The sequence below is a fragment of the Zootoca vivipara genome, chromosome 11 (assembly GCF_963506605.1).
Source record: "Zootoca vivipara chromosome 11, rZooViv1.1, whole genome shotgun sequence".
Taxonomy (NCBI): Eukaryota; Metazoa; Chordata; class Lepidosauria; order Squamata; family Lacertidae; genus Zootoca; species Zootoca vivipara.
This window is the reverse complement of record NC_083286.1, coordinates 45,522,424-45,594,282: the sequence shown is the minus strand read 5'-3', so window position 1 is coordinate 45,594,282 and position 71,859 is coordinate 45,522,424. Positions and strand designations below refer to the sequence as shown.

General features: G+C 44.3%; 3 protein-coding genes across 3 annotated transcripts in view; 1 reads left to right on the top strand and 2 right to left on the bottom strand.

The window, feature by feature from the left end:
- The first annotated feature begins 15,735 nt into the window (after positions 1-15,735).
- On the top strand, positions 15,736-33,234 carry PTGER4 (prostaglandin E receptor 4). Its single transcript, XM_035100431.2, has 2 exons — positions 15,736-17,518; positions 31,963-33,234. The coding sequence occupies exons 1-2, from the start codon at positions 16,688-16,690 to the stop codon at positions 32,542-32,544; spliced, it is 1,413 nt and encodes a 470-aa protein (XP_034956322.1). The 5' UTR covers positions 15,736-16,687; the 3' UTR covers positions 32,545-33,234.
- Positions 33,235-35,557: 2,323 nt separating this feature from the next.
- On the bottom strand, positions 35,558-62,443 carry TTC33 (tetratricopeptide repeat domain 33). Its single transcript, XM_035100432.2, has 5 exons — positions 62,336-62,443; positions 61,159-61,388; positions 49,372-49,453; positions 45,465-45,596; positions 35,558-41,193 (listed from the first exon to the last, which is right to left on the bottom strand). Exons 2-5 carry the CDS (start codon positions 61,377-61,379, stop codon positions 40,837-40,839), a joined length of 792 nt encoding a protein of 263 aa, XP_034956323.1. The 5' UTR covers positions 61,380-61,388; positions 62,336-62,443; the 3' UTR covers positions 35,558-40,836.
- Positions 62,444-65,822: 3,379 nt separating this feature from the next.
- PRKAA1 (protein kinase AMP-activated catalytic subunit alpha 1) overlaps positions 65,823-71,859 on the bottom strand; it is an 18,731-nt gene continuing 12,694 nt past the window's right edge. Inside the window, exon 8 of the mRNA XM_035100532.2 lies at positions 65,823-71,096. Coding sequence (XP_034956423.1) covers positions 70,852-71,096 — 245 coding nt within the window. The 3' untranslated portion in view covers positions 65,823-70,851. The remainder of the gene's footprint in view (positions 71,097-71,859) is intronic.

Below are 71,859 nucleotides of genomic sequence, written 5' to 3'. Positions count from 1 at the left end.
ATTCATGTGGCATACAGAAGATTGGCTAATGGCTCCCCAGAAGATGACATCATCTCCCTGCTGTGAGAGAGGTGTTGGCACTTCCTTCCTTGCCCATCACTTCTCCATTACAGTGCTGTTAAGAACTGTTTTAAAACCACCGGAAATTTTGAGTTAAAAAGAGAGAGAGAGAGAGAGAGAGAGAGAGAGAGAGAGAGAGAGAGAGAGAGAGAGAGAGAGAGAGCATAAACTGCTGGTTTCACTACTCCTTTTTTTTTGTTCTGGGTGGGCACCTGGGCTGTTCAATCACAGCTAAAATCCTGGGTTTGACTGTGGATTTCTTCAGACATTTCTTTCTTTCATTTATGCATTTATTTCATGAAATTTATACACCACCTGATTGTAAAACAACAACCTCAAAGCGGTTTACCAAAAAAGAAAAAAAATCAGTAAAAATGGATAAAAAGAGCAATTACTTTAAAAAAAATTAAAATCAGCAATAAACTAAAAGGAGATTAAAACAGAGGCGAAGCGAAAAGGTGCCACCCTCGCTGTCCTGCCACAGAAGCCCCACTTACCAATGGCGTGTGGTAAGCCTCACTTACTTATCTCTGCCAGCTAGATCTCATGAAACAATCGTGAGATGGCAAGATCTTGCTGGAAACCACCGCCATTTCTCTGGCAACTGCCTCAGTCCGTCTCATGAGAGCGTGGGCCCTGCTTGTTGAGATTTCGGTTTGTCTTTATTCATATTATGATTCTATATTTCTAAATAAAGGAAACATTACAAAGACACTTTCGGTCTCCACGACTTCCTCATGCAAAGGGAACCAAACCTACCGGTAGTCACGTTGCCTTAGAACAGGCATCCCCAAACTTCGGCCCTCCAGATGTTTAGGACTACAATTCCCATCTTCCCTGACCATTGGTCCTGTCAGCTAGGGATCATGGGAGTTGTAGGCCAAAACATCTGGAGGGCCGCAGTTTGGGGATGCCTGCCTTAGAACAACCAGTGTGCTGTGGCTCCCTGGGGTGCCTTGAGGGCAACACTGGCATCTGTCCCTCTTTCCTTCCCTCCCTCCTCTGATGCCCTCTTGCATCTCTGCCTCCCAAAGGCTTGCACAGCTGTTTGTTGCAACAGCCCTGGCTACAAGCTCTGCAGGCGAATGGTGCCTCTGGGGCTGGCCAGGGGGTGCTGGTGCCAGGAGCTGAGAAAGCCTCAGAGTACACAAGCAGGCAGGCAAGGGAGCCCAGTCAACCAGTCTGCCAGCTCTTGCTGGCCGGGCCGGTGCTAGGGCTTTTTGCGCCCTAGGCAAAACACCTTTTGGCGCCCCTGGCGCATGCATCATGACGCATTGCTGATGCCCCTGCGTCCCCTCCATAGGCGGGAGGAGCGCGAGCCAAAAGAAGAGCTCCTCAGCGGCGGCTGCAGCGAGCAGCGGTGGCGGCAGCAGCGCCCATAGCTGAAGGCTTCAGCTACGGGCGCTGCCACTGCCACCGCCCGCTCGTTGCAGCCGCTGAGGAGCTCACAGCGTCCCCTCCATAGGCGGGTGGGCGCTGAGCTCTTCTTTTGGCTCACGCTCCTCCCGTCTATGGAGGGCATGCTGTGAGCTTTTCAGCGGCGGCGGCAGCAGCAGCGCCCATAGCTGAAGGCTTCAGCTACAGGCGCTGCCGCCACCACCACAACCGCTCGCTCGCTGCAGCCGCTGAGGAGCTCACAGCGTCCCCTTCATAGGCGGGAGGAGTGCGAGCGCGCGCTGTGGGAAGGCGGCGGTGGCGCAGGGGGGTTGCGGGGCAGGCTGGCCAGCGCCCCCTCCATTTACGTGCTCTAGGCGACTGCCTAGTTCACCTAAATGGACGCACTGGCCCTGCTTGCTGGGGAATGGACAGACAAGTCCCAGGCCCCTCTGGGGCACTGTGAGGAGGCATCTCTCTTTGGGGCAGGGGAAAGCAGTGGCTGCCTAGAAGACTCCCAAGGAGAAGGGAGAGGAGAGGAGGCTGAGGGAACACTACTGAGTCCATTAGTCCAAAAATTCTCTGGACTTCCAGTAGAGACTCATCTTGCCCTATTTTTGCAAGATACTGATCCATTTGTAACCTTGCAAGTGGCAAGATTTTTAACCTCTGTTCTGTCCTATATGAGGCGAAATGGATTGTTACATGAATCCTGAAAGCTTTTACCAAATTGTTTTTCCTAAATTTATATTATCTGTAATTATTATATTATATTTTTAGTTCTATATTTATTTCTATACGTTCGTCGTACCTGTTTTTATGTGTATATGAGCTTAAACCTGAAATCATTCATTCATTCATTCATTCATTCATTCATTCTGCAAGGGAGGGTGTTTGAAAAGGGTGAGAGGCTGCTAGCCCTGCAGGCAAGGAATGACATGACTGGGCTCCTGAACCCCACAGGGATGCCGCAGAAAGAATGTAGTTGGTCAGGGGAGCCATGGACTCAAAAAGGTTAAAAACCTCTGCCTTAGAACATTTTACCATCACCACTCAAGGAAGTAAAATAAAAAAATTCCTTCAGTAGCACCTTAAAGACCAACTAAGTTTTTATTTTGGTATGAGCTTTCGTGTGCATGCACACTTCGTCAGATACACTGAAACAGAATCCACCAGACCCTTATGTATATTCAGAGTATACTCAGACCAACACGGCTACCCACCTGTAACTACACTCAAGGAAGTGAGAGCCAGAAACTATATAATAAGAAAATCCACCTTTTCATTTTATCATCCGACATGGAAACCAAAGAGCTGGTAAACTTTGACCTACCTGTCACACCTTCCCCCATTGGGCCCTAACATTTGCACACAAAGACTATATAGTTTTCAAGAAAGAACATATATGGAAGGAATGAGCCATACGGTACCAAACAAATTATTGAAAGATTGCAGATGAGGTTTCCTAGGAAGTAATTCACACCTTGATCCACTGGTTAAACTGGAATCCAATGGATTTAAGGTGATTGAATTGGCTTAAATCCAAGCTCTTGAGTACCAGTAGTTTGGAGAGCTGGCAACCCGCCTCCGATAATCAACTGGTCTTTGAAAGGTATTATTATGTCAGGCAGGCCTAACGCTTTGTTTTTACTGAAAGTAATTCAAGCCTTCCGCACGATTCCTGTTCACTTTACTGCTCCAACTCAGTAGCTCTATCCCTCAAAGTGCTTTGCCAGGAAGAGGTATAGGCGATGACAGAAACCTGTGATATCCAGGCGCAATTTAGTATCACAAATAACTATCGGTAGTAAATAAAAAGGAAGATAGCCTGCCAAAGTACACACGGTAGGTGTTCCTTAGAAAAAGAAATGGAATTCTTTCTGAGATCTGCAAGTCCATGATTTCGCAAGCTAAGGGTGTGTTTAAACCCAAGTCTGCCATTCTGATTATAAATTACACAAACATTCCCTCCCGTATATCAAACAATTCTCTCTCTCTTTTTTGGCAGCAGATTTTACAGGTGGGCAAGAAAATAGCAGTACTGGGCATTGTTTAACTCCTTTAAAAAAAAAAGAAAATCTGAAATTTTATTTGTTCCAAAAAATTCTGCCTCGCTTTTGATGAAATGCAGCAAATACAACCAGGCTGAGCATTGTTCTCCTTCCCATCTTTCTGCCTCCGAGACCCTCCCTGTGGAAAAGGGTGGCTCGCTGGCTGTGGAGAGGAGGAGGAGGAAGAAGAGGAAGAGAAGTCAGCACTGGCGGCTGCCGCAACGCACACATGCAATGTCACACGCACTACATGCAGCTGTGCTCATGTGACACCTCACGCCCGCATTGCAGTGGCGGACACCCACAATCCTGAGGGTGAGACGGCAACCTTGGATTAGGAAAACGTGTGGAGAAGCCATCTGTCAACAATCCTCAGCTACAATAGCCAAATGAAATCACTGTGTTCTGAATATAAGATACCAGGGCCAAGGACATACAAACACACACAAACACACACACACAGACACACTCAGAAGAGCTGTTGACTTCACCTCCTGCTCGTAGGCTTCCCAGGGGCACTTAATAGCTGGCTTATATTGAAAGCAGGATGCTGGCTTTGATCTGATATTGCGCTCCTCCCCTCTGAATGGAAGCCTTGTGCCGCAAATGGCAAGGGAGACACATTTCGAATTTCCTGTCAGTTTCAGCATGGCATTCACCCGCCAACGTCTTCCAGAGCCAACAGGCATGAATCATCTCTCACTCCGTTGAAAACCACAACAGTTCTGAGGCCCACGGTGGGTGGCGCAATTCTTCTGCAACTCACGGCTCTCGTTGGGTTAGACTTTCCTACAAAAGGATAAACTGTAGTGCCCAACCCAGAGATTTTGTGGGTGAAAAGTGAGCCCTAGAGTAAGAGGCCAATTACAGGCATGAAGCCGGGAACAGCTTTTGCTGCACCGGGGCCTGTAATGTGCATTCCTATCCTATATGTTGGCCAGAATGCACATCACCATTACAAATGCCCTCTGTCCTACTATGGCTTCTGCTTTTACTGGAAAAAAATCAGGAGTATTCCATTCAAAAGCAACCGAAGGGTGATTTAAGAAACATGTAAATAGAAAACACCCCAAACCATTGAAGCAAGAACTCAGTGACATGAGCATGACTTCATTTGTCCATGGGCTCACCCCTAGAACCAGTAAGGATGAGAATAGTACGACTGCTGTGTGCAGAGTACCACTGACCATGTGCAGAGTGGCTGCAGGATGCAGAGAACTTTCGAGGCAGAAGAGATGGGTCTTAGAAGTGCTTCAACATGGGGAACATTACTATCAATGTGCATGATTCATTCATTCAAAACACGAAAATATATGGACATATATATCCCAAGTGGTCTACAAAAGTAGTAAACCACTAGAAAAACCAATGTAAAACTAAATTACAGTATTTCAGTGCAGCATCTGCTGTAGACCATAGTTTGTGCCAAATCAGTATTAATGGTTATGCAATGCCTGGGTGTAAACAAATGCAGGGAACATAATGTAATTGTTGCATGCTTTATTATGCATTGTAGATGGCGTGTGGCTCGATGACTGGGAGTTCTCCCTAGACTGAAAAATATTCTTGTTACTGCTAAGCTGGTGACAACATCTGTGGGCACCTAGCTATCCAATGTTCCTTAGGCAGCTGTTGGTTCATTTCCAGGAAGGCGGATGAATTTGAGTTCTCTGGTGGTGTTGCTGTCATTTTAGCATTCTGCATTACCAGTTGTGCTATAATAAGGGAAGTAGCTGCCCTGTTCACACTGCCTGGTTTCCAAGAGTAACACTCTCTAGGCGTAATCAACACAACTGTATAGGAAACTATACAGTATGAGTGAAGGGAAGGCAGAATCTTTATGAATCTTCAGTGTAAGCGGGAAACTTTTTCCTCTATGTTAAGCTTAGTCTACTTTCCTCATTTTAATTCATATTTGCTAACAGACAGCATAATCTCTAAAATGCTACTTTTAATCTTATGACTGTTCGTGCATGTTTATTTACACTATGAATCATTTTTTTTGTTACCTAGTTTCTTTTAACTTCATCAGAACTCTCTTGATTTGTTTAAGACTATGATTCACAAGAATTTGTTTTGCTGTATCCATCAAACTATTCAGCCTGTAACCATTGCCCTTAAAATAAATAATTTTACATTTATTTCATCTACTGTGATTTTTTTAAATAAAAAAAGTCTTTATTTTTAAAGGAACGTTACAGCTGGAAAGTTAAACATTCCAATTAATGCTGGGCCAAAGTGTTTAGCACATATTTCTTTTCAGTATTTCTGAAATTGTGTTGAATCATAGAATTGTAGAGTTGGAAGCAACCCTAGGGGTCATCTAGTCCAGGGTTCCGGTTTCCGCCTGCAGGAATGGCGGACCTGTTTTCCATCCCTCTGACCTTCGTAAGGAATTTGGCGGTTGCTAGGGGAGTAAATGGCAACCCCCTACCCTCTCCGGGGGTTACAGAGAGGGGCCGCTGGCCCGCAATGCCCCCAGACCCACTCCGACTGTTTATGGAGTGGGGGGAGCTTGGGCTGAAGCACTTACGAGGGCCAGGACTCCCGGGCGCTAATCTGCATGGCGGGGATTTCCATGATTAAAGAAGATAATTAGGCTTAAATCTATGGACATACTTCAGAAGGAGGGGCAGAAGCGCTGTTTACTGCCGAGAAATCTATGCTGCTGAGGGTGAGGAGTTAAAGGCTGTATTTCATCTGGAAGAAGGATTGATGGGGACGGAGCGATAAGGGAAGCGAGTCTTTCTTTTTTATTTTTTTCATTACTTCGTACCTTCCCAGACGTGATGTCCTGGCTTGTTTGGAGTGAAAGAGAAGCAAAAGACTGTGTGAGTTGAACTTTATAAACTGTTGTTATTGAGTATATTTTTTGAAGATGAGGAGTTGCTGACGAGAAAAGCCCCCCTCTAGTTGGATGGGAGGAGTGCCTGGACGCGTTCGGAGGATTTATGAGTTGTGACGCACTTTGAATTGGAGCAGCGACCTGAAGCTAAGTTCAGCTATAGGGCAAGGAGATCCATTAATTTACCAAGAGTCTATGCATGGTGTGAGGTCTGGTTCTTCTGCCTGGAAAAGCTGTAAATTTTATAAAGATCGTTAATCTATGAGAGAAAACGAAAGTGATTTGAGTTTTTTTAAGATGGCGCTGCTTCGTGTTGAGAGTCGACGCAATAGGGACGCTCCAGACCAAGAAGATTTATGGGGAGGCTCGACAGATTAACTCACACAGGAGAAAGAACATTTGTGAAACTTTGTTTGACATTTATCTCAGCAGCTGGGAAATAATCGGTTGAAAGAGGAAAACATCTATGTGACTGTAAGGGAAAGATCTGGATTATTATGAACTCGGAGAGATGATTTGAACTTTAGAAAAAAGACGGCAGTGGACGGTTGCGAGAAATCCCCAATTTCTTGAAGCATGGGAACCCAAAAAAATTTTCTAGATGATTTGGCATAACATTCGGTTTGATTGATATATATGTGTATAATTTGAAATAATGAATGTGATATAATTGGTTTTAATTGGAAAATTAATAAAAATATATTTAAAAAATAGGGGTCATCTAGTCCAGCCCTCTGCAATCCAGGCATCTCAGCTACATCGTGCATAACAGATGACCAGCCAATCTCTGCTTCAAAACCTGCATAAAATCATAGGTGCTATCCTATCAGAAGGTCTATTCAGCTTGATGTCTAAATTGAGTGTTTCTTGGGCATGGCCTGAAAAGGGGAATTCAGAATATGACCGGAGTCAGGGTGGGTCCCAAGCCTGTTCAGCATAAACTTATTTTCCCTCTGCCAGGCTTGGGCCAGCTCAGCCAGCAGGAGCCCTGCTCCTGAATGGAGTTTGGATTTTGTGGACTTTATACCAGCTTAATTTGTTTTGTTTGCTTTGCTTTCTTGTTTTTGTTATGCATTTTGCGATTTTATCTTGCATTTTTATGCTGTGAACTGCCGTGAGATCTATGGATGAAAGGTAATAATAATAATAATAATAATAATAATAATAATAATAATAATAATAATTTGTACCAGCTTTGGTCCTCCAGCCCCATCCAAGTCCCGTTTCCAAGCAAGCAGGGTCTAGGAGTCTCCAAGGAACACTTACCTGGGAGCAGACTCCACATACAAAGTCAGACAGTCAGGGAATCCATATGAGCACAGAACCAAGGGTCCCGGTGGAGTGCAGGAAACAGCAAGGGAGTGCCAGGAACTACATGTGCTGTTTCCAGCATTTGACTGCTGCTGGAAGCTCTGTTTAAGAAGGCTGGAGCCAGCTAGTCCCCATTAGCGCCTTCTCCTCTGTGTCCTTGAAGACAGATCAGCTGCAGATTGAGTCAATCCACCTTCTTCTTCTTCTTCTTCTTCTTCTTCTTCTTCTTCTTCTTCTTCTTCTTCTTCTTCTTCTTCTTCTTCTTCTGGCTGCTTGCTGTTCAGCAGGTGAAGCTGCCCCCTGGCCCATGACAATTAGCCCTAGCAAGCATGGCCAATGGCCAGGGATACGGGGAGAAGTAGTTCTGCAAAATTTGGAGGTCCACAGGTTCCTCACGGATGGCATAAACTACCCTTCCCGTTTTTGTCTCTCCCAACCTGTGCTTAATAACATGGGGCCCTCAAGATGGCTTGCAAGAGATTGTCCCGTTAATGTTCATAAGATCAAGTGGTGCAATTTGAAAAGGTTTAAGCAAACCTAACATTAAACACCTTAACGCAACATGAACATTCAGAGGAGATTTCAGGGACAGTCGTCTACCAGCCTGACATTCTGCAAGTTCTTCAGATGCTTTCCTTGCGAAATTGGAAGAGATTGAGCAATAAGGAGGTCTAGACCCCCTCCCTCTGTTATGCTCTCATTCTCTGCAAACACAGAAGTGGACTCAGCAAAGCACATTTGCTGAGAAGCATGGAGCCTGGATGAACCATCTTTCAGGAATGCCTATCTTCTGGGGTGTAGACAAAGCAAATAATAGTACTAGTCTATTTGTCAGAAGCTCATTTCTTCTTTCCATGAATACATTCAAATAGAGGCTGGACAGTCGCCTGGTCAGGAAATGATGGTTAGGTAGCATGCCTTGAGGCAGGGATTGGACTCAATAACCTGTGATGTGCCTTCTGGCTATGATTCATGGTGTTTCTTGTGAGCACCAGAAGAATACAGGTAAATGGACAACTAAGGAACAACTATTTTTCTTCATGAAAATTGGAACCACAGTCAAAACGATATATATTCCCCCCCCCAGTAAGATTCCACAACAATTAACAGTAAGTTTCCTCCCCAACGCCTGTATGTTCTCGCAATAATGGACCGCCATCGCTGCTGCAAAGTACGGTAGCCCAGACAATTAAAATCAACCCTTGGATCCACAGCTTTGCCCACTTCCGCAGTTCAGGAATGCTGGAGTTTAGAAAGAAAGCTGACATTTCAATACAGTAATCAAAAAGCTCAGACTGGAAGTTTATATAGGAGGTGCAGGCTCCCCCTCTTCTTGGTTGTTAGACAGGCCCTGATATAGGCAGGTGCTTCCATGCGCTTCCCCCTCCTCTAGAGTAGCCTCATGTGCAGGCTAGCTCCTGCCTGCCTTGCTGTCTCATCTGTGCCTGTGGGAGATGTTTGAGTGTTTGAGAGGGAGCTGGGCTCCTCCTGGTAGACCTCAAGTTCCATTGAGACCCCTGCTTTCTGGGCTACAGCAAGGCCTTAACAATGATTTCTGCATTGACTAGATGACCCTTTGGGTCCCTTCCAACTCTACAATTCTATGATTCCTTATGCCAATAAAAGGACCAATAATAACAACAACAATTCTATGATTTTATGTTAACTGTTCTGCAGGTTACACCCAGGAATCCTATTGACTATCGCAGGGATGGAATCTGTGGCCTTTTCGACGCTGTTGTACTACAGCTCCCATCATCCCTAACTATTGGCCTTGCTGGATGTGGCTAATGGATCTGGAGTCCAATGACACCTGGAGGACTTCCAGTTCCCCATCTTTGGCTTAAGGTAAACACCCAATTACGGTCAATAGGGCTTACACCCAGCTATGTGTGCATAAGGTTGAAGCCCTACTATGCAAACATACATGGGAATTACCACAGTGGGGCTTAGTTCCATCCAAGCAAATATGCACAGGATGCACAGGGCTGCAAATCATCTTAGAAATGTGGGTAAGTTTGAGCTGCCACCAGCGTTCTACACTAAATGCAATCTTTTCATCCCAAGAGTCTGGTGTTGTAAAGCTGCAATGAGTGTGGGGACATGGGTCTAAACCACTGAGCCTCTTGAGTTTGCCAAGTGGAAGGTTTGAATCCTCGTGACAAGGTGAGCTCCCGTTGCTCTGTCCCAGCTCCTGCCAACCTAGCAGTTCGAAAGCACACCAGTGCAAGTAGATAAATAGGTACCACTGTGGCGGGATGGTAAATGGCGTTTCCATGGGCTCTGGCTTCTGTCACGCCAGAAGTAGTTTAGTCATACTGGCCACATGACCCAAAAGCCATCTGTGGACAAGCACCAGCTCCCTCAGCCTGAAAAGTGAGATGAGCACTGTATCCCATAGTCACATTTGACTGGATTTAACCATCATGGGGTCCTTTACCTTTATCAGGAGTGCAATAAATGATGTTCCTACTCGAACAAAAGTCTCTATTATTTTCTGCCATGCACACCCACCCTCCTCTTGTTAGCAACACTTTACAATAATTAAAATATTCTTGAGACTCTGCCAAATGAAGGGGATCATCGAGTGCAGATGCTCATTCTATGGTGGGAGGGTGATCTCATCTCAACAACAGAAACCACCAAAGTCGACTGCTTGGGGCTTTGACTATTTTTGCCAGGAGTTCTGCCACTTCTCTTCTTGGCAATCTTAGAAGGCTGAGATCACTTTTTTGGCTCTTGGGAAACATTGAGCAACTTCGGTTTCCACATGCCCATCTTTCCCTTTTATGGCACCCACAGAAGTGGCATCCTCTCCACCTCCTCATTAGCTAATTTCAAGGCATGTCATCGCTACCTGTACACACCTTTAGCAGCACACATTCCCCCTAAGGGAAATGGGACTTCTTCCAGCATTGCCCTATGACATTTGTTTTATTCAATGCTGCAAAAACACACTGGCTGGACCCCAGTGGAAGGGGAACTGGTGCAATGCAGGGCCTTGCAGCCTGATCCTCGTATGCATGTTCACTCAGAAGTAAATGCCACTGAATTCAACCATAGGAACCCAGGAAGATGTCTTATAGTGAGACAAACCAATGACTCTTCCTCACTTAGTAGTTTTCCTGGAAATGCAAGGGATGCAGCTTGGGTGCAAATATGCTCTGCCACTGAGCTATGGCTCTTCCCAGCTCTGGCCCAAATAAGAGTGCACAGAATTGGGCTTCCTGTTTCCGGCAGCGAGAAATGGCTGGCTCCCACACGATCGGACCCATAGTTTAATGGATTGCAGCACAATAGTTGTTGTTGTTGTTTAGTCGTTTAGTCGTGTCCGACTCTTCGTGACCCCATGGACCATAGCACGCCAGGCACGCCTGTCTTCCACTGCCTCCCGCAGTTTGGTCAAACTCATGTTTGTAGCTTCAAGAACACTACTGAGATCTTTTTCGTATACTGTTTCCACTTCGGGGCAAAATAAAAAAAAAATCTTAGACACCAACTAAGTTTGTCATTGGTGTGAGGCAGTTGGGACAGTTGTTTGTTTATTTTTATGGATTTGGCAGCATTTTACATCGCATCTGGGGCGGCGTCCTATTTAAATAAAACTTTTTGGTGAATTGAAACTCAATAAAGAAAAGAAAAAAATTGCCGGGAAACCGAATTCCAGAAAACTCAAGTTAGGGGTGGGAGGCATAGCTGCCAAGTTCTCCCTTTTTTAAAAAGAGAAATTCCATTATGCTGAATAGGCTTCCTCGTGAGAAAAGGGAAAACTTGACAGCTATGGTGGGAGGTTCAGACCACATACACAGATAGGGAGCATGTCGCTGCATCAGGTAGCTTCACTCTCGATGCATAAACTGTGCCAAACCAGTGAGCTGGCTAGAAATATACCTGCCTTGGAGGAATTACATGACTGCCATTCCCTCCCCCTCCCCCACCTTCCCTAAATATCCGCTCTGTTTTCAAAGGCAATCCGCTGAAGCCTAGCCCTCGAAACTGCACGTGGATCCGGCTTAATTTGAACCATGCCTCAGCTGCGGTGCTTGCTTCAAATGCAATGGGGCATTTAAATAAATAATAACCAGGAGTGCTCTTTCTAAGGGACGCTCCCTTCATCAGCTATGCAAATTACACGGCTGTAAAATGTAACTACAGCCAAAATTGCCACCTGTTGGTATCTGTCAAGATACCTGTGCTTTTAATAGCTGTGTGGCACTGCATCACCGGCTGCATTGAAAAAACAAAACAAAACAAAACTACTTTGCACCTGATCAGAATTCTTCATTCATGGTTTTCCATCGCCATCAGATCTCCGTTAGGTTTAAAGTCTCTCTTGTACTCTCTCTGCAGGAATGGGGTTGAAAATGTCCCCCTTTTACAGTTGGACAATGATACTTCTAGATCTATATAATAATATATGGTAGTGTAACTGATTCTATTTGGTGCACCATGCTTTATTTTTATTTTCTATAATTGAAATTTTCTTAATAAAATAATAAAGAAATAAAAGAAAAAGGTCTGCACAAGGGAGAATTGTGTGTCCTGTACGTGTGTGTGTGTGTGTGTGTTGTCCACACCCACCGACATGTAAGCCCCAGAGGGTTGGTCGAAGATGAACATGATCCTTGGGTCAAGAAAGGGCTAAGGTAAAGGTAAAGGGACCCCTGACCATTAGGTCCAGTCGTGACCGACTCTGGGGTTGCACGCTCATCTCGCATTATTGGCCGAGGGAGCCGGCGTATAGCTTCCAGGTCATGTGGCCAGCATGACAAAGCCACTTCTGGCAAACCAGAGCAGCACATGGAAACGCCGTTTACGTTCCCACTGTAGTGGTTCCTATTTATCTACTTGCACTTTGACGTGCTTTCGAACTGCTAGGTTGGCAGGAGCTGGGACCAAGCAACGGGAGCTCACCCCGTCACAGTGATTCGAACCACCGACCTTCTGATCAGCAAGCCCTAGGCTCAGTGGTTTAACCACAGCGCCACCTGGGTCCCTTCAGGTGGCTAGCCACATCTAATTTAGGCTGCATAGAGACCGTACATTTAAAGCACATCTACCCTCCCAAAGAATTATTGGGGGCTGTAGTTTACTGCCCACAGAGCTACCACTCCCAGCACCCTTAACAAACTACAGTTCCCAGGATTCCTTCTGTGTGTGAGAAAATATGTTTTGAACATATGGTGTGTATGCAGCCTTAGTCCAAATCCCTTTTCCTGAATTTGAACCTGTGCTGGCTCTGAAGCAAAAGCTTCTAGTTTGGCCCCGAGGGTGTTCACATCCTGTGCACCTCAGTCCTTTCAATGGGAGATGCTGAGAACTGACCTTTTGCATGCAGGGTATATGCTGCAGCCTTTGCCCTCAAAGTCTCGGGTTCAGCTCTTGCAGTGTGAAGCTTGGGGTGAGTGGAGTCTGCGCACACCCAAAGTTCAGCAACTTTAAGCCCCATTTATTTCAGCGGGAAAGATTTTAAGCGCATGCTTAAATCTTCTGTTGAAATCAACAGGACAATCAATCAATCAAAAGTGCTTATCTGTGGCTGGATCATGCCCTATTAAGAGAGGGTGCTGTAGGCAGCAAAGACCCATAACTTGGCACAGTATTCCTTGTAAAAATAAGAGTCCCCTTTTTGGAAATTGCAGAAGGGGAGTGCGCTTTTGTGTTTGGGTCCTGTTATAAGACTTTCTGCACTGTGAAAATAGGATGCTAAACTTATGCTAGTCGAGAACCGTAACAATAACTAACTAACTAACTAGGATGCTAAACTACGGTAGATGAGCCTTATCCAGCAGGCTCCTCTTAAGTTTGCAGAGATGTGTTGGGATGTTATTTTGGTCTTCTCATCCAAAACAGATATTGCAATGAAATATGACAGTAATAATAATAATTAAGCACCCAGAGTAGTCAGCTAAGTCCTACCTGGAGTTATAAAAGGTAAAGGGGCCCCTGACCATTAGGTCCAGTTGTGACCGACTCTGGGGTTGTGGCGTTCATCTCGCGTTATTGGCCGAGGGAGCCAGCGTTCAGCTTCCGGGTCATGTGGCCAGCATGACAATGCCACTTCTGGCAAACCAGAGCAGCACACAGAAACGCTGTTTACCTTCCCGCCAGAGCGGTACCTATTTATCTACTTGCACTTTGACGTGCTTTCGAACTGCTAGGTTGGCAGGAGCTGGGACCAAGCAACGGGAGCTCACCCCGTTGCGGGGATTCGAACCGCAGACCTTCTGATTGGCAAGCCCTAGGCTCTGTGGTTTAACCCACAGCGTCACCCACGTCCCTAACTGGAGTTAGACACACTGAAATTAAAGAACCTACGTCAGCAAAGTCCATTAACTTCAATAGGTCTACTCAGAGTAGGACTTGCGCTGAATATAACCACCCCTATTTCCATATTTAATACTTAAAAACAGGAGGCCATTGCTAAATACCCCCAATTCTATATGGTGACTATAAGGCTGCAGTCCTATCTGCACTTCCTTAGAAGTCCAGCTGAATCAAGCTAAGACAAGCTAATTCTGTGACAGCTCAGCCGGTAGAGCACGAGACTCTTAATCTCAAGGTTGTGGGATCGAGCACCACATTGGGCAAAAGATTCCTGCATTGCAGAGGGCCGGATTAGATTACCCTCATGGTCCCTTCCAACTCCACAATTCTGTAATTCTAAATTCTGCTTGTACTTGCAGGAGGAGAATCAAGCGGCGACACTTTCCTTGGACTATACCACTTCACCCTGCAGGGGGAGGATGGCATGTTTGAGTATTTCTCAGGATCAGGGAGGGAGGCATTGCAATGACATTAAAAACCTCCGATTATGTGGGAAACTAGCCTGCCAGGGGAAAAGGTTCAGCTTAGTGTTTGTATGCGGAAACGTTTACACAGAAAAAGTACTGAATAAAAGCAAACTTGTGTCCGCAGTATGAGACAGTACAGAGCAGGGTAGGTAAGTACTGTATTGCCACTTGATTCTCTTGCAGGCTGCCTTCCCAAGTCAGCACACAGAAGAGCGAGCTGGCTGCATTGCCTTTGCAGGACTGTTCAATCGATTACCAAGGCACAGGGAAAGGGGTATCCCGAAGCAAGCAGTAGCAATAATATATTCCCTGGACGGCACCACCTCAGGTTTAGGCGAGAGTCTGTGCATTTCAACGTGGCATGAAATCTCCATTCCCCGTCCTGTCTCTCCCTTTGTGTATTAGTTTGCGTTTGCGGGCACAGCAAAGTCTGTATGGCTGAACTATACGGTACAGATGCTGGCTGATGGCAAACAAGGTTCTTTGCTGCGGGTAGGCTGAAGACGCTACTATCCCTTTGCATGATTAGAAAGGAACCAAACCTTTAAATAAGCTGGTAAACCTTTCATGCTGACATGCTAGCTTTCTACACGCAATGACGCAAAGTATCGTTGGATGGGGACGAAACGTTCTCGCGCACGTGCCGAACTCCCAACTGCAGACCTGTCGGGGGGGGGGGGCGCCGAAAATACTTCGTTTGAGTGGAGGCCACAGGGAAAAAGCATGAACACACCCGATCCATTTGCAACATTGACGAGGCTTTTTACTTGAAATTAAACGCGCAGAGGCTCAAGCGCGCCACGGCCCTTGCTTGCCCTAGTCCTACACCACGGATTTCGCTCAGCTGAACTCGCGGTCGCGGGACAGCAGGGCTGCACCCATCCTTTGCCAGGATGAAGACTGGCGATCAGGGGGTTGGGGACTTAGCTGGAGGGAGAGGGAGAGGGCATATGCTCATAGCTGCCAAGTTATCCCTTTTTTAAAGGGATTTTTCCTTATGCTGAATAGGCTTCCTCGCGAGAAAAGGGAAAACTTGGCAGCTATGCTTCTGCTGTCGAGGGAAGGCGCCCCTTTCGCTCTCCGGCGTCCACCAGCTCCCGCGCCCTCTCCGTGCGCTTTTGGCAAGCCCGAGCCTTCGCTCCGGAGCGGCCGCGGGAAAAGGCCCTCCGGGCACTTCCCGAGGCGGCTGGGCTGCACCCGCTTGCCCGTGGCCAATGGGGCGCGGGGCTGGGCGGAGCCGGGCCGAACTGCCTCCCCGACTGGAGGAGCTCGAAGGAGCGAACTTGCAAACGGCGCTGCGAGCGAGTGAGTAATCCGCGAGCCAGGCGGCGGGAGCACATGGTGGCAGCGGCGACGAAAGGACGCGCGGGCGCCGGGTCCGGGTAGCGAGCGACCGTCTGTCCGTCTCTCTCGCCCCCGCGCTCCTCCTCCGGGCTCCCAGCTGCCCTTGGAAGGCGGCTGATGAATTCCCCCGAGAGAGAGACGCCCGGCGCCCCGCCAGCGCCTCTCTGCTCCCGGCGCGCCGCTGAAAAGAAAAAGACGCGCAGCGGACACTTGAGTCGCCACCGCTACTAACGGCAGACGGACTTTCCGAAGCCACCGAAGGGCTCTGGGTGGCGTCGAAGCTTTTTGAATCGGGGATCGGCTTTGAACTTGGCAAAGCGTTTGAAGGAGATACAGTTCGGATTATTATTGTTGTTGTTGTGTGTATATATACTGTACATATATTGGAGAGGAGGGGATTCATTTCAGGTTGACATATTGCATATGCATACGTAGGTGAAGACTTGCAAGTGAGGTGGGCGGGGACTGGCCGAACTAGAAGAGAGGGATGGAAAGTCCCACTGAGGCAGAAGGCAAAGACCAGTTTGCAAGCTGAACTTTGAAAAGCACCAGACATGGCAAGAAAAGAAAGCCAGCCTAACAGACAGCTGAGAAAGTCGCTTTTGTGCAAGAAAAGGCATCCTTTGCTGGCTAGCCAAATCGCATTCGGCTTCTAAGAGCTTTTTTGCTATTATTGGCCTCTTTTTCCCCCCTAACCTCCCCACTTTATGAATTTCTCTGAAAAAGCCTGCCTCCTTTCCACCATCTGCTTTCCTAGCTCAGCCTTTGAAATGCAGGATTGTTCAGTTTTCTCCTATTTGGATTTCCATCCTCTTCCGGCTGAAATCTGGGACTCTTGACTTTTGCTGCTGTTTTGTTCTTCTTTGACCCACGCGCAGTTGGCTCCTTGCAATTGTCCCACCCTCACCATGTCTTTCAACCACACCATGCTGTCTTCTGCCAACGGCTCTTCCAATGGGACCGGAGGGGCCCCTGAGGGCAGCAAGCCCTTGACCATCCCAGCTGTCATGTTCATCTTTGGGGTGGTGGGGAACCTCATTGCCATTGTGGTGCTCTGCAAGTCCAGGAAGGAGCAGAAAGAGACCACCTTCTACACGTTGGTGTGTGGCTTGGCTGTCACGGACCTCCTGGGCACCTGCCTGGTGAGCCCGGTCACGATTGCCACATACCTGAAGAACGAGTGGCCGGGCGGCCAACCCCTTTGCGAATACAGCACCTTCATCCTCCTCTTCTTTGGACTGTCTGGACTCAGCATCATCTGCGCTATGTCCATTGAGAGGTACCTAGCCATCAACCATGCATACTTCTACAGCCATTATGTGGATAAGAAGCTGGCAGCGCTCACGCTCTTTGCCATCTATGTTTCCAACGTCCTCTTCTGTGCCTTGCCGAGCATGGGCTTGGGCAGCACAAAGCTGCAGTACCCCCAGACTTGGTGCTTCATAGACTGGCGGACCAACGTCTCCACGCACGCCGCCTATTCTTACATGTATGCTGGCTTCAGTTCCTTCTTGATCATGGTCACCGTGGTTTCCAACGTCTTGGTGTGCATGGCCCTGATCCGCATGCACCGACAGTTCATGCGGCGCACCTCCCTGGGGACGGACAATACCGCCAGCCGATTGTCAGACTTCCGCCGGCGCAGGAGCTTCCGGCGCATGGCCGGCGCAGAGATCCAAATGGTCATCTTGCTCATTGCCACCTCCTTGGTTGTGCTGATCTGCTCCATTCCTCTTGTGGTGAGTAATGTTGGCTTAGCCTTTTCTTCCCAGTTTCGTCATTGCAGCTACAGATTCCCCACAGTAGAAAAAGCCACTGTGCTTGGAAAGGGAGGTTCATAACTGCAATATTTTCATGCAGGTGATCTAAAATGTTCTCTCACCCACAAGGGAAAAGAAGGAAGCGACTCTATCCCAGCCAGCCTTCTTCTTTGACATTGTTTATTGCTAGGCGGGGTAGGAGAAGGCTGTGGCCATTTTCATAAAGAAACTAAGAAGCACCTTTGAACTTGCTCTTTGTGTCACATGTTAATGTTGTGTCACCTGCTCACGTGGGACAGCATGCAGAAGAGACATTAAATGCACATTCTGGGCCAGTCCAAATGTGAAATACACATTGCACTCAAAGTTAAGTGGTGGGTGTGTCTGTGAGTGTATGGGAGAAACGGATTGAAGCCCAGTTTTTGAAAAGTCCCTTTGTGCCCCAGGAATTGTCAATAGCTCCCCAAATATAAAAGCAGCCCTGCATATGGAGTAGTTAAATAATACTTGAATTCTATACCAATGTGCTGCGTGAACTAAAGCTCATAGCAACATACATGCACACACAGATACTTCCTAACCTCAAACTTACTGAAACTGCAAAGTTTGTGGTCGGCACGGGAAGTTGGATGAATTTCTACATGTTTATAGGGCTAGCGTGAAATTTGCAGAGACACTCACATGCTAGAGAATAAAATGACTGCTGAAGTGTTTTAAAATCCCCAACTGTTAGCGATACGTGTGTTGCATAAATATTTCTGGATGGGGATTTCAGGCTGAAACATTTACAGCCTGTGCCTTGCAGTCTGCTGGTTTTAGCTGATTCCAAAAGATCTCCCTTTGAGAAATGCAGAGATGTTATTGTTGCGCAGATTGCTTCCTTCAGTAACAGTTGTGTGCTTGATGTCAGGAGGTAAATCTTCTAGAAAAAAGCTCACCCTTAAAGAAAGACCTGTGCTTGTCTTCCTTTCCCCATTGACTGGGGTGTGGAGGGTGAAGGTGTGTGCCGGGGGGTGGTGGTGGTGGGGAAAACCAGTTGTGAGTTTAGCTGAGACTTGTACCAATAAAACAGAAACCAATGAAACATGGCAAACTACTTCTTTCTTGGCAAGGGTACATTAAACAAACTACTGACAGCACATACTTGCTTATCGCCCCGCCCTTTCACCCCGGGAGCTAAGCCGTTGTTGTTAGGGGAGAAGTGCGGCGAATCCAGCTTGGTGCAATGGAGTTTATTGTAGGCGATAATCGTTCTGAAATAACTCCCTCTCGAGGGTGTAGCAAAACCAGAGAGGCTCATAATTAAGAGGGAAAGAGGACTGGGCTGAGCACAATCCTGAACTGTTCAGGTAAATGGTATACTTTTACAAGTCAGGCCAGTTTTGCTGCATAACTAGCATAATCCAGCTGTGGTTCTGGGTTACTAGTGCTTGACAAGCTGTCTGGCTGGTGTTTTCCGGTGTGTAACTGGACACTTTTGCATGCGGTGCTCTTTACAGGGGCTGCGTTGCACAGAGTCTTTTTCTTACACCGAAACCATCTCCATTTAAGGGGGGGAAAGTGCAATCGACACATAGGAGAGGCATGTTGTCAGTGCTCTGCAAAGGTTGCCACAGCAAAAGAGACACATTTGCATTCTACCTTCGTGGATGGAGATGGTCTCTGTGTAGGAAGAAGCACCCTTGTAAAACATGGGAACGGATTGAGACAAAAACATATTGGGTCGCGGGGTATTTCAAATAGACTACGTTCACAAACAGAGGGAATCTGAGCCTACCGAGTTGTGTGCTTTTGGACAAAAAGGAAACTCTGAACAGTGAAAATAGACTTTGTTTACTGCCCGGGCACTAGCCTGTTTTTGTTTCAGCAGCAGATGTTTCAGCAGAATAACCCAAGCATTTTGACATTGCTGCAACGTGTATTAATAAACATAAACTGGAACTCCTGTTTCTCCATCTAAACATATTCTAAATGCCAGCGGCTGGTCCTAGAAGTTAAGCTATAGTGAGTGGGCCGTGATGGAGCCTCCTACACATTTTGAGATGAGATAATTCCGGACCGTACCATTTCAGACTGCATGCTGGGGACCGCTACAAAAGCTCTGTTGCAACTAGTAAAACTAGTGTTCTTGTTTTTAAGATATTAAGATCTCTCTCTCTCTCTCTCTCTCTCTCTCTCTCTCTCTCTCTCTCTCTCTCATCTCTGTATCTCTGTATCTCTGTATCTCTGTATCTCTGTATCTCTATCTATCTATCTATCTATCTATCTATCTATCTATCATCTATCTATCTATCTATCTATCTATCTATCTATCTATCTATCATCCATCTATCTATCTATCTATCTATCTATCTATCTATCTATCTACTGTATCTATCTCTTGGAAGATGTTGTTGATACCTATTGTATCAAAAATGCAGTAATATGACCTGCAGCCTGATGTCCAGAACTGTACCAGCTCTTAAGAGGTATAGGCTCGTACTTTAACAGGCATCTTCCAGCTTGCCAGCTCCCCAGGGCAAGTGTCCTCTTGTAGACACCTGGTACCACACTGATCCCTACCTCTCAGGTCTCGTTTCTACTGCATTTTTCAAGCAGGTAAGAAACAGCACCACAGAGTCCCGCTGTTTCTTACCTCTCTCCATATCCCAGACAAATCAAGAGAAGCTGCTTCTTCCCAAGCCCCTCTGCGCATGCCGTAGGATGCAAAGGAGGGAGTGGGCGAGTTCCACAAGTTAGTGGATAGCAAAAACCCTGGCAGCCCAGCGGTGGGTCTACCGGGATGCAGAGTATGGGGGTGGGGGCAGGGAAGAGAGACACTTCGGGAAGCACTGAAGGTTAAGGTGGTTTGCCACCGTGGGAACAGGCTGTTTGGCTAAATGGACCTCTGTTCTGATCCAGCAAGGCTGTTATATTCTTATTAAATCCATCTGAGATTCCAAAATGAAACAGGACATGTGAAATGGTTGTCCAGGTTGTCAATTGGAAACACCAGTTGGATCCGAAGATGGGATAATTGTGTAATAGTCAGTGAGTTCTAGACATGGGTACATAAATTCTGTGGGGTTTTCTTCCCAGTAGCTGTTTGGAGGTGGATACTTTCTTTTCTTTCTTTTTTAAGGAAAAGATGCACTGATTGAAAATGTTTGCATCCGATTTAGAGGGGAACTGAGTTTACTCCAGTGCTAGCTCTATATCTATCTATCTATCTATCTATCTATCTATCTATCTATCTATCTATCTATCTATCTATCTATCTATCATCTATGCTATTAGGCTAAGAGAAAGTGCATAGCTGTCAAGTTCTCCCTTTTTAAAAGGGAAATTCCCTCATGCTGAATAGGCTTCCTCGCGAGAAAAGGAAAAACTTGACAGCTATGAAAGTGACTTACCTAAGACCCCCCTGTGTGCTTAATGAATGAATATGGATTTGAAATCAAGTATTTCTGGTCCAAGCCCAAAACTCATGAATGTTGAATGTATGTTATGTTTGGGGAACGTTGAGGCTGATTGTGGCATTGGTGACGCGACGGTTACTACATAGCTGGGAAGTTGGATAAAATTATTTCCTGCGTGAGGAGCGATCCCACAGCGGAGGACAACTGTGACCTCACAGGGCTGACACAGGCAGTCTAGCGCACAGTGCTGGTAGCAAAAGAATAAAAAAGGTACTGTATGGGGAATAGATAACTAAACTAAAAACTACCAGACTAACATATGCTTTGCAATTTAAACTGGCTAATGAATATGAAAGTAGTTAAATGGTAAATGTATGTAATTAGTGGGAGGAACCCCCCCCTACTGAGCTTATTTCAGAAACTAGTGCCCCATATTTATTGAAGCAAGGAAAGAGTCAAGTTACTTGGCTAAAATCTGACAGAAAACTGGAAGAAATTAAGAGCAGAATCATAATAATAATAATAATAATAATAATAATAATAATAATAATAATAATATTTATACCCCGCCTATCTGGCTGGGTTTCCCCAGCCACTTAAAAACAGCACACAGACAAATAAAAGCATGTTGCTTCCACACATTTGAAATGGTTGTATATTCATGGTCAAACACTGAATGAAGACCTTTAGTGTACCTTTAAAGTGAAGAGGCAAGTAATAAACCCAAGGAGGTGTATATTTAGCAAACAGCACATTCCCTGCTGAATGAGACCATGTCATAACAAGGTTTATTGCATGTGTTTTTTTGGAAACTGCAGCAACAATGTCTTTGCGTCACTCCAATAAGTTACGACTACGTGAAAGGAGTTTCTTGTGGTTTATATCTACGACCTGGTCCCATCCAAACATTCTGGACTCCAACTCCCATCAGCCCCAGCCATCAGAGCTCACAGTCCAACAACATCTGGAGGACCACAGGACCCCCATAAGAGAGAATGGCTGGCTTAAGACCAACTCAGGAATTTGAACCCAGATCTGCCCGGTGAGAGGCAGGCATTTTATTCCACTAGGCTGAGGTATTAAGAAGAATAGTATCTTGCATTTGAAGGAGCAGACCTGATCCTCTGTCCAGCCATTCTTGGTTTGACCAAAAGCAGCTTAGTGAGTTACACTGTGGTGACAAGTGATTCCCCGCCACCAAAGTGCTAGTGACTGTTTATTGAAGTTTGGCTTGAAGTTAGCCCTGGCTGTCAGTTGGACTCTTGCACTGATTTTAGAGCAGGTATCCCCAACCTGCGGCCGTCCAGGTGTTTTGGCCTACAACTCCCATAATCCCTAGCTAACAGGACCAGTGGTCAGGGATGGTGGGAATTGTAGTCCAAAACATCTGGAGGGCCCGAAGTTTGGGGATGCCTGCTTTAGGGCAAGCAGTCTTTCCCTTTTTCACATCCCGCAACATGGGACTGACTCGAACGACTCCTATCATCCTTGTGCACTGATGGGAGCTACCAACATCCCTGCTCTGTTCCTCTGTGATCACCTGGGGTCCCTGAACAAAGCCCCCCCCCCCCATGTTCCCTTTAGATTGGTTTCAGCTGGCATTGATGAGGTAGCAGGCCAGATTTGGGAAGTGCACAGAGGCTGCGTAAGACAAGTACCAAGTTCTTCTGGGCAAAGGTTACCGGTACTTTGTAAATCCAGCCTCCCACTTAATATTAACTGGCTGGCTATATATAGCCGTGTATCAGAATGTGATAGAGGGACTTTTATGAGCACAGGTGAAGACTTGGTGGAAGGAGACTCCTTTGTTTGTTGTGGGAGGTAACTGCTATAAAAGGGCACTTTATGGTAAGCTTTGCTGGGTAAGGCGTATATAATGTTTGCCTTTAGTCAGGACCGGGGGGGGGGACACACCCCTTCCCTTAAAGTATTGGATAAAAACTAAAGCCCATGCTTGCACACGACACATTTAAAGCACATCCCTCCCACCCCGTAACAGAATACTGGGAACTGTAGTTTACCCCTCATTGAACTATGATTCCCAGCACCCTTAACAAACTACAGTTCCCAGGATTCTTTGGTGGGGGACTGTGCTTTAAATGCATGGCATGTGTGTAAGCTCGGTGTTGAGGGCTGGCTCACAATACTGTCTTTTTTTAGCGTTGCCAAACCTCACAATCACACCGGGAGCTAAATATCTTATCTGGATATGGAAGCTTTCCACCTGGAGGGAGACTTTGAAATGGGGCCGTACTCTTGTCACCCATTCTCATGTGCATTCTGAGGTGACACAGCCAAGCGGGGGACTGTACCGCATGTGAGTCTTCATATTTGAACTCTGTGGCATAGGCAATCTTGACCCTCCAGATGTTTTGGGACTACAATTCCCATCATCCCTGACCACTGGTCCTGTTAGCTAGGGATCATGGGAGTTGTAGTCCCAAAACATCTGGAGGGCCGTAGTTTGGGGGTGCCTGCTCTAAAAGCATGTTTGAGGCATAGAAGCCTTCCTGTTTCGAGCTCCAGAGGGAGACGGTTCCACTATCAACCAGTTCTTACTGTCAGGAAGTTCTTCCTGATGTTTAGTTGGAAGCTCTTTTCCTGTAACTTGAAGCCATTGGTTCGAGTCCTACCCTCCCAAGTGGGAGAAAACAAGCACACTCCCTCCTCCATGTGACAGCCCTTGAGATATTTGAAGATGGCTATCATATCTACTCTCACAGAGCTGTCTTAAGCATATCCGGCGCTGTGGTGCAAAGCTCCCTCCGATGCCCCCCCATTTTTCAGAGTTGTCGACCTTTTTTTAGAGAGGACGGCACTGCCGACAGGGGTGGTGGAGGCGAGCAGTGGCTGGAGGGCAGCTCCTCCAGCGGGGAAGCTTAGTTGGCCACTACATGCTGCGGTAGCCACAGCATACGGAGGCTCCAAGCGTGGTGCTGCTTCGGCGCAGGCGGCATGGTGGAGGTGGGCAAGGGCGGCGAGCTGATGCCGGGAGGTGCCACGTCCAGTCTCCGCCTCTTCCTTGGCACCCTCCAGAACTTGTCGCCATGCGCCACTAGCCTCTATGGGTAAAACGCCCCTGTCCTCTCAGTCTCCTCTTTTCCAGGCTCAACCACCACTGGAATGTGGCCTCCAAAAGGTTCCCCACCTCTGCTGGAAAGGATTTCAATGGAAGCAATTCCCATTGAGCTCGGCTGAATTTGCTTCTGAGTCAAACATGGGTTGGATTGCACTGTTTTGAGTTTGATTTCCACCAGCAGCCCTGCTAGTAAAGAGGGCTGGGTGGAGCTTCCTTTGGGAATGAAGTCATTTGTCTCCCGTGACCAGGTTCCAAAATATGAGCACCTTTCCCTGTTTGCAAAGAGTTACGACCGGCAGGCATCGCTAGCACACAGCAGCCCCTACAAATATCCAGCAATTAATGCAGCTTTGCGATAAAAATGAAGTTTATTGAGTTAAGTGTTCTAGTTTGCTTAGTGAGTGATTGGGTTGTTTTTTTTATTTTAAAAAATCTGCATTAGTCAGGCGCGTTGTGTCAACTTCGTACAAGTTTTAGGAACAGCTGGATACACACTAATATTTCCCCGCAGCAGTCTCTGCATCAGAAGGCTTTTATCCGAACAAGCTGTTCGTCTGAGAGTGGAATTTAGACCATGACTGCATTTCCCTGGAGTAGCTGTGTTAAAGCAAGAAGCAACTTAATTTGTGCAATTATAGGGAGGGTGGTGGGTGGGAAGACATTCGTGAATTCAGATAAGCTTATCTGGTTGTGTCTGGCACTTATACTTGCACAAGACTTGCTCAGAAACAAAGGTTTGGCATCTACCAGCAGGGCTGCCGGATGGCCATTTTTTGAGAGGGTTGTCCAGAACCTCGTCGGACAGCTGTTTTCAACCTGCTGCCCTTCTGATGTTGCTGGACTACAACTCTGGCTGTCTCTGGCCATTAGCCATGACCGCTGGGAGTTGTGAACCAGCAACATCTAGCGAACATCTAGCTTGCTGCCAACTCATGCCTACTCTATAGAAGCGGCACCACATCTCAGTACTGCCCATTTGTAAGATGTACTTTAACTAGGGCTGAGCGATACTTGGTTTTCAACATTGTGATATATTAGCAGCTGAACATCGCAATGTACCGATATATCACAATGTCTGAACTAAGAATGCAACTATGTAGAGGCATCGGCGGGCTTCACAGTTTCCCCCACTTTGTGATTTTTGCCAGCGCCCGTGCTTGTGATTCGCTGTCCCCTGAAGGAGGCAGGGGAGACCTGAGCCGGCAGAGTTCATGGGGGCTGCAGGAATCGAGAGATGCATTGGCTGGCTTTATGGTTTCCCCCACATTATAATTTCTGCATAGCCCCCCCCCCCCACACACACACATCATGATTCACAATATATTGCCAGGTCAAAAATTATGAAATCGATATCACAATATGGACTTCAAACTTGGGTTTTAGATGATATATGGACATATCCCCCAGCCCTACAGGTAACATATTTTATGTGGGTGAAATGAATGCTTTCAACTATGTGTACCCCACATACTCAACTAGAGTATGTGGGGTACATTTATCCATGACTGTCACAGAATGCAGCCAGGCATTTGGCCCCATATAACACACAGCGAAGCTTCTAGGTTCCCTTGTGGGGGGTGGTGTGCTGTTGGTCTGGCTGGGTTTCGTGGGGGGGGGGCATGTTGCTCTCCAAATGGTTCTCTTTTTATCTTGAAGTTTCTTTAGCTCTTCTTTAGCCCTCCGCTTGTTGCTGCCCTACAGCATCCAACAGCTGGGGTAGCTTACTTGCTAGAACTTGAGACTCATAATCCTGGGGTCATGGGATTCGAGTCCCATGTTGGGCATAAGATTCCTGCATTGCAGGGGGTTGGACTGGATGACCCTTGGGGGTGCCTTCCAACTCTACAATTCTCTAATTCTATCCCATGCTGGCTGGGGCTGATGGAATCCATCAGCACATGAAAGAAAACAACGACCCTTGCTTTGATATTTGTTACCAAATAATAAAATATACTTATTATTTATTTAGAGGTGAATGTACAAAGCTGTATAGAGGGTCCCTCTAGCCCAGTATTGCCCTACTGTGACTGGTGACGGCTCTCTAGGGTCCAGGATCTCTAGATTCCTGCCTTCTTCTGCTATTTTTTTTTAATTAGGGTTTGAACCTGAGACTTTGGGTGTGCAAAACCTGTGGTCTTTGGCTTGTCACCTGTGGTGAGCGAGATTTGCTCTAGGGGAACAGTGCTGTTTGTTTTCCTTTCACACCACAAACAATTAACATAGGCATGTGTAGGCAAGCAGGCTCAGTCAATATTTTTGTGGGCTTTATTTGCAAGACTGCAGAACATTAAAGCATATGCAAAAAAAAAGAGAGCAGTGAATATGCAGTGACTTCACCCCTGCACAACCTACAACCGGGATACTCGGAATTCAGCCTTAACAGAAAATTGTTGCAGGCTCCCAAAAGATGCCAAGATACATCCTTTGGTGAGTCACTAAGGAAAGAGAGATGATACCTTAAAGGTATTTTGGAGGTAAGGGAATAAGCTGGGTTGATTACCATTTCCTATGGGATGGTGATTGTCTTCTTCTCCCTTAGCAGTATGAAACTGGACAGCCAACACGTTGCGGTTGGATTGGGCACCTGAGTTCCAAATCTGCATTCTGTTGAGGACTCATGGCATAGCCCTTGTTGCTTGCCTCCGTTTCTCACTCTGTAAAATGGTAAATGCAAAGTAGCACAGATGAGGAAACGTGGTTCCCCTCAGCCTTCCTTGTACTGAAACACTTGCCTGGTGGCTGCAAGCAACAAGGAATTGAATGCCCATGAGTGAGGGGGCTGGGAAGCCCCTCCTCCCTCTTGGAAGAACATAGGAAACTGCCTTATGCTGAGTCAGACCACTGGGTCTATCTAGCTCAGTATTGTCTACACCAGGCGTGTCCAACAGGTAGATCGTGATCTACCGGTAGATCACTGGATGTCTGTGGTAGATCACTGGTAGACTGCTGGCTCACCCCAAAGAAGTTCAACAAACTTTGTTCTCCTAAAAAAAGCTCTACAACTTTTACCCAGATCCCCCCAAAACAGGGCTTTCCTTCCTAAAACAACAACAACTCAACAACTTTAACCAAAAAAGGGGGTAGATCACTGCCAGTTTTTAACTCTGCGAGTAGATCGCAGTCTCTTGGGAGTTGGCCACCCCTGGTCTACACTTATTGGCAGCAGCTCTCCAGGGTGTCAGGCAGGGGTCTATCCCAGCCCTACCTGGAGATGCCAGAGATTGAACCTGCATGCAAGGAAGATGCCATGCCACTGAGTCAAGGTCCTTCAATAAGCAAGACAGCGCTCCTTATTCCTCCTGCTAGGTTGCGTCTTCTTCTTTTTTGCAGGCTAGTAACTTTTGTGGGCTTATTTACAAGGCTGCCTTAAGCCACCAGCTTTCAGACTTTCTCCTTTCAGGAAACACTTTCCACATCCACTTGTCTGCTAAGGATTTTAGCATCTGCTCTGTGTTGCAACAGGTACTTGCGAATATTTGAAAGCTCACATTCTGCACTACGTTGGCCAGCCCTGTTGGTTTGAAAGTGCATGCTGTACCTAGATCTCACCTGAGACGCCCTTGAATTAACTGCAAAGATCAGAAGTGGTGGGCAGCCCCTGGTCTTCTACAATGGCTGATCTTCTCACTGTAATAAATAGAGAGGTCCCTGAACAGCTCCTAAATGATTGGAGACAGCGTGTTAGTCTCTGGCAGCAAAACGTCTTGGGGCACCCTAAAAACGAATACATTTTAGTAAGGCATAAACTTTTGAGGCCTAGAGCATCTGATGAAATAGAAGGTTAGCCCCCAAAAGCTTATGCCAAGTGTTAAAGGTTAAATTTCCACAAGACTTTTTGTTGTTTTAACTTCTATGCAGGTAAGTGGTGAGTTCCCCATAGAATTTGGGTGCAAATCCGATGCATGTGGCTTAAAATTTCACAATCTAATTTTGTTTGACTTTTGCTGCACTTTCTTGCTTTATATTAAACCAGCTTTCCCTTTGGGCCACAGCCCTCCAAAGCCGAAAGCAAATTCTAAAGACACCATCAGAAGCATAGTCTCTCTGCCACCTAGTGGTTTGAACTGAATGTGTCCGAGTTGAATTCAACCAGTAACACCTTCAGGTCAAAGCAACTACACTCCAGTAGAGCTGATTTGCTTCCTGATGGGGGCTTATTCTGCAAACAGGTCGTTGAGAATTTGCAAATGCAATACTGGCATAGATTTGCCAGTTAAATGGGGTGAAACAGGGTGAAATTTGGGCTAGTATTTTGATGCCAACAATGCTGTGTGGATGCGGAGAAAAAAACCCCACCTTGCATACACAAAGAGCACCAATCCCATAATGAAACATTTGTCTGGAAGCATCGTTGGTGCCATAGAATGAGAAGCAGAGCAAGTGAAATCCTAGGGCCCGCTGGTGTGTAAGATGTGAGCCTGTTACGGTACTTCCTTAGGAAGCTGCCTTAGACCAGCTAGCTCAGTGCTGTCTACACTGACTGGCAGAAGCTCTACAGAGTTTAAAGCAGAGAAATATCAGGGATTGAGCCTGGGACCTTTTGCAGGTAAAGCAGATGCTCAGCCATGGAGCCACATCCCTTCAGGTGGATGTTTAAGAAAAGTTTATGATGGCGGGGAATGGCTGCTTTTATCTACAAGGTATTTACAATACAGTGGGACCTGGACTTACGAGCTCCTCGACATCCGACGTTTTCGACTTACGAGCGGAAAAAGTGGCCGTGTGCTTACAATTTCCTCGACATCCGAATGGAAAACCCGTTCGCGGCTAGATGCGGTTTCCTTGACTTACGAGTTTTTAGATGCGGTTTCCTCGACTTCCGAATTTTTCCGTTTCCAATGCATTCCTATGGGAAACCGCTTTTCCTATGGGAAACTCGACTTACGAAGTTTTCGACCTACGAGTGTGCATTCGGAACGGATTAAATTCGTAAGTCGAGGTCCCACTGTATGTGATTTCCATATTGCCAAAAGTTCGATATAAGTTGCCTTTTGTGACATTGCAGGAAGTGTAAGATAATTTACAGCGCAATAAACAAAGGCTGTTATTAGGTACTATTGTTAATCAGCTATTACTCATTCTTAGAAGAAAGTGCTAACTATTTTCTTTCATTTCTTAGTGCAGTCAGATACTAGAATCTGCTCTCAATCACCACTATCAAAATGTCCTTAACTCTCTGTCCCTTTCATTAATCTTTGTACCCACCCGTTAGTCAACTGAAACTTTAGTTTATTAATCTGACAAATGGAAGTTTGCAGCTCTGCCTAATACTCTCTAGCATTTATATAGCATTTATTGAGTGTTGAAAGCTTCAACTTTTCTGCAAATCCCGTACAAGCCTGTATGGTAGGACAGTGTGTTATTACCCCCACATTGCAGATTGGGGCGGGTGAGGAGCTGAGAGTGACTTCCTCTCTATAACAAGAGGTGAGATTTGAACTGCAGGCTTCGTGATTTTGCAGCTCTGTTTCTTAGCTGCTATGCTGTAGCAGCAGCTCATTCCTAAATGAAAAGTGCAATCGCTTAGGTCACAAGGGTGCCCAAACTTTTTTCAAAGAGGGCCAGATTTGATGAAGTGAACATGCATGAGGGCCGACCAAAGTTGTCCAGCTTTTTTTAGGATTGAAGTTGCTGAGCTTTTTAAAGGGTTTCCCCCCAGGACATATACTGCCACGGGGGCCGGATTAAATCAACTGGCGGGCCGGATTTGTCCCCCCAAACGGACTTTGGACATGCCTGGTTTAGCCCAAGCCCAAAGTTCAGCGCCTTCAGGTCTTGCTGAATTCAATAAAAGCTTTCAGCACATGCATAATTATCTCACAGTTAAAGCCAAGCAGGACTTTACAAAGTGATGGTTCGTGCCCTTAGGTTGTGCTTGCATAAGGATTAGCACAGGCACAATGAAACATTCCCCCTTTCCTCTCCACCTTTGGGGTATCCCCCCAGATCTGCTCCAGAGGGTTGGGGAAACCCCAGAAAAGATTTGGCGGGCACCCAGAGGGAGAACATCACATTGTACAAGGAGGAATCCTTGCACTGGCAGAGCATTTTGCATAGCTCTGTGTGAAGTACAGCCCATAGTCTTTAAGTACCTAGCCATCATCCTATGCCATTGTTGTGCAACTTTAAACTATCTGTCCAATTGCCGCCAGGATTAGTGTAAAACATTATAAATAGGACATCATCAGATTCACATGGGAAGGTGTCAACTGCATAATTTGATGCGGTTCATCATTTTAAGTGGTGTACATTTCTTTTTTTATTAAAAAAAAGGTTCGTTCCAGGCAAGCTGTCGTTAAAGCAGTCTATCCTCTGACAAGCTTCTACAGGCATAATATGGAGGGTGTATATATATATATATATATATATATATATATATATATATATATATGCACACTGGAATACTCAAGTCTTGGAAGATACTAGCAAAAGTTACTTCTAACCTCAAAGAGCAAACAGTTCCAGGCTTGTCCCTGAAAGAGAATTTGCCTGGAGGTGGAAGTTCGGGGTCCAATTTTTTTTTTTTTTTTGGAAACATATATTTATGAGAAGGCTGGCTGGATTAGGGCGATTGGCTGGATCTCCCGAAATGACTCAAGGCCACATTCTGCAGCTCTTACGCACCCAGAACAGTTAATAGCAGAGTTGGTTGTAGAAGGGAGAGAAAAAGGAGGCGGCTGAAATAACAAAAACAAAACTGGGAAGAAGCTTAATTGTGAGCTCTAAATTAGGGAAGAGAGACGGAATGTCAGGGAGTGCAGAGAGCAGTCACATCAGAAATAATTCACAAAATGTTTGTTATAAGAATTTTAAGGTCTCAAATATAGAATAGATTTTCATAAATGCACACATATCTAAATATATGAACCATGTGTCTGAAATAGTAATGGAGAGCAACCCTGAAGCCATTTGGACTCTCCCAATGACCTCAAATATTCCTCTGCAGTAAGGGAGGCAAATGGGGAGAGCCTTCCCATTGTCTTTTTGCTTGCAAATCCTGTCTTAAGGGCGTATTTGTGTATGAATAGGGTGAGCCTGTGACCTGGATTCAGGAACTAAACATTAACCATCACAAAAGAATGGCCAGGCTGCCCAGGTAATGAAATCAGTGACCATTACCAGGTATCCTGGCAGGCAGGATTTCTGCTGTAGACCGCCTCCTTCTGTGATGTATGTATGCTGTTTTAGGTGGGTGGTCTTGGGCCACAGGGTGGGCAATTTCAAAAGTCTATATAAGGGCTTGCACACCATTGTTCAGGGTTCCCCTCCCTCCTGCGTGTGATAAGTGGGGACCCTGTTGCAACAGTTCCTTGAATAAAGATCAGGGTTACCAGCCGCTTTGATTCTCAATATACTGTACTCTGGTTGGCCTCTTATATTCTCCTACTGATAGGGAACCCACTTAAAGACTCTATACAGGCTCTGGAATACCCCATAAGGGAAAGGGAGCAGTTTTTCTTATAACAGGTTTCATTGGCCTGCTAATATGCCAGTACAGTCATACCTTGGGTTACAGATGCTTCAGGTTGTGTGTTTTCGGGCTGCGTACCGTGCCGAACCCGGAAGTACCAGAACAGGTTACTTCTGGGTTTCGGCGCTCACGCATGCACAGAACCCCTAAATTGCGCTTTGTGCATGCGCAGAAGCGCCCCACCATGACCCGCATGTGCGCAGATGCGGCGCTGCAGGTTGCGAATGTGCCTCCCGCAAGGATCACGTTCACAACCCAAGCGTCCACTGTATTTTAGATGGCATGGAGGGTGGGGTACAAATATATTTTTATCTCCTTTGACATGACACAAACCTTCGCTCTGCCCATCACCCTGCCTGCTGTAACATGCAGTTGCTAAGCCAGCTGTCAGCTTTGAAATGTCAGCTTGGCCCTCACTCATCAACTTTTTATTTCACTCTCTCTCCCTTCCTCCCTCCCCGCAATCTCTCTTCAGGTGCGTGTCTTTGTGAACCAGTTGTACCAGCCACCTTTGGTGAAGGACATTCAGCAAAACCCCGACTTGCAGGCCATCCGCATCGCTTCGGTCAACCCCATTCTGGACCCCTGGGTGTACATCCTGCTTCGCAAGACGGTGCTGAGCAAAGCCATCGAGAAGGTCAAGTGCCTCTTCTGCCGCATCGGCGGAGGCCACCGCCAGCACTCGGGAAGCAACTTCAACTGTGCGGACGGCCGCCGGGCTTCCTCTGCCACGGCCACCCATTCGCCCTCCTTCATTTCCCGGGAGCTGAGGGAGGTTAGCAGCACCTCGCAGACGCTTCTGTACCCACTGGAGCCGAGCGAGGGGCCCGCTGGGGACCGGATGCTGTTGCCAGGGGCCAGCAGCCGCCCGGCCCAGTCAGACACTACGTCCATAAGGACACTGAGGAGCTCAAACACCTCGGAGTCGTCCCAGGGCCACGAGTCGGAGACTGTCTTTTTGGTGAACGAACTCAGGTCCGGCGCTGCTCAGAAGGGCAGCTCTCTTCAGGTCACCTTCCCCAGCGAGACGCTGAACTTGTCAGAGAAGTGTATATAAAGGAACGGAGGACGTTTGTGAGGTGCAGAAGGTCCTTTGGAAGAGGACCGGAGAGGAACTCGTACAGCGGACATATCAAATGTCCGGCCCTTTGCCATCTGGTCTGCCCTGCCCATTGTGGTTAAGGCACACCAGAGGCCTAACAAGGCTGCCTTGCCGATCTAATGGGACTGTGTGGCCGTTTAGGGCAAGGTGAGCTGTAAACGGGCATCTAGTAAGAGAGCTCCTTTGGGTACGAAATGGCAACGGGGTGGAATTAAACATCCTGGTTGCAAAACGTATGCCATCTTTCTTGAAGAGCTGGGCGTTGGAGCGGATGTTCATTTGAGTGTGATAAGCACAGTTCTTGCAGGTGACCAAGGATCACCCCACAGACATATCAGACTCTGCTGATGTAACAGGTGAATGTATGGCGGTGGCAGGTAATCCTAGGACCAGCTCATGCAGGTGTGCAGGCTGTTGCTGCTGCTTGTTGCCTTTCCTTGCCCCGTGACGCAGGACTGTTTTGCAGAAGATCCAGGGTTTGGAAAGAGTTGCTGATTTCCCCCATCCAGACACGACCGAAGCATACTTATCCACTATTCCTCTCCCCTCCCTTATTACTTAATAAGGTTTAGAGAGAACTAATTCAGGCAGTTGCTGGTAACTGCGTAAACTGCTCCAGTCAATGGTGAAATCGAGAATCTCTCCTGTGGTGTGGGGGAAAAAAAATGTGAATTTCTCTGGCTGTGTATAGCGTGACTGAATGTATTTTTAAAAAATGCTGTATTCTTCTCTGTGAGAAGGTTCATTATTAATACAAAGTATATAAAAAGAAATATTGCCAGCCCTCTCTTCCTCCTTACGCCTGCTGATAGATAGTTTTACGTTAAATTTATTTTTCAGATATGCAAACTCAGCAGGCCATAGCAGAGCGAATTCCTAAGGCAGGAAGTGGAGGGATTTGGAATTAGAGGAGGAAAATGTTATGAAACCACTGGGGGAAATAAAGGAAAAGGCTTTTATGTTTTTTTAAATGTTCCTTGTATTGTATGTGTGTGAGTGTACTAAGAAAGAAAAAGAAAGCAGAGTTTATGTGTTGTGAATGTCTTCTCTAAATGCAGCGGCTTTAACGTAGGCCAACAATCCAGTCCCCTAAACATTTTATCCGCACTTACGGCACAATCCTACTCAGGTTTACTCAGAAGTAAGTCCCGCTGTGTTCAGTCAGTGGAGCTTAGTCTCAGGCAAGCAGGAGGAAGCTTTTGCAGCCTTAATTATGATAGTGGGAATTCTTGCAATCTGGAAAATGTTTCCCGGATCATGGCTCAAAACATCCATCTCTGGCCCGTGCCCGTTTTCCTCAACCTCAAACTTCTTTCCTCGGAAGCAAACTTCTGAGTGGAGCCCAAGCAAATAGGTTTAGGATTGTAATCCTAGGACCAGCTCATGCAGCTAGCTGCTCCTGTGCCGGAGTTTGCAGGGCTGTCAGTGGTCGAACAAGCATTGTACAGTTGCAAGTATTGTAGGAAGTGCTGCTTCTACATGGGATATGTATATGCAGCTGCTGTGTGTGTGTGTGCTTGTGGCAGCTTTTTTTTTAAAAAAAACCACTGCCATTGCATATTTTTTTGGCTGCAGGGATTTGGGGGCAGTAGATCCTACCATGAAAGTTCATACAGCCGTGCCATGAACACATCATCCGTTAGAGGTGACCAAGTTTGCATGAAGAAATGCATAGCCTTGAAAAAAGAAAGCTGCTAAAATATTTTGACTTGTTAAATGTTGTATCATTGTACAGTGTCCCTTGGCTTACAGGAGTGTACTATTGCCAGTTGCCTGCACAGAATACCTTTTCAACTGTCAATAGAGGGCCCCTTCCAATTCTACCGTTCTAGTTACCATTGCTTTCTGTATTAAGGGTTGGACCACTGTACGAGATGTGGAGAAGCAAGGAAACACAGGACCGGGTGCCGTATTGTGTCCATGTGCATGTTTTAGGATTGAACCTAGAGATGATCAGTTATTCCACCATGGGCAGCCTGGTTGGGGGGGGGGGCTGCATGCCAGAGGTGGGTGGGGTTGGGAGCAAAAATAGACAGAGCAACAGATGCGAGCCTTACCTTTGTTGTACAGTAGCTCTGTATTCCACCCACGGGAAAGTGAGAAGCTTCTGATACCCACACACATTTCTCCATCTGGCAGGCAGGCAAGCAAACAAGAGAGAGGCATCGTCCTAATTCAAGGGTGTGTTCCTGACAAGCAAAGGGACCTGAGGAGGATGTGAAGCAGGACTAGTGAGAAGTGTGGCCTGAGGAGAGTCCCAAGGGCCAGACAAGGGAGGCTCGCAGGCCTGTGGTTCTCCATCCCTGCTCGACACCACCCTCCCCCTGCTAGGGTGTGGTCTAAAGAAGTCTTTCCCCATACTTGGGTCTCCAGCTGTTTTTGGACTACAACTCCCACCATCCCTAGACAACAGGACCAGTGGTCAGGGATGGTGGGAATTATAGCGCCAAAACAGCCAGAGACCCAGGTTTGGGAAGCAATGGTATAAAGGCACATGAGGCCACTACCTTGCGGAAGCTAAGCAGGTCTAGGTCTCCATTTGGTTGGTGTCTGGATGGGTGAGTGCCTGGGAATCACAGTCTGCCGCCTTGGGTTCCATGATGGAAGAAGAATGTAAGAAAAGAAGTTTCAGCTCATCTGAAGTTAGACTGCTCAGTTTGGCCTTATACACTCCACCTGCTATATGAGAGAAAGTAAGTTTGCACTAACACATGGGGAAAAGAAAAGTCCCTCACATTTAAAAATCAATACACTGATTTTTGGACCTCAACAAAAAAAGGAGACACAAAGTAATGACCAGTAAAATACCAGGGGGACTCTTAGCCTTAAGATTTCACTTCACTAGAAATAACAGGTAAAGCTAGAAGGGATTTTATGTCTGTGTGCCATGTTCAAAGGGTTACACTTTGCCTCCTGGTGTTGTTATCCTGTACAGCTAGTTGGGAGGCCTGGTTTTTGTCAAGAAAAATATTAAGCATGTTATGTTGCTCAACATGTTTCCATGTGCATTGCTTTCTCTGTTGGAATTACAATTCTGAGCCTGAATGTCAGCGATACATTTTACAAAATCTGTACTGGCACAAAATCTCTTCTGGCAATCACCATTAAATGCAGGCATGCCACTGGAGTACAGAAGTCTGTGTCTGTCTGCTCAAGTCTTTGATTATCTCACCTTTCATAACACAAACACCACATTCAACAAGTATAAATGCACACATCTAAGTCAGGTGGGTGACTTGTGACCCTCCAGACTACAAGTCCCATCACCCCTGATCATTGACTACCCTTGGCTGGCTGGTGGGGTGAGAGGAGGGCTGATGGGAGTTGGAGTCTTTGAAACTACTGAAGGCACACAGGTTCCCCATCCCTGTTTTAAGGGATTTAGCTACGTCCAGACACCAATGCAAGACATAGCTAAGCAGTCCTTTTCTTGGTACTCCTAAGTTTCCATGTAAATTTATTGCCCAAAATAGTTGTCATAAGTCTAGGCTCAGGTGTGTGTGTGGGGGGGGGGGCAGGCTAAGCCAAACAAGGACGGGGGACAGGAGGTTGACATATGGCTGAGACCAGGGAACAGAGGGTGGAGAAGGCAGCTATTTACCCCTCTTTAGAACTGGCTGGAGAAACAGGACTTCTAGCTCCTTTCTTCCCTCTTGGGGAAGTTGCACAGCAAAGCAATATAAGGAAAGGGCAGCAGCCCACTGAGAGGAATGAAGGAACCAGAGACAGAAGGGGAAGGGGAAGCCTGGCTGGCCAGGACCTGGTGGGGCTAGGAACAGAGTTATCCTCCTCGGTGCATCGAGCATCTCATGCTTGGCCCTCTCTCAAGGCACAACAAGAACCCCAGTGCTCTTCATTGTCCCTTCCCTGCTCCCAGCCTAGAAAACCAAAATAAGTTATGCAAAACGCTAAACACTGACAAACTAAGCAGGCAAAATGTAAGTAGTTCTGCATATTTATATCATAGAACTCAGCTCTTCATGGTTCAGAACTGCCTGCATACATAATTTCTTTAGTGTGGAGCACAACCAGGGCACAGCACTCAGTGACTACTGAAGGACAACTCAGATTTTAAGCAAAGACTTCATTCTCTTACTAAGCAAACTTTAATTACAACACGGGAATATTCAGTGACAAACCTAGGCATGCAAAACATAACCAGGGATATGAAATCAGGATAAAACGAATAAAGCCAGTAGAATGGATAAAATACCAGTAGCTAAAGAACAGTGACCAACAGCTACTTCTTCAAGAGACTTTCTGATGAAGTTACATATCTGAGAGGGAAGTCTTGATCTTCTGTCCTCTTAATTCATTTGCTCTCATACTGTGGTGCATATATGAAAGTCACAACACTGAAACAAAAAAGCTCTGGTAAGCTTAAATGAATTCAGGATAACACTTTCCATGTTCAAGCTGGCAGGAACAAGGACACCACCAGCAGCTTAGATTCTCCTGAGGCTGATGAAAAATGTCACTGTAGCTCCCAGATTCCCAGTCTTTCATAGGGTACAATCCTATGCACCTTTATTTGGAAATAAGTCCCTTTAAACTCAATGTGACTTACTCTGAGTGATCAGATGCACAGGAATAGCTGGATTAAAGTGATGGCTAAGTAAATTAGAAATGTGGGACTTCCGGTCTGTCGCGGCGGAGAGAAGGACGCAGGGACCTCGCGCGCCGATGTCCCTGGCTTCGCGGAGGGGGGGGAAGTCCGCAGAGCGAGCGGATTCCCCGTAAAAACACCGGGTAGAGAGTCCTGGTGACTCACGCGCCCAGCGGTTGCTCCGTTTTTTGCGGATCCCCCGCTGCCCGAGAGCTCAATAGAGCGATCGAGAGCCGGCGGGGTGGAACCGCGGGAGCCATTTTGGGCTATATCTTACCTCTGAGAAGTGAAGCTCCGAGTCCTGACCCGGCAAGCGGCAGATTCTTCCGAACAAATTTAAACTTCCAAAAAGTAAGTGGAATTGTGATCACGGACTTTAAATTCGTTAATTGGAAAAATAGGAGAGGCTTTAAAGAAACGGAAGTCGGTCTCTTCCTAATGGAAAACTGAGAGGCGCTTTAAATAATCTTAAGCTGAACGACAAAAGGCATCTGGGACTGTGGACCCGAGAGAAAGAAAGACTTTTTTGAACCCTCTCAACTCCCGAGTCCGGCACCCCTTGAGGTACAGCATTATTAAGGGGGAGAGTGCTTTGACAGCTGTCAAAAGCTGTCAAGCTGTCAAAAGACTGGGTGGATTTATTGTACTGTTGCAATCAGTAAAATTTGTCTGAAAATGTGGTAGAACTATTTAATATTGGAACTAAGAATGGAGTTGTGATTGAGTTAAAAGACAAAGGAAAAGAACTGCCAAAATGGAGTCGATCGTCTGAGGAAGGAATTTTCCAGCACCTCTTTGTTCTCCACCTCCTGTTTGTCTGCGGTCAGGAGAAATATGAAAACAAAGTACTCTCGAGCCTTCCAGGAGGCTGTGCTAAACTATCTACAAGTATGGGAGGACATCTATAAGGAACGGCAACATCCCAATTTACCAGCAGTCGAGGATGAAGTCCAAGTCCAGGATTTAGAGGAAAATTTGATCTTGGACACTGTGGAGATTGAATCTGGATGTCAGGAGAAACAACTAGTTGAAAACCTTAAAGAGGACTTGGACTATAAAAAACATGTTGGGGATGAAGCAAAGCATGGACTTCAAAAGGAAGAAAATCAAGTAGAACAAGAAAATGAGAAGCAAAGGTATTTGAGGATTAATGGACTTGAAGATCCTGTAGGGGTTGAAATGTGGAGTGATGTTAGGGAGGAATGGGAAAGACAGGGGCAGGGGGGGACAAGGGTCTGGAGACGGATATGGGAAAGAATGGGTGTGGGGTGAATATTTTAGTTAAAAGATTTTGTTTTTAGTTTCTGAAAGACGGTTTTTGAAATTTTGGCCTGTTAACGGAAATGCTGATCCAATTGGGGGGGAAAGACTTAGGGAGAGGAGATGGAGTGTAAAAATGAATGGAAAAAGTTGTGCTTTCTGGAGGGAATTATAAGAATGGCTTAGGAAAGAATTTAAGTTAATGTAAATTTTTGAAAGTTAAGTTAGGTTTAGGCAGAAAGCTGCCTACTCTCCTTTCCTTACTCTGAGATACTCAGTGACAGGGAGTGCTCAGAGGGGTGAGGAGGGGATATAATGGAACCTTGGAAATGCTGTGCCCCACAGGTTTCTCTTGTGGCAGGAGGGGGCCTGTGGGAGGGCAGCATGGAAAAGGAGGAGGGTTGAGTTAATATTATAAGAAAAGGATTCTAAACTGAAATAGAAAACCCGCCATAAACTTTAGATTTTGTTTAAGGAAAACCAGGAGGAAGACCACCGAGGAAGTCACAAGTATAAGGTTAAGGCAATAAGAATTGGGGAGTTAAAATTCTCCCCTATTGTTGTTATGTTTGTATTTGTTTAAGTATACTTATGAATGAGTTGGGGGAAACCAATCCTCAGAGCTCCTCCATTCCTGTCCTCTCAGTGGCAGGGGGGGGAAGAGGGGGGAGGAGGGAGGCCAAACCTAACTTACAATGGACCCCTTTGATTCTCAAAGCACACGGGTTTCACTGGTGGCAGAGGTGAACCAGTGGGTGGAGGGAAGACGAAGGGACAGTGTTATATTGTATGTTTGTGTAGTTTGTTTAGTTTTGTTTGTAAAAATTAATAAAAAATTATTATAAAAAAAAGAAATGTGGAACTATTATGGGAACAATGTGATTTGAGTCAAAGACTTCATTGATCTTGGGAAACTATATGAAAAAACCTTTCATATGAATCTTATGACAATCAATGGACCTTACAAAAGCATTTTTTTCAACCTGTTATGCATTGATTCAAAAGATTATTAATTCAGGTTTGTGTAACTGAGTTTATTCCAAATTTTACTGTCAAACAATTTCTCAATAATGGCTTTTTAAAAAGAACTTTAAATTCAGCGTGGCTACCAAGATTTCATGGGATGACCTGAGAAGTGCTACTGTGGTGCAGATCTCTTTACAAAGAAATTTGGTTCGAGATTACAAGGGAATTTACAGAAAAGAGCACACTTACACATACATCTTATTCAATATACTAGAATTTCATCAACCCTGACCCAACAACTTGGACAAATGGCATGAGCACGAGGGCAAATACTATGGAGGGCATTGCATTTTATCTTGTTTCTTTGCAGATTTCTATTTCATTTCATTTTAAAATTGCAGTAGTAAAAACTAGTTGTTTCCACAACCTAGTGTCCAACTTGTTCCACACCCTGGAAACAAGATGAGCAGGACAATCCAGTTTATGAACATATTTGGGTAGTCATAACTACAATATATGTACTCCAAACTTCTATTGACCGTTACTTTACAGTGCACTACTTTTTGTGAAGAAACAAGACCTGTTTCTTGGAAGGGAAGGAAGGGGACAATTTGCACCCTGTACTCCTCACCTTTATCCATTCAACTGCAAATAGGGAATTCTTTTGTAACTGGATTTTTTTTAAAGAAAAGAATTGGAGCATCTTGTATCAGAAGCAACATCCGATACCATAAACTGCTGCAGTAACAGTGGAATCTGATTAAATCAGATCTTGTCGCCAGAGTCTTTAAGTTGAAACATGTTTGGCATACCACGTACTGCGAAATGTTTTCTTCTAAGCATCATTTTGAGGCTTGGCCTCCACCCTTTCCCCTTTCTTTCTTTCTTTCTTTCTTTCTTTCTTTCTTTCTTTCTTTCTTTCTTTCTTTCTTTCTTTCTTTCTTTCTTTCCTTCTTTCCTTTCTTTCTTTCTTTCGTGTTCCTGTCACTTTGGTGCTCCCTCCTTTCCCCTCCTGCTCATGACAGGAATAACAACAAAGTAAGGCAGAAGAGGGAAACCTAACAAAAGGCTGTTTATGGGAGGAGGAATGCACATCTCCCCAACTTCCAGCTCAAAACCATCATCTCCATCTCAGGAAACCCAACTAGTCCAGGAGAAGCCACCTCTGTCTTCATAGTGCCCTGTCGTATTTCCAGGGCACTGCTGTGGCCCTTAGGCCCTTTCTCATCTTCCTTGAGATATCGGTAGCGAGGGGTTCAGGAAGTAAAGTGAAGCAACTGCAGCTACTGAAGCTTAACTCGTTGGGGGCAGATGAACTCCAGTGCAAGGTGATCCAAAAACAGGCTACAGCATGGGGGAAAGTTGGAAAACAGGATTTCAAAGGCACGGCTGTCAATCAGCAGAGTCGGTGCCCTTTACCGTGCTTTGATAAAAATGGTACCGTCAGGGGTTGTTGTTGCACATTCCTTCTTTTCAGTTACCGTCTCAACCTCCCCGGAAGCAGAGACGATGACAACAGTTTTAGAGGCCAGTGTGGCTTTCTCCTTCTCGGCAATGGCTGCACACACCGCTAATATCTCGTCACTTTCAAAATCGTAATCTGGGATTGCCTCCTCTGAAGTCTCTCCCTGAGATGCCGTGCTTTGCGTCCCAGTCTCAGCTTTGGTTGCTTTCTTCTGCTGCTGTAATTTCCTCGCCCAGGACAGATCTTCGTTCCACAGTTCAGGGCTTAGTGGACAGATATGCAAGGCAACCTGGAAACTTCGGATGGCCTGTAATGGTGAGCAGGGACACAACACAGTGAGAATTTGCCCACATGAAACAGACACAGTGGGCACAAGAGAATAAGTCACATCATTGAGCAAAACACAGGTGATGTTTCATAAATGCCAATAACAGTCGTTACAGAACCTGATATTTTCAAATAGTAAGGTCCACAGATCTGACTGCTGAACTTATGGGATGTGGCCAAATCGCTGCCACAAACTCACTGGTGGCTTTGGATAAGCGTAATAATAATTCTTCACATTTATAAAGTGCAATTCCAGTCTTAGGGCGGATGCCCAAGATCAGCTACAAATAAGGGGAGAGCTGAGAATTCGTGTGAGACTGTGATTCTAAAATCTGCTATCTTCCCAGATCATAGAAGGGAAACCACGACCTGCACTTCTTATCTGTAAAAGCTGAATAAAGCAGCAAGGGTGAATAAAAAATTAAAAAATGCATTACAAAAACAATCACATCTTGCACATGCATCCGCTCCCTCCAGTTTTAGGGTATAAGCACCAGCTGTTTTAGATACTTCCTTACAATGCAAAATAAAGAAGGCATTGTTTTGCATGTTGGTACATTGGCATTCAGCAGATTTATACTGTTTAGTGACTCAGAAGCTTCCACATATAGACATTGATAGAAGGCATTTCGTTTTATAGGCCTCTGTTAAAGCTATTGGAACTGCTTATAACAGAGCTTTCCTTCTGCCACTACAAAGGCAGAAAAAACAGAGCCAACTAATTCCTGCCCCAGTTGTCATTGCAACATATGCATTCCATATGGAGATGGATTGGTCCCAGCAGAAAAGAGCTGTGAACCTTGTGACTTCTGTGAAAGAAATGCTGAATCCCAGATAATAACTATGGCATGTTTGTTTTTCGTCTTGAACAACTGCCTTTGGTTTCCAAGGAAGAAAGGAAGAAAAGTGGGTGACAGGGATTTGCATCTGAAGGCTACTTGCCAGCACTCAAGTTTCTGAACATGCTTGACACGGCAAATGTTTGGAACCGTGTAGCTTAATTATTTCAATGTAGCACCAGTCAACAGCTGTTAGCATCAAGAGGCTGCGGAACTGTGAGTAAATATGAAAATATCCGAAGTATTACAAAACAACACAAGACCGCTTTGATTTCTTTCTTTTTAAAAGTTCCTCAGGGCATAGGTTTGTCACTGTATAACTTGGTCAGTAAAGTACTATTTGCTTTTATGAGGCTATAAATTGTATTACTAAGCACCTTTGTTCTAACAGTATATCTAGACTAATGCCTGCTATTGGATAAATGAACATTTCCAGAGTCAGATTTAAGCCTGCCAAGGATGCTAAAATGTAACAGGATTAGCATACCATTAAACAACCTGGCCCCCACAAGTCATTTAACTCTAGCCCCTGCCAAAAACATCCTGTAAAAATCTGGATTTTCAGAATGAAGAAACTTTGTTTGTTTCAGGGCAATGCCTGAAAGCTAAGATACATCACAGAGTAGGGCTGATTACAAAATCAAAACTGGGCATGATTTAGAGAGAAACCCTGAAATTATATTGGTAGGGTATCTACAAGAATGAATTAGAAGAGACAGATGCTTTATTGCAAATTTATCAGCCGTGGCAAAAACAATCCTTGCCAAAGGTTGAAAATGGAGAGAGAAATTTGGTGGGGAGACAAAGTATAGTTGGCTACGTGAATGGTAAAATTGCTATCTGTTCTAGAATTCATTCCTGCACTAATTTAATGGAATTAAATTAAAATAAATGGCCAATTCTCTCTCTCTCACACACACACCACCCGCTTTCAGTTTCAGGAATAATAATAGGAAGGGAAAAGCTACATAACATGGCCTGCAACACCTGTGTTTCAGCACCCAGGACTCCACTTGGCACTACTAATCCATTGGAAGTCACACTAGGCACCTATTTGATAGGGAGAAAGACGATCTCCTTGCAGCTCTATCTCCCCCCACTTTCTGCCTGAACTGCTATCAACTCACCATTTCCCCAACAGTTCCAAATGTGTGTGACCCACATGGCTGGGTCAAAGGATGGGCTCCACACAAAGGGCCACACCTCTCTGCATGAGAGATACCTCATAGAATGTATCCAATAGGAAGTGTCTTTCGCACAGTGTAAACAGAGCTAGGAAACTTATTACTAAATGGCTTTGTATGCATCACTTACAACAATATGTTTACTTGCATTTGCAACTCCGGTTATTTAATGTACTGTTTATTATTATGCGTTTATTACACATTAGTAAACTATTTCTTCTGCAGGACCTCGAATTACCTGTACAATTGCTCTATTGCCATCAGTAAATGGCTCCCTGCAATACAATGGTAATACGGCCAAGCAAATTTTCTATTCTCTATGTTACTTCGTTGGAGTCATCTCTCATCCCCCAATCAGTATGATTGGTTTTATCATGCTGTCAGATTAGCAAAACTTGACAACATGCACATTTGATCAGAATCATTATTATTTTTACACACAAACGCGCGCACACACACACACTTCAGAGTTTTCATTTGGAGCTGGAACGAACCCTAAGGATCATCTTAGTTCAACCCCCTGCAATGCAGGAATATGCAACTTGTCCCATACAGCCCCATACAGCTCAAACTCGCAACCTTGGCATTATCAGCACCACACTTAAACCAACTGAGCTATCCAGCTTGCTTATAGATAGTAAGACAGTCCCTTTTGTGCACAGACAACATATTTTATGACAATTATGTTTTCCTATGGTATCTTTGCGACATGTAATGTGCATGTGTGGTTTGGGCATCAATCCAGGGCATTGAATTCGGCTGTTATGCCTGTATGCCTATTTTCACCTGTGAAATATTAGGTGGCATGGGGAATGAAAGTTTTTCTGTCGTGACCTCTGAATCCAGAGACACCAGCTAGGCAAATGGATCATGTTCAAGACTCTGAACCAGCTGATGGAGATCAGGAGAGCACTGCACCTAAGACTATCAGGCAGGAGCCCCCAGCAGAAACTCCTGGACCAACAGGGGCTGTAGGGCTAGGGTTTAGACCCAAATAGGAACTTTTCCACACCACCACATGCCTCTTCATCACACTTCACTAGTCCCTGCAGGGCAGGGAACACACTGGGAGGGAAGCTATGGAAAGAAGGAGGACGGTCAGTCTTCAGACCTGAGGATTGGCCCTTTAAAGGGTGGAGCTCAAATGAGGCAGTGCAGAGCAAGTGGCTTAAAGGGTCTCAGTTTAGTCTCAACCTGAGCAAGTGGCTCACTGGGAGCTCTCCACGGTACTGCAACTTCTGACCATCCTTGCCTTGCCTTTCCTCCTCCTTCTCTGTGAGATCCGGTGTGGGACCAGAAAATGATACTTAACACCCACTATATATTATTAATAATGATAATGATAATAGATGGAAAGCATAAACTGACTAGCCTCCCTCATGTTATCAGGTTCCAAATTTGCTACTAGGGAACTGCACTCAAACTGATGTGAAGATGCTATTCAACTTCCTGGTTTATGCTGACTTTTTCTTTTGGCCTACATTTTCACACTTCTTCCTTTAGCTCTTCTACAGCAGACCCAATGCAAATAAAAGAACTGCCTTTACATCTGTTTCTTTCTACCCTAAGTAGCTTTCCCCCCAAACAAAAACATCCAAAAACTAACAATATTAGTATAAAAATCACAAGATGCTGAAGCTGATCTCTATCTATTCTAAGAACAGGTCTGACGTATTTTGAGAAAGCATTTTTATTTCGGATCATTTCCAAGCTGCTGAAACGAATAAAATTTCCTTTGTTCTGCTTGCCTGACAAATGGCAGAACAAATAGCATCTATTTCTTCAAATAATGCATAAATTACGCTGAAGCAAAGTGCTTCTTTGAAACACAAGGGATATTTTCTTATTACTTTTCAAATGGATGATCAGCAGAGAACTCTGGGATTGTTTTTGGAATCCTCCCATAAAGGCAGCCATAGTCCCAAAAGCTTTTGGCTATTTATAAAAATGAGAAAAATTGCTACATTTCATCAAAAACATCACAAGCCCTCTCCATTGTCGCCCAGGGGTGATTAGTGGAATAATCTATCTATAGTTCTCAAGCCTGTGTGTTTGAAACTTGCTTGTTTTTAAAGTTTTTAATTGTTCTCTTTGGGATATCTGGTATTCTGATCTAAGGAAGTTTATAAAGATGATTTCATGCACTGTGAAGGCCACAGCAAGATATAGCTGTATGTCTGTAAACAATTTGGAGTGGAAGATGAGCCTTTCTCCTTTTTAACACTTACCAGTGCGATTTCTCCTAATCCAAGCTGAGCACGTCCCAAAGTTTGCCATGCCTCCCAAGAATGGGGATCTCTTTGGACAGCCATTTCTGCAGCATGCACTGCAGGGAACATTTCATGCAGAGACATCAGCACCTAGGAAGGGGATACACAACAGAACAAACCGTAAACTAACCAATTATATCGCAAAAATACAAAAAGAGTTCAAAAGGCGAGTATGCAGAGGGGCTTGCAATGTAGATGGTTCTGGGGTCAGTTAAGAGGTAGGTAGTTACCTCCAAAAGAACTGTCACAGAATCCTAGAATTTTACAGTTGGAAGGTACCCCAAGGGTCATCTAGCTCAACCCCCTTCAATGTAGGAATCCTGCTCCCAGCCATCCCTGAGTGGGCTTGAACCACCAAGCTTCTGGTTAGCAGCTAACTGCACCACAGGGAAGAGGGTTGACTCTGAACTGCACTGATTTTTAAAAGCACATAAATGGAGTCATACTTACGCAATTTGGTCTTGTCCTAAATGCTTTCTTTAAAAGCAACACAGTAGTCAGTTTGACGGTCCGCTTTATCAACCAGTTTTGTAAACAAACTCATTCCCATACAAATACCAGTTGGGATTCCAATGACCACCACTCACAGAGAACTCTGTACAGTCATACCTCGGGTTAAGTACACTTCAGGTTGAGTACTTTCAATTTAAGTACTCCGAGGACCCATCTGGAACGGATTAATCCACTTTCCATTACTTTCAATGGGAAAGTTCGCTTCAGGTTAAGTACGCTTCAGGTTAAGTACAGACTTCCAGAACCAATTAAGAACTTAACCTGAGGTATCACTATATTTAGCCTGAACAAGGGACTATCAGAATGAACCACCTACCCAGAGAAAATTGGATGAAGCCTGGAGGAAAGAACCAAAAATTATCAGTATATTCAAGATAACTAACACGGCAATCCCAACCCTTGCTTCTCTTGCACTGAACACATGGCTGACAGCATACAAATGATTAATGAAGACTAAAGTGGAATAAAGCAGTTATTAAGTGGGTCCCAGGAGTTCATATTTTTTAAAATAAAATAAAAAAGAATTATTTTTAAAATGATTATACTGTCCATCTTAAAGATATGCTCAGTTAAAATGAAATTTGAATGTAAGACAAACAACCATACAGAAATCCACATTGCGGTCAACAAAAACAAAGGAGACGGAGGGTCAGCCCCTCATTCCCCAGCCCTTAAAACTGAGGGCAAGTCCTCAACCACCACAACCTTGCACACACCTCTCCTGCCTCTAAGTTAACAACTTGAAGATCAAACGGATACTTGTCTAAGGGCTACTTTTGTCCCTGAGGAAGCTGGTTGCTTACTGCCTATCTTCAACGTTTTCTCTCAAAATCAAATCTGGAATATTCAATCAAACTGAGCTTAAGAATGCTGGCTGAAGAAATCTGCATGTTGAGGTCAAGCATGGTCACCAGTATTTTACAAAGTTATGGAAGATACCATGGTCCGAGAATTAGCTAGTCCTCACAAGCATTAGGATTAAGCTCCTGGGTCTACAAGACAACATCCTCTGTTTCATTAGGATTTATTGGTTGAACTCATAGTCCTAATTTTAGACAAACTACTCCATTACTCAAGCTCTACAATATGTTCAGCTTTTAAATTTATGAATATTTAGGATTGTTATCAACATAGACATATAATTTCCATCTCATGCAAAAACACTGATCTCTCCAGTAACTACTAGACCTTGAGTTCTATCCGATTAAGTCATTCCCCATACCCTCTGGAGCAGATATAGGTGTACAGGGGGAGAAGAGGAACAGGAAATTCAATGAGGGACCATAATAATAATAATAATAATAACAATAATAATAATAATTAATACCCCACCCATCTGGCTGGGTTTCCCCAGCCACTCTGGGCGGCTTCCAACAGAAAAATAAAACACAATAATCTATTAAACATTAAAAGCCTCCCTGAACAGGGCTGCCTTCAGATGTCTTCTAAAAGTCTGGCAGTTGTTTTCCTCTTTGACATCTGTTGGGAGGGCGTTCCACAGGGCAGGCGCCACCACCGAGAAGGCCCTCTGCCTAGTTCCCTGCAACTCGGCTTCTCGCAACGAGGGAACCGCCAGAAGGCCCTCGGTGCTGGACCTCAGTGTCCAGGCAGAATGATGGAGGTGGAGACGCTCCTTCAGGTATACTGGACCGAGGCCATTTAGGGCTTTAAAGGTCAGCACCAACACTTTGAATTGTGCTCGGAAACGTACTGGGGTTCTAATTGGGTTCAACCATTTGTTTCTGGAAAGTTCTGGTCTCATTCAGCAATGAGGAAAGAAGCGAACCCAATCAGATTCACTGTCACTTTCACTCAGGCTCATTTTGTTTGCTCATCTTGTCCAAAGAGGACTTACGCAGGAACGTTGTACCAGCTGTCAAGTAGAAAATGCTTAACAGAAGCTTCTGTTTCATTTGGATGTTTGCAGAGATCCAAGTCTCTGCCAAGTATTAACTCTTCCCACAAAACATTGGGAAATGGGAACAAATGGGAACAATTGCAGGATACTGCCGGTTGTAAAAACTGGAATGTGAGAAGCTCTTCCCAGGACTTGTTTGTTCATCATCTAGGTCAGAACAATGAGCTCAGAATCAGAGTCCTTCTACATTACAGCCAAAATTGGAAACCAGCAGCTACAATAAAACTTTTGCCGTCTGCAACAATAACTTTTTTGCTGATTCTTCACCTTTGCCTTCCAGTTATAACTCCCATGAGACAGATGCAGCCTTGGACACAACAATTCTATATTTGATCTTCTGCACACCAACCAGTCGCCTTAATGTTGCCAGTGACAAATAACGTTATTGTGGCGGTATTGCTTGGGAGAAACAACCCATTCATATTTATCCGGTTGATTCAAAATGTTATTGATGCTAATGCAGTTGCCAACAGTCTTGTAAGTCAGGAGCGAAGAACCTATTCCCCCCCCCCCCAAGACGAGACTGGTAAGTGAGAAGGCAGTGAATACAATAATGTGTGGATGCAGGCACTGAAAATGCGGTTCAGTGGGTGTGGAGTTGCACTTGGATATGTGAGCCCTTGGACAAAGCTACATGCCTCCCATGGTTATGGGGAAAGACAGCACAATAAGAGCACTTGCCGCATTACAAATGCTTCATAAATTAAAACTGCAGGCAGGGCAAACAAGTAGGTTAGGATGACACCATCTGGCAGGTTTACTAAAAACAGAGCAGGAGCCAAAGCAGTGCAGACACAGAGGCAGCCAGAATGTTTATGGCTTGATTAAGAAAGTTGTGAAAGCATCGCCTGAGCAATCGAGATGTGGTCAGACATCAAGAGATGTGGTCAGGGAGTTAAAAAGGGTCTCGGTTGAGGTGGCTGTGAAAGCGCTCATACATAGATTTAAAGATCTCGGACTCTATGTTTCTTCAATGCTGGTACCAGTTATTAACTGAAGAAGCTGTCTGTGTATTCAGGGATCTATTCCAAGTTTGTGAGTAGTGAGAGGAGTCATTTGTAGATAAAACAGCCATGCAAAGAAGGTAGGAAGAGGCAGCTCAGTGCCATCATATTCTGATTAACCACTGTCCCCTCGCCCCACCATCCCCTCTAAGCACAGAAACCAACTGCCTGCCACTACCATATGTCATGCATCCAGCTGGCTCCTAAGGGAAACATTGGCAGCATACCAGTCCCTGTCACCCTCCTGCCCTACACACACTACGAGTAGAGGGGATGCTGCATGTGCAATTAACCCAGAAAAACGCATACAGACTATGTGGGCTACTTTTAAAAAGTCTATCTGCTCTGTGTTTCACTTGCATTACGGCCCATGGTCAGAAAAAAATAAATTCACAAATTCTTACTCTGCTGTGGCTCTGTCATGCATTACCTGTGATTTCATCTCATAGAGGGTAGCATCTTCTGGAGTTAACTGAAGTGCTTCATCCCACTTCTGAATAGCCTCCCGGTACCTGCAAGTTGTTAAAACAATAGTTCATTCTTACTAGATTTATGGGTGTTTCAAAGGCCAGTATTCTTAGCTTTTCATTAAGGGACCAACATTGCTTTGACTAGATATTCATTCCAGCATCTCACAAATATAAATTAATGTTCCATCCCACCACCCCATGAGACTCAGGGGTAAAAATAAAAAAAGACACTGCAATTTCAATTTCTTATAACATGGACTCAGAATTGTGTATTTTGCCAAACATGGTTTAGTATGCATTTGAACAGATGCATGCAATTGCTGGGAATAAAGTAGGCCTCGGCATGTGACCTCTCAGCCAAATCTGGAGCTTACTCTACATGTTTTAGCCATTCCTGGGGCCAATGCAATAGCAAGTTCTCCTATGTCCGTTGCAGAAAATAAGTGACTGTTCCCCTGCTCTGGTGTTTGCACAGAACCCCTGCGCAATTATGCTCATGTCATCCTTTCAACTGAAGCAACTAGTTCAAGTGTGAAAATCTGAACCTGTGGAGATATACGCATGATAAAGTGCACAGAGAAGCCCTGATGGATAAATAAAAACTTTCTTTTGGACCTTGGAAACCCCCTCCTCGGAAGCGGCAGCAGAATCCGGATGACTATGTCTGAGAAAAATACGCACTAGAGAAAAATAGTGAACTGCATTTTGTTAGCTTCAAGCTGTCATCATAGAATCACAGAACTGTAGAGTTGGGAGAGAACCCCGAGGGTCATCTAGTCCAACCGCCTGCAACGCGGAAATCTCAACTAAAGCATCCATGACAAATCGCCATCAAACCTCTGCTTAAAAATGTCCAAGGAAGGAGAGTTTACCACCTTCCAAGGGAGTCTGTCCCACTGTCAAGCAGCTCTTACTGTCAGAAAGTTCTTCCTGATGTTTAGTCAGAATGTTGAAACAAGATTTTGATGAGGTAGTTCTTTCCTAAACTTGGCCACAAAACTGTGCTAGTGTGGTACTGCACCACCTTTAAAATTATGAAGGCATCCTATACAACCTTTTTGCTGTAGCAACTGTATAAATAACTAATTTATAGCCCATCTTAACATTCCACAAGTGCTGTTTACTTTAAATGGAAGGAAAAACCTTACAAAATGAATAATTATACAGTTTCATGATAAGTATACAATGAATTATAAAGAGAGTTTTCTATTTTGAAAGTGGTTTTTTTAAAACAGAATTGTACTATTAACAGCTGCCTCACAACCATATATCACATTCAAATGTAAAACATGCAATCTTGCAATTATTATTTTTAAAGAAAGAAAAAACCACAGAAAAAACAGATATTCTTCTTCTTCTTCTTTTAAAAAAGGACAGAACATGTAGAGAGCTGAATGTTTGATGTGCTACTGAAAATATCTGGAGAATAAACAAACACCACAAGGCTTCAAAATTGTCAGGGCAATGGCTGATTAAAACCATGACTTTTGAGTTGTAATAAAAGTTAAACTCTTTGGGGGCTTATGTAGTCAGCAAAATGAATGAAAAAATGCAGGACATAATCCATGCCGAGCAAGGAGACAACATATTTTTCCATGTGCGGAATATGAATAGGAAAAAGAAATATTTGCATACACTTGAGGAAAAATTCAGCACAATGAATGAAGTGTTGCCCTTCCAGGTCAGAATCTGAAACATTTGGGTCTAGAGGGTACTACAGAGGCCTCAAACATTTTGCCAACACAAATGTGGAACCTCGGACTGTGAACCAAATTTGACATAGCATCTCCTCCTTTCCCTGCTGCCTCCCAATCATATGATAAAAATAGGGGTTGTGAAAACCCTTGGTGCCCCAGTGAGGCACCGAGTTCTGCCCGACATTGGAGGGGCTCATCGCGTGTGCATGACATCACACGTGTGATATCATGAGCGTTGGGAGGAGGCCTGGTGCCACTGCAGGGAGGCCCTGAAGATTGGGGGGGAGGGAGCTCAGCCCTGGCCCCACATACTTTGCAATTCCAAAGCATATCAAACACTGCGAAAAATAAAAACAAAGAATTCACATGCCGCCACTGAGAGATGTGTATAAGAAAGACTGGCATGGAAAAGTAAGGAAAGGTTTAAGCTATCTTTTCTAACTCTGAATTTCAAGCATGTTTCACCTATAATGGGACATGCTGCATATGCACACACTGACTCTTCACATCTCAGCCATTATGTAGAACTATCAGAGGGGTTTGTGAGACCTACATCATTGCCCAACTTGTTATTTAGACGAAGAGGGTGATGGGAGAGGATTGGTTTATTTGCTGATGATATCACAATGGCCTTTAAATCTATAATACAATAGCATTTTTCCTTATTCTTGTTCCCAGGGTGATAAAGGCATACTTTACCAAGAAAAGTTTGTGGGTTCTCCAAACACTACGGTACCTATTCACTTTATTTCTGCTTTCTAGTGGAACATATCCTGATCACAATGGTGGAAAAGTTCAGGTAAAAGACCCTTTAGGTTCCACAATACCATCTCCATGCCTCGGTAACATGACCACCTGCTCCCTACCAGATCCAGAAATCACCACTTGGCAGCAGAGAAATGCAAATGGGCTACGTCTCCATTTTGTTGCTTAAGATCAAGGAAACAGGCTGAGGGACCTCAAACATACACAAGGAGAAATTGTGGGACCGAAGCGAACCTCACACCAACACTGTTCTAGCCCCACATGAAAAAAGAAGGCAGCAAGGGAGGAACTATGCCAGTTATCTTCTGCTATCTATGGAATCAACTCAAGTCATCTGTGGAGTGCTGCTCCTTCCCAGGCCACAAAGATAATATCAGAAGTCAAAGGACACATGAAGCTCCTCTCCATGCAAGCCTCATCTCATCCAGAAACAGGAGCAAGGAACCACGGGTCCTTCCATCTGGACTGAGTTTTTTAATGTTACCTATGTGATTGCACAGATGAATTCAGACTCCTTTGCAAGGAAGTAGTATGAGAAGGTTATGAAAAGGACATTAATTGGCTTTGCTCTTACATAAAAGGAAACATTAAATAACATTTCCTTGTGAATAAGAACCAATTACCACCTCTACAAGCAAGCTGGAAAATTAGAAGCCTGAAAAACTCTCTCTAAAGGCCAATTTCTCTCTCTCTCTCTCTCACGCACACACACACACACACACACAAGATTTGTGGATGCATGAGAACATAGCTTTGCTGGATCCAGTCACAGGCCCGGCTAGAAATGTACTGTACATACTTTGGTGCCTCTTGGCTTTAATACAGTTGATATTTTTAAAAATAGAAATAAGCACCAGTTCAATCTTGGTGGGGCACCATACCTAATATTTTATGCTGACCATTGTTTTTGGTAGATTGCTTGATGCACATCTGCACAATGATTTTTTTAAAAAGTGTCAAGCACATATCAGCATTCATGGTGGAACACTGCCAACAGCAAGCAGACTAAAAAACACAGATCAGACAGCATTTTTGCTAAATTTTAAGATATACAATATTAATCTTCTTTCTTTAAAGTAAGGTAGCAGATAAACAGACATGCCTGGAGACTACATCTGGAATGCCTGAAGTTCTCGTGCTTATATACAGGCAATCTACTTAACTCCAGCAGCGTCAAACATTTCAAACCATTTACACATGATTCCATGGACCAAATATTGCAGTAAGAATTCCATGAGCGCACACTGGGCTACATATTATGTTTTAGTCAGTTATATTGATGTAGCTGATATATTATCTTATATAATTATGATTCATCTACGTAACACTTTATGTGTATAGCAACAACTTTGATGAACATAACAATGATCTCTGATATATTCACTCGGCGGGAGAGGGGCATGAAACACACTCCGAGTAAACTTTTCCTGGTAGTCTTTGGTACTGCTGGAATTTTAAAGATTTCTTTCAAACCACTTTGAATATTTTGTTTTTATGCCACTTTTTTATTACAAAGAACTTCTAAAGTAAACTTTAAAAAGTAGATCAAATAGCTAAAATATTATGCTATTTTCACTAAGAACTGAAAACATTTCTTCCACGCTTCCAAAGTTCAGGCTTTGGTGAGCCTAAAGATGTTGGAAGCCACTGTAGGCACAAAGGTTTGCTTGATTTATTTAGAAAATTTGTAATCTGCTTTTGTTTTCCAAATTGAAACTGCCGTTACAAAACAATAAAAGTAAAATAATAGTAGTAGAACAACGAAACAGCAAAAATCCAGCAGAAAAAAGAGATACACTCCCCATTTCAGACATTTAGTATACCTGCTTTGAACACCTGGTCTGAGGCACCTCAAATGGGAGGAAACTCCATAGGCACAACAGCCGCCTCTGAGAGAACTCAAACAACCATAGATGGTGATCTTGGCTCTGTACCACATTGTTAAGAAGTTGGCCGGTCATAGTGCCTTGTCTCCCGCCCCCAAATACACACATAAAAGCTCTTGTAAGTAAGAAAGAGATCTTTATGCAAGCAAATAACGGTATAGGCTCAGCAACAGGCACAAGGCTCAGGAGCCATGCTTCAGGAGTTCAGGAGCAGGGCAAGAAGTTCAGAACTGGACAGACAACGAAACTGTCCCAATAAGTTTTCCATGCCCCATCCACCAAGGAATGTTGGAATGTGGGAATGTTGGAATAACAAATCCATGTTCTTTCATGCAGTCTGCCCCATCTGCAAAGGTGGCACCTGATTCTAGAAGACAAGACTGCACCCCCTTGTATGGGCTCCTGTTCAATCAGTGACACCTCCAGTTCCTCCCCGCCCCCCATAGCTTCTTCAAACATTCACCAGCTTCCACTGGGCTCTCTGCTCCACCCATAGGAAAGTTGAGGGGAGGAGCCAGTAAGGTTCCAACTATTCAGGCCCCACCTTCTGTTTTTCCCCCTCCTCTTCTTTCAAGTCTGCAAATCCAAAGCCAATCCTGACCGCACTGCAGGGCTTGTGTCAACAGCATCCAAAGGAAGCAGCTTGCCCTGTGCGTGCCGCTTGTTAAAGGGAACTATTGTTTTTCTGTTTCAAACTAGTGCTGCTATATTTCTATGTGACAAAGAAACTGCAATATAATCTCCATGTCCAATACTCTGATGTGTAGGCACACAATAAATTAATGAAAAGCCAGGTCAAAGAACATTGTGTGAAGTTTATCACTCTTAAACTCGTCATAGTATCTGCTATCCGATAAGAATATCCTGGTACAAGCTTCCCAGGTCGATAAGAAGAGCAATATTATTTCCATACAAGTCAAATCTACTCTCAGAACATTTATAAACAAGGAGATCTCAGGAGATATCAAACTGCTGATGTCTGACCTGACAATGTCTGTGGGCGTCAAGGGGTGGGGGTGGGGAATGAGGTTTCCTGGCAAAACCAGACCAATACATTCAGAAAACAGGATAAAAGACCCCCCTGAAAAGGAAGCTGTTTTCTTCCTTTTATCTCTCACAAATGAGAGGTTCGCCTTTTTGTTACTCTTTTTTTTTTTAAGGACCAGATTTCCTCCTATAAAACACAGAGACACTGCAGGAGTTGGAGAAAAGATTTTTCTTACTGAAGGGGCTTATCTTTTTAATAGGCCATAGATTATATACATCAGTGAATGAATGGCCTGTGGCCACACCGCAAAAACCAAACACCAGCAAAAAAAAAAAAGGTTCCAAAAGTGACAGGACGTGGTACTGCTGATTCAGCTGGCAGCATTCTTCCATCTGAATCACAATTACTTATTACAGCGGGGATGAACTGTGATTCTGAGAAACAGTGCTGTTTGAGGCATCTCTTGGCTGAAATAATGGGCTGCTAAGTCTTGGGAGCCTAGGGCTTGCCGATCAGAAGGTTGGCGGTTCAAATCCCGGTGATGGGGTGAGCTCCCTTTGTTCGGTCCCAGCTCCTGCCAACCTAGCAGTTTGAAAGCATGTCAAAGTGCAAGTAGATAAATAGGTACCGCTCCGGCGGGAAGGTAAACGGCATTTCCGTGCGCTGCTCTGGTTTGTCAGAAGCGGCTTTGTCATGCTGGCCACATGACCTGGAAGCTGTCTGCAGACAAACACCAGCTCCCTCGGCCAGTAAAGTGAGATGAGCGCCACAACCCCAGAGTCGTCCACGACTGGACTTAACTGTCAGGGGTCCTTTACCTTTAAGTCTTGGTACTTTGGTCATATTCAATTGTGGGCAGGAAAAAGGTCGCTCTTAAAAGGTGTGAACTCAAGATCACTTAACACATCAGGGTATGTGAGTTTTATTGCTTTGATTTGATATCCTTCCTGCACCTTCCATTTCTAAGCTGTTGGTGGCATCTGATTAAAAATGGCCTGGCAAATTTTTGTTTGTTTGTTTAAGGAACAAGAAGAAAACCCCATAAAGCATATACAAAAGTAGTACAAAATTTAGAAATATATAAACATGTATTTCATAAACAGATTGTGATACAGCATAGCTAGATTATATCACAAATGATATCACCACTTTTGCAGGTCTGTTATAATACACAATGGGCAATACATTACAAGAAATCTAATGATGCACTGATGCTACAATACGACAACAGGCACACAACAATCCTAAACGCACTCGCTTGGAAAGCAAGTTACAATTAAATCAATGATGCTTGACTATATGGAGCCTCATGGAGCTATACAGCAGAATGTATGCATTCTAAATAAATAACAACTGTCTTGCACTGAATGTCATTAGTCTATCCTGAACAGTATTTTAATTTGAATGGAAACTGCTCCATATTTTAAAAGGCTGCTGTCTACACATGCATTAACACATCGGGAATCTATAATATTTGGTGTCTTAAAGAAGTTTTCATGTCACTGGCAGATGTAAGAGAGGAGTAGGGCAATCAAGGATATAGACCCATGGACAAAGGGAGGGTTCAAAACCTAGTTTCGCCTATTTATTACTGCATCACAATGACAATGGACCCATCTATCAGGAGACAAGAGCTGCAACTCACAAACTGGGTCTGTACAGAAAACAACACTATCAAACAAATTATGAGAGAAGGCACTTGTCACATGAAAACCAGCCTTATGCATGAGAGAACCTTGTAAGAACAAGTCCAGAGATATCATAGTAACTGCTGAAATGGAATGCATCAAAACAGAAACAAAGAAAAATTAGGAAACCCTGAAAAGATAATAATCCATGTCTTTGAACCCAATGTTGATGGCGTAACTCTGGCCACAGTCACAACAATGGCCTCTATTATCCGAAAAAAATAAGAAGATTCAAATGCAAGGCCCAACACAGAAAGGATGCTTTCTTATCCAGAGACAGATTACTGGGTCCATCTGGCGCAGGATGATTCGCACTGATTAGTAGAGAGTCTCCAAGGTTTCAGAAAGGTGTTTCTCCCCACCCAGCTTGAGGTGCCAGGGACTGAATCTGACACCTTCTGCATGCAAAGCAGATGCTCTGCCACTGAGGTGCAGCCCCCCCTCCACCTAAGAGGACAGACACTCCTGACTGCTCCACAATTTTCCCATAGATCACTTGAATGGAGCTGGCAGAAAACCAGGGGTCTGTGGACTATAATTTGAGAGCCTCTGCCCTAGACCCTGATTCTATCCCCAGGGCCCTGCAGAAAAGCTGTGAAACTTACATTGGTTTAGACCACGCATCCCCAAACTGCGGCCCTCCAGATGTTTTGGCCTACAGCTCCCATGATCCCTAGCTAACAGGACCAGTGGTCAGGGATGATGGGAATTGTAGGTCAAAACATCTGGAGGGCCGAAGTTTGGGGATGCCTGGTTTAGACTAAAGCGTAGTATGGGGGGGGGGACCTGGCTTTCTCTGGACAATGACACTCACTTCTTTCTGAAATGCCCCCACTCCCGCTTAGCTCATTTCCTGTTCAGTAACGATCATTCTCTTGGGCATCATCATGCAATTTAAAGCTGTGTGCGATTCAATGAATTCTACTTCTGTACAGAGGATTTGGTCATTTAATTTCTCCTGAAAACAGAGACGGCTCATTCTTGATTTCAAGAACTTTTAATGGCTGGAGGCAGGGATAGCTGCTTTGCAAAGATGAGCCACAAATAAATGTCCCACCCTTCATCTCTTTTGTATATATTTTATAGTTTAGTTCCCAAAAGGTATTTCCCTTCAACTATATTCTACTACTGCCATGGTAACCAGTAGCACTGCAAGTACATTTCATTTCTCCTTAGAAGCAATTGTTGCATTTGTGCTTTATTACCCTGGACAAATGCTCTTTGGGGACCCACCGCATGAGCTCATTCTTACTCTTCCTTGGAATCACTGGAAACAACCAAGACTTGTTATCATCATAATAATCAGGGGGTTGAGTCTCCTAATGAACAATTACTGTTCATTAATCAAGTGCTGCTCTGAAACATCTTAGGTGACGGGATCTCTCATCATCTAGTATAGGAAACAATTCCCAAACACTTACAAGCATTCTCCGAACATGTAACAGGTCACGTACAATATCCAAGTTTGTCTTCAGAAATAATGTACTAGCTTAGTGGGCTCCAGTGATGTTAGCTCCAAAGCTTGTGCAGTCTCCCCATTTTATTCCATAGAAAGAGTTTGCAGCTTTTACAGTTTACAGGCTTACAGATTTTTAACGCCTGAAACTACCATCCTTATGCCATATCACTTACACAACAACAACTCCCCACATTTGCCATGTTCAAAAGAAACAAGGGTCCAAAAAGCATTACGATTAATATGCATACTGTACAGCTGATTTAGAACATATGCAAAAATATGTACATCACTGCTCTTTATTGGTATTGCTAATGCTATGTTTTTATGGAATGACATGTAAATGAACAATAAATAAATAAATAAATAAATAGTCTACACAATTAGTAAAAATAACATAGTAAAGATTTTCCTGGGCTGAACCTCTTCAGTCTCCAAGCACAGAAATCTCTACAAGGCACAAGGCACTTTTTGTGTGTGAGAAATTTACATACACACTGGGGAATAAAATAAAATATTTTGGTAACTCAGCAATATATATACAGTGGTACCTCGGGTTACAAACGCTTCGGGTTACAAACACTTTCAGTTACAAACCCCGCTAATCTGGAAGTAGAACCTCGAGTTGAGAACTTTGCCCCAGGATGAGAACGGAAATCGAGTGCCAGCAGCACGGTGGCAGCGGGAGGCCCCATTAGCAAAAGCTAGTCAAGATGTGTTTCAGGTTAAGAACGGACCTCCGGAACGAATTAAGTTTGTAACCCGAGGTACCACTGTATATATATATATGTTACAATTGCAACAATCTGTGGAAACCTAAATGCTGATGTGTGGAGGATGTTTAGGTTGTTTCTAAAAGTACTCCATGTTTTCCTGTAAGCACACTAAATAAAAACTTTTCTTAATGTCCAAAGCCTGATATTTTGAACTCAAGTTTCATTCTGATAATGAAAGCTATTAAAATCAGAAAAGATAAATCTATAAATTATTCTGATGAAAACCTTTGTATACTCTACAAATTACAGTGAAATGATATTTCTTGTATGGCCTGTAGAATCTCCAGAATTATGTGTAATCAAAAGCAAGCCCCAATATGTTCAATGGGTTTCCTTCTAGGCAAATGTATGACTACAGTACTGCTCCAATCTTAACCTTGTGGGCTGCCCCAGTTTGATATTCTCTGCATACAGCAATCTAACAAGCCTGTTTTCCCTGCTTCTGCAGATCACAAGGTCTGAATAATCACTCAAAATGGTACTCCATCTTAAATCTACTCCCATCTTCTGTAGAAAGCAGTATGGCATTCTCTTCTCCAGATATCATCAGCCTTTTCCTTCAAAGAGCAACCAATGAAGTGGAGTTGGACAGGAGAGTACAGGGCACAGGGAAAGTTCTCCAACATATTGCGGAGTAGGTAGGAGCAAAACTTGACACAAGGGCTCTGCTTTCCGGAGCAGAACAACATTTCTTCTAATGAGTTGCTTGCCCAGATTGCTTTAACCACTTGGGACCCAAGTCACAGTATCCTACTGAAATTGCAACTTAAGCTACGCTTAAGCCTGCATGCTAACTGCATGCCATATTCTTAACTGCATAACATTATTATGTGCTATTTAGCAGCAAGTACATTTCTCTTGAGATTATTTGGTTCATATCACAATGAACCCCCCTTGTGGTCTGGATGGCCCTCGTGGTCTCTTCCAACTCTATGATTCTATGATTCTATGATCATATTACACTCATGCAAGATGTGTCAGCTTCCTCAACTGATTAAGCAACTCCAACAACTTTGTACTCTGTCAACGTTCCCCACATTTAAAAGTAATTGGTATCCAGGAAAGAACATAATTTCATTACTATCAAATGATCCGGCATCTAATGTACCTTTAAGCCAAGAGATAATGTTTTATTGGTATCATAACATTCTACGGAAGGAAACACGTGCTTGGAATTAGCAACCATAATGGCTTCAGATCTCAAGAAAAATGAGGTTCTTTACGCTGTTCCCATATCAAACACAAACTGATTGCGTAATGTTAAACAGCTCTGACCTCCATGATAATTTTTTAATAACCTGAGCAGCAATAAGTACACAGGAAGCAAAGCTGTTAACAGCGTTTATGTCTATCAATAGGCCAACAATTACTGCAACACACTATATGTGGGGCTTCCATTGAGCTTAGTCTGAAAGCCATGCTTAGCACGCAATGCTGCAGCATGATCACTGACAAGATGATCTTGCTCAGAGATCTTACACTCACTGCCAATATGTTATTGGAACAAATTTAAAGTGTTACTATAGGTATATAAAGCCCTCAGCGGCTTAGGGCTGCCTCACCCCATATGTGCCCACTTGACCACATAGATTTAAGGATCTGGCACATTTACAAATGCTACATAATATTAATTCCACATTTGCAGGAAATCAATCTTTTAGCCTGGCCACACATACATGTTGGAACTCCCTGCCCATGGGTGTTAGAGAGAAGTCCTGGCAGGGCTCAGATGAGTGTGTGATGGAGGCAGAGAGGGCGGAAGGCTGACCCAGGAGAGGGGCCAGCAATTTACGGAGTTTGGTGCCATCCGCGAAGCAGGAACCAAGATGGGGGGAAGGGGAAGGGTCTGAGCAGTCAGAGACATTAAGTGGGGCACAGGATATGTTGGGAGTGGAGGAAGAGGCTGATCAGCCAAGGGGTGGGCTGGTTGAAACCCCACCATCTCCCACCCCACTAGAACCAGAAAGGCCTTGAAGAGGGAAGTGCAGCGATGGTTTCTGTGCAGAAGTCTCAGGTTACATGTGTGGACTCCATTAAGCAAGGTTACAATGTAGGTCAGAAATGTATCCACAGCGGCTAAAATAACTCTCTCAGTTTATTTCTAGGCCTCCTATCTTTCTATTCTTTTCAAAGATCTTGTTAATCAAGAAATAATTTAAAATTGACCCTATTTCTAATCCTCAGGCACCACTGTATTAAAGAGGTCTTTACCACCATCTAGTGGCTAGTCAACACTACTACTAGATCATGGGGGGGGAATGTTTTTTAGATCTGTACTTTTCTTTTGACCATAAACAATGGATCTTCCCCCTTCTCTCCCCGCTCTGGCCCCACACACCCCTCAAATCCACTCTAGAGGGTTGGGGGAACCCTCAGAACAGATTTAGGTGGCACACAGCAGAGAGGAAGTTTTGTTGCCCAGCCAACACAACCTATACACCTGAAAAAATCCATCATAAGATTTTAATTTTTCAAAAACCATCATCTTTACCTTTCATTCTCAGCCAAAATTGCACCTTCATCCTTCAGATGTTTACTTTTGGTCACACAGTCTTCCAGGAGAAGCCCCTTTTTTCTTTTAATGTCATGGGACCATTCAGCTTCATCGCTGTCAGCAAGATCCTGCTCATCAGCAGCCTGAGCTTCAAATTGTTGAGATGTTACCTTCGACACCTTCTCACCAATCTTCCTCTTCCACCCAAAGGAAGCCATTTCGGAAAGCTTTTGAAAAAAATGTAATTTCAACCATTGGCACCATTTAGTTTTCACACAAACCATAACAAATGACAACTGAAATTAGTTGCGACAGAGGCTAACTTGCTCAAAAGGGACTGATTTATGCAAATGAATTCTGGCCATGATGCGACTTCCACTTGTAAACTTTAAAGACTTGGAAGGTCTGCAATTGGCACCAATAATAACATTAGGAATAATAATAAAAATGGCAACAGAGGAGTTGCCACATGTATCTAATAATTAATGGGAGGGAATTCCAAAGGGTAGGTTCCATCAAATATAATAATAATTGTGACTATTACAAGGATATTTGGGCCACCTTTCAAGCAAAGCCTAAAAGGGCGAGGGAAAGATCTACTTCAGGAACAAGGGGGTAGGGAAAGGAAGACCAACACTGGGATTGGCTGGGGGTCCTGCCACCCAAGGCAGTCGCCTCACCTTGCCTCATGGGTGGGCCAGCACTGTCCCTACATCTATCAGAGAGGGGTGCAATACAGGGGCAGGGAAGTATCAGTAAATGGCAATGGCTATTATGGGGTGGGGTGCCGGGAAAGAAAGCTGTACCTCCAAACTTCCACTGCCTCCTCAACCTCCCTCACAGAAAACAGAGAGGAAAAGTGGAAGGCTTTAAAAGAAGGTGCTTCTCTCCTTCAGCAAGCAGAGAATAAGGTGCTCGGGCAGCCATTTCTCTCCCTTGAGAATATTCTATCCATGTTTAATTGCCTTTTTAATGACACCCCGCCCGCCCCCAAGCGCGCGCGCGCGCGCGCCCTCTATGCTTTTAGCGGTTTTTATCTGTAACCTGTAACCCGCCTTGAGTCCCTGTCAAGGGAAAAGGCAGGTATTATTATTATTAGTATTATTATTATTATTAATGCAGAGGGAGGGGCGGAGGCAAAATCCCCAACTGAAGACGGGGGGGCGATATTTACCTGAAGCCCCCTCCCCTCTCCAGCTCTGTCACAGTCCGAGCCGGGTCACACCTGACTTTTCAGCTCCCCGGAAGCGGGGACAGGGAAGAACCGGAAGCAGCCGCGCTCGGCAGGTTTGGGAAACCAGCGTCTATGGCAGTCCATGAGGCCACTTCCGGTCTAGAACTCAGGAATGCGTTCGCTCTCCCCTGACGGTCTTCTAACGCGACTCTCTCGCTCTCTCAGGGCTGGTAGAGACCATAAAGATTTCTATGGTAGAGCGGCGACGCTCTGCGCCAATCGCGGCGACGCTCGACCTTCGCCGTTGCATGAAACTGAGAATTCCACCCTTCCGATCAAGAGCATGCTGGGTGTTGTAGGTCAAGGAAGGCAGCAGCGCCCTGGTGCGCCACTGGCTGTTTGGTGGGGTTGTTGTTGTTTAGTCGTGTCCGACTCTTCGTGACCCCATGGACCAGAGCACGCCAGGCACTCCTGTCTTCCACTGCCTCCCGCAGTTTGGTCAAACTCATGTTCGTAGCTTCGAGAACACTGTCCAACCATCTCGTCCTCTGTCGTCCCCTTCTCCTAGTGCCCTCAATCTTTCCCAACATCAGGGTCTTTCCCAGGGAGTCTTCTCTTCTCATGAGGTGGTCAAAGTATTGGAGCCTCAGCTTCACGATCTGTCCTTCCAGTGAGCACTCAGGGCTGATTTCCTTCAGAATGGATAGGTTTGATCTTCTTGCAGTCCATGGGACTCTCAAGAGTCTCACTGCCTTGTTATGGCGAAGGGGCTTGATTAACTCAGAGAAGCTATGAGGTGTGCCGTGCGGCAGCACCCAAGATGGACAGGTCATAGTGGAGAGCTTTGACTAAACGTGATCCACCTGGTGCAGGAACTGGCAAGCCAACTCCAGGAAACTCCATGCACAAAAACAACAGGCTTGATGGGGGGATGCCACAAAAAAGGGGTTATGCGCACACCAGATATCTGGCATGGGGACAGTGGAACCACGCCCATTTATGGAACCCCGCTGATCTTACCCTTCTGAAATTATGTGCTCTCTGAAAAGCTTCACTCACTTATTGTGAAAGGGAAGGGTTTTTTTACAACTGATTTTAAACTGCACTGCTAGGTCTAACAGAAGACCTTTGGGGGGTGCCTCTGTTCTCTAGTCTAACCCATCCCTAATCAGAATATAAATTTATTTCTTGCTTTTTTTTAAAAAAAATTCTTTTTAAAATAACGTTTTAAAATAACAAAAATAAAAACAAAACAAAAACAAAATAAATCTACTTCCCTGTAATCCTTTCCTTGGTTCTATATATTTATCAACATACTGCATGTCTATTGTTAAATGTTAACCTATTTAAATCCTTATTGTCCATTCATAGCAAAATTACAAGTAATCTTAAAACCCTGCTAATGTATTAACCTAATCATTTATTCTATTAATGGAATGCTCTCCTAGGGGAGGCTTGCCTGGTGCGATCATTGCATAGCATCAGTCACCAGTCAAAAACTTTTCGCCAAGTCATTGGCACTTAATGAGCAGCAGCCCCTTGTGTGAGTGGGCTGTGTTGTTCTTGGTATTGTTTGTTTATGTATTTATTTATTTATGCCCTCCCACCCATCCCTGGCCCCCCAGAAGGGACTTAGGAAAATTTAATCCTCCCTTTCCAACATATTATTGTATTTTAGAATGTTACGTTTCTCTCTCTCTCTCTCTCTTTTTGCCAGCTTCCCTTGTATCTGCTAATAGGTTGTGTTGCTTTGAGTTACATTGACTTTACATTGACTAATAGGTTGTGTTGCATTGAGTTACATTGCTTTGAGTTACATTGACTTTTTAAAAATGCTACTAATAAATAATAATTCATTTATACATTTATATTCTGTACGATTCATCACAAATGCTCTCAAGGCGGGCAATATAAAGGATGCAGCTAAACTGAAATGGCAGCACATCTTCTGGTTGCACAATGTAACTGCCTCCCACTCTCCTCAGGCCGCAACCCCCTTCCCCGGCTCAATCTACTCTAGGCACTGAGTACCCCCACAGTCCTCTATGTGGGCACTCATAGTTCAAAATACATTGGACTAGATCTCATGGGTCTTACTGCTATCCTGAATGTTCCTCTAGAATGTTCTTCTAGTGGTTCTCAAACTTTCACACCACCTCACTTGGTTTCATAAACCATGGCTGCCAAGTCTCCCGCTGAAAAATGCGGGATCAGCAGCGGTGCGGCACCGGAAGTCGCTTCTACGCATGTCCAGATATACGTAAAAGCGACTTCCGGTGCCACGCTACCCATGTATGGGCACTGGAAATTGGGCAGCGCCAGGACACAAAATGGAGCCTCCCTGGCAGGTAGGAAATCCGGGGGATTTACGGGATTTTTCCCAATCTGGGCTGCCAGCGGGAAACGGTTTAAAATACGGGGGTTTCCCACGAAATACGGGAGACTTGGCAGCTATGTCATAAATCCATCCCCTAGAATATACTGATCGCAACAGCAATAATGGACAAACATTTTTCAGGGAAGCTTGTCTGACGTTACCGATGACCTTATTAAAGAATCTGACATGTCTAGAAACCCAGCAAATGCTCAGGAACAGTTGAAATAAATGGCTATTGTTGCATTCTTTAATAACCATTTGTGATTTTTTGATCTTTATACAGTTCTGATATGAAATCAGTATAACTACCACATTCTACTTATTGTTAACTATATTGTTGTAAGGGCTGCTCAGATATTGCTGTATTGATAATTTCTGATTCACTGCTTTGGGCTTCTTTCGGGAAAGAAAAGCACGTGGTGGATATTAAGCAGAAGTGAAGTAGAACTCCATTGGTGTAGTTTTTATACTTTTACCACTTTTGTAAGCCTGAAATCGAGTTTAACAGCTTCCCAAATGGCTAAGATGTCAATGTAGACTATAGGTATGAAGAAAGCCAGAATGGTTATTGAAATTAGCTGAATATGCAGTTAGCCAAATTAACCAAAAAATTGAAAGACAACTCAAAACAAGTCTTTATTGCAAAATGGGAGGTTTTCAAAACATATCTTAAGAACAACTGTGGTAGTCTGAATTCGGTTGCTGGCTTTGAATAACCTCTGTAGCTGTACTAAGAAAGAAACAATGATATAGGAGAAATAATACTTTATTTTGGAATGAGTGGATAGATTTTTGCAAAAAGTTAAAGAACAAGAAACGAAGTATGGAGAAGACAGGAAGTTAGAAGTCTTTAAAGAAAATTTACTGTCAAGTTTACGAACCTATTTTTTCTTTTTTGGTGACTTTGTACTTGTGTGGTAAATGATGTAAATGTATGATTTTCTTTTTTGTGTTTTGTTGATGTGTAAGCATCAGCCTATAGAGCGAGATGAGCGCCGCAACCCCACAGTCATCCGTGATTGGACATAACGGTCAGGGGTACCTTTACCTTTAAGCATAATAAAGCATATAGAAAGCCAGGACACCGTGCACACAAATACATTTCACAGATTTATTTGCATACAATTTAATGTTTATTAAAAGTAACAAGTCATATACAGCTATCACAAGCATTTATTTTTCATTCAGTATTGCCGAAAAAGAAAAAAAGAAATCCGCAATAGAAGTAGGCACATCTTGTTTGTAAGAGAAGGTGGTCATCCATGTCATAAGCTATACAATGGTAAAATCAATTGACAAAAGAAAGTATCTCAAAAGCTTGTACTGAAACACATAAAATGTCAGAACACATACGAAAGTTGGTCTTTTTGAAAATATTGCACCACAAAGATGGACTTCTACCCTCTCACCAGTGTTAAATTACATTGCACGTGGACAGTTTTATACACACACACCTCTCACAACTGATTATGAATTTCAGTAAAAACAAATCATTTGACGGTACTTGGCCCATTAACATGATGCTCCCTATTGACTTTATTTTTGAAGTTGCTGTTGAGAAAGCCCTTTTTTTCCCTTCTTCACAGTTCCATGGCTGTCTCTTTTACAAAGCAGTTCCTCTTGTTGCATGACCATCTATTGCCCTATCCTAACATACCACTAAGAAATGTCAACTCTAAGGTGACCTCACAGGGTCACACAAAAAGGAATTAATTACAACATCAATATTTCACTGTAAGTGTAAAAAAAAAAACCTATGAAAAAGGGTTGTTTTTTTCTTAATACACATTGGATATCCTGCACTTTAGGGAGGGGGCAAAAGTTATTTTTTAAAAGAACTGAATAGAAAGAGAATGTTTCATGGCCAAAAACTATTTTCTTAAAAAAATAAAACTGGCCATTTAAGATTAAGTAACGGTACCCTTCTGCTAGGGACCATGATAATATAAAGGATGTATCCAACCAAGTTATATTTGGGAACAGACCCATTAGAATTAAAGGACCCAAATTAATGCCCATTAACTTCAATGGTTCTGCTTTATGTAAGAATTAACACTGGATACAACCCAGACAACCTGGTAGCACAAACAAAAATGGCATATATTGTTACACCATGACACTTCCCAGTGCAAAGACACAGGGTGCAATCCACAGATGTTGCTGGCATATATCTTCCCAGTCCCATCCCTCTCAATGGAGCTTGTATAGGAGTCTCACCGAAGCTGTAGTCCTAATGCAAGCAGAATTAGGAAGAAGCCCCATTGAACTCTGTGGGACTTCCATAGAAACATGCATACAATTGGGATGCATATCCCACAGAGATAAGACAGACGATGTGCAGCAGCGATGCTTATGGCTTGGGCCCACTATTGTCTGACGTTTGCCAAAGAGAGCTTTCGGGTTGGTTTCTGAACACATCCTAGGAAGGCTACCCAGCAAATAAAGGGGCAGGGGTGGGGAACAATGTGTTCATATCATTTTGCCAAGTGCACTATTAGCAACAAAAAACAAAATCACAATTACTGAATAAGTGCAGCAGAACTAGACATAAAAGGTATTTATATAAAAGGTAAGGACTGTTGCTTGGTCCCCCAAGACAACCTCTTTCTCTTACGGCATCACAACAGCAGTACATACTCCTTGTTCCTTTACAGCCCCATCCCTCCCAACAACTCTCTCTCTCTCTCTCTCTCTCTCTCTCTCTCTCTCTCTCTCTCTCTCTCTCTCTCTCTCTCTCTCTCTCTCTCTCTCTCTCCTTTACAGACTCCACATTACAGACTGCTACTCAAGTTCCACTCTAAAGACATTGCTGCATTCTGGAAAGTTATGTCACTGTTTGAAAATAGGCGGAAAATGTAATGTGAGAAGACCATTCAATGTATCTGGCTCTGAAAGACCAGGGCATGGCAAAATTCCCAAGTAGCTGGAGTTTATGGGCTTTTGACACCATAATAAGCCATGCAATGGTCCAACTTCCTTCTAGTTAAACTACCGACAGTCGACAGTGCATGAATTCATGCAGCAGATGTGGGCTTAAGCAGCTGCATGTTTATTCTAACTCAGTGCATATTCAAGCGCAGATATTGACTATGTTGGGACAATCATTACCTTGGTTTAAAGGCAAGCTGTGAACAAGTGTTACAAAGCCCCTTCGCATTAGCTAGCAAGGAAATCAGGTATAGTTTTCCATTTTGTCCTAATTGGAAAACTATGGATAACCCAACAGGCCAAGTATTAAACCACAGCTTGAATTTGGTGGGAAATGTTGCCTTGTTCTGAAGCTGCTAACTACGGTTTCTCTGTTCATACAAAACAGGGAACTATAATTAATTGAAGGCTTCTTGTTTGGTTTGTTCCTATCACAAAGCAAGGAGCGAAGAGGCAGCATAAAAGGCTTGTTCATATTTTAGCTCATTACACCGAAAAATTATTGTTATAAATTCTCCCATTAGCTCACTCAGCAGATCCAGATTAATATTATATCAGTTCAAAGAGGATTGCTTCCTCGGGTGGTTCTCTACTTATTGCTGGTGCAATACATTTGGAAGATAACCACCAAAATGAATGAATAAGAGATCCGTTTTCTGTGATCTGCAGGTGCTGTGCAGGAAACATAGCACTTAACTTGGTTGTGTTTTCCTTAACCGTCTGAACACTTAAATCATACTTAACCAACCTGATGCCCTTTGGGTGTTCTTATCGACTCCAAATCCCATCACCCCCAGCCAGGAGACAATGGTCAGAGATAATAAAGTCATAGTACAACAACATCTGAAAGGACACCAGTTTGGGGAAGGCTGACCTAAATCATGGTTAAGGATTGGCTACAAACTAAGGTGCAAAAACAGTTTGCGTTAACCATGGTGAAAGTGCTACATCTGCAAAGCACCATGGGAAAGGCAGTTTGCTCTACCTGCTTGCAAGGTGAAAGGCAGGTCTTCTGTACCTTATTATTTGGGGCAGGACTTAGATTGGCAAACTAAGCTTAGGACTTAGCTTGGCCAGCTTCACTGTGTGTTTGGTGTGCTTGAAATCCTAGCCAGGATTAAGGGAACAGACCAAAGTATGTGTTGATCATGATTGGGATGTAGCATTTCAACTGGCATATCCTTCTGCAATTCTTTTTAAAAAACGCACACACAAAAACATTTAAATCAACATGTTCTTTGGAGTAAATTCATCAAATAAACATTTAAAAAACCCACAACACAGCCAGGTGCTTTTTGCTGTTGCTGGCCATTCTGTCAACACTTGCAGTTCATTACTGAAAAGCACACTTAAGTTTCTAGCAGCCAAACCTGCTCGCTCATTTTTTAATCAAGGAACCTTTAATCAAGAGGTTCCTGTACATTTCAAAACTGAACCAAAGCTACTTATTTTTTTTTAGAAATCTGAATTCAGTATTTAAAAAGTTGTGTAAAAAAAGTGATTTATGCAACACAGGCCATTACCAGAAGAGTAATCTGCCAAAAAATCTGTATATGAAAGCCATATGAAAACAGGGCGCCAAGGAATTCTCAGTGCAAGATTCCAGAACTGCATGCACCAATCCACTTGGGACTGTCTGATGAGCCACATGCTCATTTGGGTGCAGGCACAGGAGCTACATCCTGTAAGTAGCATGCAGGAAGCTGGGTCACTGAATCTACACAGTTGTGAACCTACCAAGTATATTCTTGACTTTAAAGATCGGTAGCACCAGAGGCTGGAGAGCCCCTTTCCCTAAGTCAGGGGTGGATAATATTTTTGGGGGGCTGAGGGCCGCATTAGCTGTTGGGGGCCACATTCCAGCAGATCTCTTTGCAGAGGAAGGAGCTGGAATTGCAGACTTTGCACAACATCAAAGGCCTTTTCCCACCCTACAGAGCAGCTGGTGGTCAAGAGGGGACCCACAGGCTGGATGAACTCTGGTTATGAGCTGCATCCAGTCCACGGACTAAGGTTTTCCATCCCCTGCTCTCTGCAGTTCTTGACTAAATCCCACCAACAAGATCCAAGCATCCGATTAGGCTCACAGAAAGAGCCTGCACTAAGTGTGGTGGAAATTCTGAATTGCTCCCCCAACTAAACAGAGGTCCCTGAAATGCTTCTGAAACATGTGTGTGGAATATGCAGTGGCTGCTCAAGAAAAGTCACGCCTAAAGCCGCCCTCAGACTCAAAAACAGGTTCCGGGATTCTTTAGATCCCGGCCCATTTCTTCCACTCTTACCACAATATCTAACCCAACACTGCTTTGATTGACTCTATCTGGCCTTACAATTTTCACTCTTATGCTTTATGCAGAATTCAAATGCATAGGGTTTCCGGCATTGGGTTGCCTCTAACTAAGATTTACTCAGAGTAGACGCTTTTATATCAATGGATGCGACTAACTTAAGTCCTTTCATTTTAATGGGTCTACTCTGCGTACAACCTAGTTGCATCTGCCAACACATTGACTAGCAAAAGTAGGCGTTGCTTTAGCCCAGGCATCCCCAAAACGCGGCCCTCCAGATGTTTTGGCCTACAACTCCCATGATCCCTAGCTAACAGGACCAGTGGTCAGGGATGATGGGAATTATAGTCCAAAACATCTGGAGGGCCCAAGTTTGGGGATGCCTGCTTTAGCTTTTTTAATCCAAGCGCACCACTGGCTGCCAAAAACCTGAGACCAGTGCCACAAGTTTCAAGAGCTGTTTGACAAAGAGAACGCTTATACTGACAGAGGAGGGTGCAGCTGAAGGCTGGGATCCAAAGAGTCACCCCTCATCTAGAAAGTGACCACTTATACTGTAACAGGTAAATAATATCAGCAATAGAAATACATACTACAAAAATGATCCACACGGTTAATACTCCATGAAGTCCCAATGTGCGTACAATGAAAGATAAACTCTTGCTGGAAAAGGCTGTCATATTTTTTTTGTACCTGTTATCATAACAGTGACTGTCTAATCATAATTTGCTTCATTACGTTAAGAGGTCTAGACTGCTTTTAAATGTATGTTCAATTCCTGTGCAAATTGCAATGTGGCTAGTCTTCTCAGCGCCAAAGTTAACTACAACTTGATTATAACTGGAAGCATCAGACTATGATTTCTCTCTCTCTTTTTTTTTAGGCATGCTTATTGCTGTAAAAAAAAAAGCCAATCTTACAAATCATTGTGCAAGTATTTTAATAAGATTTGCACACATCTCAAAAAATTCTATCGTGTGGCTCCCTGATCTTGGGGTTAACTCGGTTGCAGAGGAATCAAGGGAAGAGGTCACGGATGAGGTAAGAGACATATCAGAGGATTTTCCTTGAGCGTCAGTGTCCAAATCCTTCTGACAAGATCTGTAGTTCGTCACAGAGCCTGACCTCTGGGGAGTGGTAGTCCCCGATTTTCCTTCGGTGATTTCATCTGGTGCAAGAAAAGAAAACAATTTAAGAGCCACGCTAACAAGGCTACACAATGGCAAATGAGGTAGCTGAAGCTGCTACAACACCCAAGAACCGGTGGATTATTATGGTCACAGCTCACCAGGCTAAGCCACTGCGGTTCAGTGGAACAAGTGCTGACACCTGGTTCTGGAAGTAATCCTACGAACTCAATGGGGCAGCAAGAACTGCCTTGCTGTTCAATCTCCCCCTACCATTCTGTTTCCACCAGTGGCCAGCCAGGAAGCTTGCAAGCAACGGTGCTGGCCATTCCATTAGTCCCCCAGTATCTGGTCCTTAGATGTATACCATCTCTAAACCGGAGTCTCTCATACAACTAACATAACATGATACCCTGGCACCTTTCCTCCATGAAAAGTCATGGCCAGTATTCACCTGCCCATGTGGTAACAGTAGAGAATGTGGCAGCACAACTGCTGGCAGGCTTGAGGTGAACCGAATGCTTTAATTCTATCACAACTACACTTGCTGCTTGCATGCTTCCGAGCCCAGCTCAAAGCTCTTTACAGCTCAGGATCCCAAATTTCTTCTGGAATGCCTCTCCCAATATGCCTCTCCCAGATGCTTAGCCTTCTTTTGAGGCCCTTCTCCAGGTCCCGAAACTGAGGGTGGCTCAGAGGGTAGGGACAAGACAGCCTTTTTAGTGGTGGCCCCCATTCTGCGGAATGCTCTCCCCAGGCATGGTCACCTTTGTTGATATATTTTCAGCACCAGGTAAAAATTTA

What these genes read in the sequence shown, in the direction of transcription:
- TTC33 (XM_035100432.2), bottom strand. Translation starts at nt 61,379, where the DNA reads ATGGCTTCCTTTGGGTGGAAGAGGAAGATTGGTGAGAAGGTGTCGAAG. An exon ending in ATTTTGGCTGAGAATGAAAG is followed by an intron (nt 49,454 to 61,158) that starts GTAAAGATGATG and finishes AACAACTTGCAG; the next exon opens with GTACCGGGAGGCTATTCAGA. An exon ending in GATTAGGAGAAATCGCACTG is followed by an intron (nt 41,194 to 45,464) that starts GTAAGTGTTAAA and finishes TCACCATTACAG; the next exon opens with GCCATCCGAAGTTTCCAGGT.
- PTGER4 (XM_035100431.2), top strand. Translation starts at nt 16,688, where the DNA reads ATGTCTTTCAACCACACCATGCTGTCTTCTGCCAACGGCTCTTCCAAT. An exon ending in TCTGCTCCATTCCTCTTGTG is followed by an intron (nt 17,519 to 31,962) that starts GTGAGTAATGTT and finishes ATCTCTCTTCAG; the next exon opens with GTGCGTGTCTTTGTGAACCA.